The following is a 72089-nucleotide window of genomic DNA, read 5'->3' on the forward strand; positions in this document are numbered from 1 at the left end:
AGAGAGGAGGCTATATTTACAAGATTAAGTGTGGGACACAGCCAGTTGAATAATTGGGGCGGAAGGGTAGCCTAGTGGTTAGAGCGTTGGACTAGGAACCGGAAGGTTGCAAGTTTAAATCCCCGAGCTGACAAGGTACAAATCTGTCGTTCTGCCCCTGAACAGGCAGTTAACCCACTGTTCCTAGGCTGTCATGGAAAATAAGAATTTGTTCTTAACTGACTTGCCTAGTTAAATAAAGGTTAAATAAAATTAAAATAAGACCTTACATGTGATAGGAAAGCATCCAACAGGAAAATGTGAGTATTGCCAGGAAACAGACAGTGGAGCATCTATTGATACAGTGTGGACATTATTGGAGGGAAAGATAGAGGATGATCTAGTATGAGGGAGAAGGGGATACATGAAATTAGTTTTAAAGAGTATATTGAGTAGAACGTCATTAGATAAAGTCTCAAATATTTTGTTAAACCTTTTTAAGAGCAACAGGGCTGGCAGGTAGGATTTAGTTTCTCCATGACTCTGGCCACAATAACACTCATTACAAATCCACCACCCTACTCTACTAAATCTATCTAGTCATACCTCAGGCCAACAGCCTGAAAGGATGGGACACCACCACACGACACATCCTGTAACTCTTCTGACGTCAAATCTCGTACACCCAAATACTACCACAACCTCAATTTTCTGCAACTTATGTTCCATCCCTGCAGTACAGTTGATAACCATTGCTATAAACTCTAAAAATCCAATTTTACTGAAACATATCACTTGATGGCCTATCTCTGTGTACTGGTACAGTTCTACTACTCACAACACTCCTCTTAGGATCCCTCCCCCTTGACCAATCTTCCTCTACTTTATTCACTGCTTCAGCATATGACAACTTCTGCATAACTAACTCTGGTAACCTCAACCTTCCTCTCTCGCATCGGACACTTCTCATTCCCAGCCCCATGGGCACCCCTAGAATTAACACATACCACTACTTTCCTCAATGTTACACATTCCTTTGTCTCATGCCCTTTGCAGACTTCTCACACCTAGGAACCTCCCTCCTACACACTGCTGCCACATGCCCATAAGCTTAACACCTGCAAAAATGTCATTATTTGGTACAAAAGTGTGTGCGGGATAACTGATATATCCTAACATCACTTAGTTGGGCAAAGACTCAACATCTATTCTCAACATCTATTTCTCCAATCACGCCATCCTCTCTGCGTCGCACCAAACGAGCATCACAAAGAACATATTTTATATTTACAAAAAAATATATGGGGTATTGGAAATGATGCATACAATTACATCAATGTAAGCCACGATCTGTCTGCAATCAATATTAAAGCTGATCTACCCCCCCCCCTCCCCCCCCCCCCAAAAAACATATTCAACGGGTGTTGAGCGTTCGTAAATTCATTTATGTTCTAGCGAATATAGAAAGCACCCGAAATGTCCATTGAGAACGCACAACAGCTATACCATTTAGCTGAGATAAGAATGACGGGAATAATCAAGTCAATAAAGTTGGGTAGTTACAGTACCAGTCAAAAGTTTGGACACACCTAATCAGTCAAGGGTTTTCTTTCTTTTCACTCTTTTCTACATTGTAGAATGATAGTGAAGACATGACAACTATGAAATAACACATGAAATCATGTAGTAACCAAAAAAGTGTTAAACAAATCAAAATATGTTTTATATTTGAGATTCTTCAAAGTTTACCTTGATGATAGCTTTGCACACTCTTGGCATTCTCTCATACAGCTTCACCTGGAATGCTTTTCCAACAGTCTTGAAGGAGTTCCCACTTATGCTGAGCACTTGTTGGCTGCTTTTCATTCATTCTGCGGTCCAACTCATCCAAACATCTCAATTGGTTTGAGGTCAGGTGATTGTGGAGGCCAGGTCATCTGATGCAGCACTCCATCACTCTCCTTCTTGGTAAAATAGCCCTTACACAGCCTGGAGGTGTGTTGGGTTATTGTCTTGTTGAAAAACAAATGACAGTCCGTTTAAGCGCAAACCGGATGGGACGGCGTATCGCTGCAGAATGCTGTGGTAGCCATGCTAGTTAAGTGTGCCTTGAATTCTAAATAAATCACAGACAGTGTCACCAGCAAAGCACCATCACACTTCCTCCATACTTCACGGTGGGAACCACACATGTAGAGATCATCCGTTCATCTACTCTGCATCTCACAAAGACACAGCGGTTGGAACCAAAAATCTCAAATTTGGACTCATCAGACCAAAGGATAGATTTCCCCCGGTCTAATGTCCATTGCTTGTGTTTCTTGGCCCAAGCAAGTCTCTTCTTATTATTGCTGTCCTTTAATAGTGGTTTCTTTGTGGCAATTTGACCATGAACGCCTAATAAGAAAGCACCTATTAAGAAAATGACTCTAAAACTGTTAAATCCCCATTGTATGGTTGAGAGGGATGAGGGAAAAGGTATGACAAATAAGTCTAGCAGCCCAACTGATTGGCAAACGTACTGCAAATTAAATCATGTGACTAAACTAAATAAAAAATAAACTATACTATGAAACCAATATAAATTATATAAAGAATCATAGTCAAAAGCTTTGGGGCACCTTAAATTACATTTTGGAGAAAAAAGCCAACTCGGCTCCATCATTCATTGAATCAGATGGCTCATTCACCACAAAGCCCGCTGATCTTGCCAACTACTTTAATTACTTTTTCATTGGCAAGATAAGCAAACTTAGGGATGACATGCCAGCAACAAACGCTGACACTACACATCCAAGTATATCGGACCAAATTATGAAAGACAGGAATTGTACTTTTGAATTACGTGAAGTCAGTGTGGAAGAGGAGAAAATATTATTGCTGTCTATCAACAATGACAAGCCACCAGGGTCTGACAATCTGGATGGAAAATTACTGAGGATAATATCAGATGATATTGCCACTCCTATTTGCCACATCTTCAATTTAATCCTATTAGAAAGTGTGTGCATTTAGGCCTGGAGGGAAGCTAAAGTCATTCTGCTACCCAAGAATAGTAAAGCCCCCTTTACTGGCTCAAATAGTTGACCAATCAGCCTGTTACCAACCCTTAGTTAAACTTCTGGAAAAAATAGTGTTTGAGCAAATACAATGCTATTTCACAATAAACAAATTGACAACAGACTTTCAGCACTCTTATAGGGAAGGACACTCAATAAGTACAGCACTCACACAAATTACTGATGATTAGCTGAGAGAAATTGATGATACAATTATTGTGGGGCTGTCTTGATAATGCAGCTTTTGACATTATTCATCATAGTCTGCTGCTGGAAATGGCTTTACACCCTCTGCTATAATGCGGATAAAGAGTTACTTGTCTAACAGAACACAGAGGGTGTTCTTTAATACAAGCCTCTCAAACACAATCCAGGTAGAATCAGGAATTCCCCAGGGTAGTTGTTTAGGTCCCTTGCTTTTTAAAACGATATGCCACTGACTTTGAGTAAAGCCAGAGTATCAATGTATGCGGATGACTCAACACTATACACCTCAGCTACTACAGTGACTGAAATGTCTGCAACACTTAACTTGACGCACCCATCCCTTTAGCGGGATCATTTTCATCAACACCCGCTGAATTGCAGCGTGCCAAATTCAAATTAAATTATTAAAAATATTTAATTTTCATGAAATCACAAGTGCAATATAGCAAAACACAGCTTAGCTTGTTGTTGACACCTGGCATGTCAGATTTCAATCCAGCTTTTCGGCAAAAGCATAACAAGCGTTTATGTAAGAACATCTCTCTCAGTAGACAAAATATTACAAACACTAGCAGCCAAGTAGATTGGTCACGAAAGTCAGAAAGTAATAGATTAAATCGCTTACCTTTGATGATCTTCGGATGTTTGCACTCACGAGACTCCCAGTTACACAATAAATGTTCCTTTTGTTCCATAAATATTATTTTTATATCCAAAATACCTCCATTTGTTTGGCGCGTTATGTTCAGAAATCCACAGGCTCGAGCGGTCACGAGATCACAGACGAAAATTCCAAATAGTATCCGTAATGTCCACAGAAACATGTCAAATATTTTTTATAATCAATCCTCAGGTTGTTTTTAAAATATATAATCGATAATATATCAACCGGGACTGTCACTTTTTCAATAGGAGAGGGAGAGGCAATGGCTGCCCCACTCTGTTGCACAAGCAAAACTCTGCGAACACCCAGCTATCCACTGACGCGATGTTATCTTTCTCACTCATTTTTCAAAATAAAAGCCTGAAACTATGTCTAAAGACTGTTGACACCTTGAGGAAGCCATAGGAAAAGGAATCTGGTTGATATCCCTTTAAATGGAGGCAAGGCATCCAATGGAACAGAGAGCTTTCAGGAAAAACAGCACTTCCTGGTTTGATTTTCTTCAGGTTTTCGCCTGCAATATCAGTTCTGTTATACTCACAGACAATATTTTGACAGTTTTGGAAACTTTATGCATATTCTAGTTTCTGGGCCTGAGAAATAGGCAGTTTCAAATGGGTACGTTTTTTTTAGCCAAAAATGAAAATCCTGCCCCCTACACTCAAGAAGTTAACAAAGAGCTGCAGTTAGTTTCAGAGTGGGTGGCAAGGAATAAGTTAGCCCTAAATATTTCTAAAACTAAAAGCATTGTATTTGGGACAAAACATTCACTCAACCCTAAACCTCAACTAAATCTTGTAATAAATAATGTGGAAATTGAGCAAGTTAAGATGACTAAACTGCTTGGAGTAACCCTAGATTGTAAACTGTCATGGTCAAAACATATTGATACAGTAGTAGCTAAGATTGGGAGAAGTCTGTCCATAATAAAGCGATGCTCTGCCTTCGTAACAACACTATCAACAAGGCAGGTCCTACAGGCCCTAGATTTGTCGTACCTTGACTACTGTTCAGTCGTTTGGTCAGGTGCCACAAAAAGGGACTTTAAAAGCAAGTTACTCAGAACAGGTCAGGACAGCTGGCACTTGGATGTACACAGAGAGCTAACATTAATAATATGCATGTCAATCTCTCCTGGTTCAAAGTGGAGGAGAGATTGACTTCATCACTACGTATTTATGACGGCAGGTAGTCTAGTGGTTAGACTGTTGGGCCAGTAACCAAAAGATTGCTAGATCGAATCACCAAGCCGACAAGGTAAAAATCTGTCGTTCTGCCCCTGAACAAGGCAGTTAACCCACTGTTCCTAGGCCGTTGTTGTAAATAAGAATTTGTTCTTAACTGACTTGCCTAGTTAAATAAAGGTTATTTTTTAAAATGGAGGTATCGACATGTTGAAGGCACCGAGCTGTCTGTCTAAACTACTGGCACACAGCTTGGACACCCATGCATACCCTACAAGACATGGCACAAGAGGTCTCTTCACAATCCCCAAGTTCAGAACAGACTATGGGAGGCGCTCAGTACTACATAAAGCCATGACTACATGGAACTCACTCTATATTTCACTGACGCAAGCAGTAAAATGAGATTTTAAAAAACAGATTAAAAAACACCTTATGGAACAGCGGGGACTGTGAAGCAACACAGACACATGCATACACACACAAACACACGATAACATATGCACTATACACACATGGATTTACTACTGTAAATATGTGGTAGTCCTGGCAGCAGCTAATGGGGATCCATAATAAATACAAACATACAATTCACGCAGTCTCCTATGAACAGTTGATGTTGAGATGCGTCTGTACTTGAACTCTGTGAAGCATTTATTTGGACTGCAATCTGAGGTACAGTTACCTCTAATGAACTTATCCTCTTCAGCAGAGGTAACTGTGGATCTTCCTGTCCTGTGGCTGTCCTCATGAGAGCCAGTTTCAACATTGTGCTTGATGTTTTTTGCGACTTGCACTTGAAGAAACTTTCAAAGTTCTTGAAATGTTCCGCATTGATTGACTTTCATGTCTTAAAGTGGACTCTTGTTTCTCTTTGCTTATTTGAGCTGTTCTTGCCATAATATGAACTTGGTCTTTTACCATATAGGGCTATCTTTTGTATACCACCCCTACCTTGTCACAACACAACTGATTGGCTCAAACACATTAATTCCACAAATTAACTTTTAACAAGGCATACTTGTTCAGTGTGCAGAGACAACTACTCGATGCCGACATCTTTCTAGCTGATTTACACACTGAAGCTATGTTGCGCTTGGTGACCTCTGATTGTTTCATCCTAAAATCGTTGGGTCCGACATGGATAATAATATCCCTATACTCTCTACACTCGCCAGTTTTAGCCTTAGCCAGCACCATCTTCAGATTAGCCTTAATGTCGGTAGCCCTGCCCTCTGGTAAACAGTGTATGATCGTTTGGATTATTATTTTTAGTCTAATACTACCGATAATGGAGTCGCCAATGACTAGAGTGTTCAATTTGTCAGAGCTAATGGTGGGAGAGAAATGTATGTTACTTTTTCCTTGACTGGAAAATTGCAGACACAGGATATCACAGTCTTTAACAGCAAACAATTCACATCTATTAAGGTTTAGGCAAAGAATATTTATCACATCGACTGCTCTAGTAATCTGGTCAGCATCTTTCAAAAATAGGTTGGTGTCATCTGCAAGCTGAATTGTGATAATATCTCTGTCAGCAATTGAAATCCCTTGTATATCGCTGGATTTAACAAAACTTGTAAGAAGCTGGGTTGCAAGCAGGAAGAGGTAAGGTGAAATTGGGCAACCTTGCCCAATTCCTCTTTTCAAATCAAATCTAGCAGAAGCGCCATGTTGTAATTTAATGGGACTGTTCCCATTCATTTTAAGAGCTTTAATAGTACTACAAAATAATTCCCCAAAACCACATTTCTCGAGGGAGAGAAATATAAACTCATGTTCCACTGTATCGAAGGCTTTATAAAAGTCTAAGAAGACAATGAAACTATCTTCAAAGATTAGATCAGAATATTCAATAAGGTCTAACACCAGTCGGATATGATTAGATACAGTATACAGTACCAGTCAAAAGTTTGGACACACCTACTCATTCCAGGGTTTTTCTTAAATTTTAAAACTATTTTCTACATTGTAGAATAATAGGGAATACATCAAAACTATGAAACAACACATATGGAATATGTCAGCCATCTATCATCAAAAATCAGGTTAGAGAGCAGTGACGCAAGTGTTTGCTTGAGCAATAATGTTTTATCTTTTCGCATTCTCCATCTTGTGCGCATTTGACTTTTGGACGATTTGCCTCCATACAGTAGAGGACTTTTAAAATATGTGTTTAGCTCTCTACACAATTTATGTAGGAAACCAACGGTGGATGCACAGTACACTGGGGAAAAACTGAAAATACTTATTGATCAGAGATGGACTGGCCTCCTCGCCACGGTTTCAATCATTTTGGAAATCAAGTGACAACATCACAAAGATGCTCGGTGAAATTGCATCTACTTGTGCATATGGCACAGATATGAGACTTGAGGCCACAGGCTTATTGAAAGCAGTGTCAGAGCCGTGCTTTACCACGCAGTGTACAAAATGACAGTTGTGTATATGGCTGTATTTCAGCTAAGCCTACATTTGTGTACATGTTGCAGTAGTATAGGACTAATAGCGTGTGTAGCACAACTAAAAGAAGTAGGCAAACGTTCACTCTGTTCATTGTATGTAATGCATGTATACTTGTCTCTCTATCATGTCTCTAAATGTAGTCTATCACTAGCAGAACCGTATCACATGAGTATGTGCAAATGTACGTGGCGAATGAAGTTGATTCTGATTCATTTGCATTACACAAAGGGATAGACTATGGTAAAAGGGACATCAATACCATGAAAAAGACAAATAGCCTACTTTTTGTCTCGTCCCTGCTCTCTTGCTATAGCTTGTGTGTGTGTGTTGCTCTCTGAATGGGCATTTACTCTGACTTGCGGCAGATTCGAATGGGCTACTGACATGTAGGAAATTTCACATCAGCTATGAAAATAGAATATGTGTGACAGATGTATAACTCTCCTTGCATTGTGTTTTCTTTAAATAAATCACATCAGCCAGTGGTCCCAGTTGAGCATCATTTATTTACGTTGCTGTTGTTAACATTTACATTTAAGTCATTTAGCAGACGCTCTTATCCAGAGCGACTTACAAATTGGTGCATTCACCTTATGACATCCAGTGGAACAGTCACTTTACAATAGTGCATCTAAATCTTAACGGGGGGGGGGGGGGTTAGAAGGATTACTTGATCCTATCATAGGTATTCCTTAAAGAGGTGGGGTTTCAGGGGTTTCCCTGGATGGTGGTGATTGACTCCGCTGTCCTGGCGTCGTGAGGGAGTTTGTTCCACCATTGGGGGGGCCAGAGCAGCGAACAGTTTTGTTTTGACTGGGCTGAGCGGGAACTGTACTTCCTCAGTGGTAGGGAGGCGAGCAGGCCAGAGGTGGATGAACGCAGTGCCCTTGTTTGGGTGTAGGGCCTGATCAGAGCCTGGAGGTACTGAGGTGCCGTTCCCCTCACAGCTCCGTAGGCAAGCACCATGGTCTTGTAGCGGATGCGAGCTTCAACTGGAAGCCAGTGGAGAGAGCAGAGGAGCGGGGTGACGTGAGAGAACTTGGGAAGGTTGAACACCAGACGGGCTGCGGCGTTCTGGATGAGTTGTAGGGGTTTAATGGCACAGGCAGGGAGCCCAGCCAACAGCGAGTTGCAGTAATCCAGACGGGAGATGACAAGTGCCTGGATTAGGACCTGCGCCGCTTCCTGTGTGAGGCAGGGTCGTACTCTGCGGATGTTGTAGAGCATGAACCTACAGGAACGGGCCACCGCCTTGATGTTAGTTGAGAACGACAGGGTGTTGTCCAGGATCACGCCAAGGTTCTTAGCGCTCTGGGAGGAGGACACAATGGAGTTGTCAACCGTGATGGCGAGATCATGGAACGGGCAGTCCTTCCCCGGGAGGAAGAGCAGCTCCGTCTTGTTAAATGGGAAACAGCACGTTAGTTGTGCAGGGCTTAAAGATATTGATGGCTGTCGATGGCAAAATCCTTTGCATCACATTTTTATACTGTTAAGACCTGACGTTCGCAATCTCCCCCTATCTGCAAGCTGGGCCAATCACAACACACCTTATTGTCATCAGAGTTGAACCAACCAATAAGAATGCTTGAACATTAAATACACATTTCTTTAGAGGCAAGTGGAAACATAACCAACCCTGTTACATATGCTCTTAGTATGATTTAGTTTGCTTTCCTGAAACTCTTCCACAGAAAATATTGCACATCTGTAGAAGTAGTGGCTGTAGGTAACACAAAAAATAGGGGTTCAACAAGAGTTATTCTAAAATTCTCAAAGTTCTTCAAAGAACCTTAGCGTTTGCCCTTAAAAGATTCTTCCAAGATCCCCATAGGAGGTGGGGTTCATTGAGGAACCTTCTTAGTTGGCGGGGGTTCCTAAAGGAACCTAACTGCCCAACTGAAACATTGGGATTTGAATTTGAAAGGACAGCAGGTGCAGGCACTTAACTGAAAAATGTCAAGATCTCAATTTAAGGTAAGGTTTGTCTCTTATATGATTTACATTGATATTGTGTTGTGATGACACCATTTATCTCTTAATATTTTTGCAAATCTTTCTAGAACAGATAATGGACACAATTCAATGGATATCAATCAACAAAGAGGTAAGAATATGTAGGCTATAAGAACATGTTGAAGGCTAGCAGCATTGTGTGCAGATGACTGAATTGCTCACTTTTGTGTCTGTGTCTGCAGGTATACAGACGATGAGGCATACAAAGGTATGTCTATTGGTACGTTATGGAGATCACATGTACCATCCTCCTCCCTTGCCTCATTAATGAAAACCACATAGGCCTCTACATTATGGACAAGGTATGTGTATGAAAACCATCATCAAAACAGTTTTTTTTCATTCACATTTACCCATTTACCACAAAAACCAAGTTATTAATCCTGTGGTGTGCAGGTTTTGTTAAACATCTGTATAATTACTATTTTTTGGATTCAAAGACTTCACCCTCCCTAAACCTCTGATGAATGTATCAGGAAACCTTTTCGATCACCATGTACTGTAAAATCATTGTGGCTATGGATACGGAGAACATCAACACATTAACATCAACAGGCCAGAGGATAAACCCATTGGACTTGGGGCTCTGGATACGGAGAACATCAACACATTAACATCAACAGGCCAGAGGATAAACCCATTGGACTTGGGGCTCTGGATACAGAGAACATCAACACATTAACATCAACAAGCCAGAGGATAAACCCATTGGACTTGGGGCTCTCGATACAGAGGACATCCACACATTAACATCAACAGGCCAGAGGATAAACCCATTGGACTTGGGGCTCTGGATACAGAGAACATCCACACATTAACATCAACAGGCCAGAGGATATATCCATTGGACTTGGGGCTCTGGATACAGAGAACATCAACACATTAACATCAACAGGCCAGAGGATAAACCCATTGGACTTGGGGCTCTGGATACAGAGAACATCAACACATTAACATCAACAGGCCAGAGGATAAACCCATTGGACTTGGGGCTCTGGATACAGAGAACATCAACACATTAACATCAACAGGCCAGAGGATAAACCCATTGGACTTGGGGCTCTGGATACAGAGAACATCAACACATTAACATCAACAGGCCAGAGGATAAACCCATTGGACTTGGGGCTCTGGATACAGAGAACATCAACACATTAACATCAACAGGCCAGAGGATAAACCCATTGGACTTGGGGCTCTGCTGGGAGTTTACCTCATATTTAGATTTTTTTTATTCTGCTTTGCCACTAAAATCCTAATACACACTGACAACTAAAATATTGTGTTATTGTTATGTGTGTTGTTATTAGTATTATTTATTATTATTAATAATAATAGGGGATGGGGGGCAGTTAAATGAACCCCAAAAGGTTATTCTAAGATTGTTCGAGGAGCCATTAAAAGAAGAACCCTTTCCAAGGGTTATTTGAAGAACTTATAGGGGTCCCCCCACAGTTTCAATTTGAAGAACTTATAGGGGTCCCCCCACAGTTTCAATTTGAAGAACTTATAGGGGTCCCCCCACAGTTTCAATTTGAAGAACTTATAGGGGTCCCCCCACAGTTTCAATTTGAAGAACGTATAGGGTCCCCCCCACAGTTTTAATTTGAAGAACTTATAGGGGTTTCCCCACAGTTTCAATTTGATGAACCCCTAACCTAAAGGATACTCCAGGAACCTTTTTAGAGTGTATGAAAAATAATCTTTGATAGCCTATAGAAGAAGAATCTTTGATAGACTATAGAAGAAGAATAATCTTTGATAGACTATAGAATAAGAAGAATCTTTGATTGAAAATGATTTTATTTCAGTTTACTAAATGTTTTTTTTTTCATTATTTGTTTTCGTATCAGTTTTTGTTTACTACAATAACATTGCTCTAAACCATTATTTGCTGGACAGGCTAGGCCGAAAAGCACTGTCGATCTGTAATCTGTAAATGACTATGAGAGGAGCACCGATGCTTTAATCAATCCAATTTCATCAGATCAGTGCAGATTACTTCAAATGTATACATTTTGAGTATTCAAACAGAGCCAAATACTTACCCTGTTCTGTCCCTCGTCTTCTTGGGTATATGGTGAACTGATTTTAGGCAACGTCTACCGGATCTGTTCTTAACCACTGAGCGGCGCTAAATCAACATTGCGTAAATTAAACTCGTGCACCAGCCGGCCGTCTGTGCTCTAGCAATTCGAGCCTGCGGGGATGAGGTTACCTAGAAGTCCACAGTGGGATGAATGTAAACAGGTAGATTATCTTGTGTAGTGTACATGCAACACTGCTGCATACTTTTTCTCGAAGCCTTTGTGACCCAAATATCACAATTCTATTTGAATACAAAATGTTACTTTGATTATGCAAGATGAAATATTAGAAATTACTATTGTCAGAGGCAGTGGATGCATTGAAAAATATGTTTACAAGCACAAAATAATAATTTAACAAACAATTGTAAACAGGCATCTGTATTCATGTACTTTTAGGGCTATTTGATTCCTAGACTATTGTTAAAAGTATAGGTCTTTGGTTGACAATGACTTATAAAACATAGTTAGGATGATTAAATAAGTTACTTGAATGCTGGCAGGGTCTTTGCATTCTCTTGGTTGAAAATGACATGTGAAATGAAAAGTTAAGTACTCTAACCAAAAACACAAAACAAATCAATCATTCAACGCCAACATCATTTAATGATATTATCATTATAAAACATGAAAGCACTTTAGTCATTGAATGGTGTTTGGGAACATTGGACATGCTTTATTTCAGAACTTTTCACAATCGATTTAAACATCTCACATATACAAAATAGGTACAATAAACTTTGTGGTTTTTTTCTTTTGAGAGAGAGAGGCCGCCTAAAATCCATTCAAAATGGATGAAATAATGTGCTGTCAGCATGAACACTGCATTGAAGGGGGAATTGAAGGAGAAAAATGGCTGAATAAAAACAAATCAAAACTTCGAGACAAAAATGAACAAAAAAATGTTTTTTTTTTTTAAACGGTCAAAACCAGACAAACATCAGACCAGACTTAGGAAATTCCACCTGCTTAAAATGGGGTTAATCAGGGGGGACCTGTGCAAGACTCAGTCAATACAAAGAAACACAGTAAGAATGAGAGTGGTTTCCTGCTCCTACACAGCTGGATGTTTAGCACCATAGGTCTCTGCTTCAAGTAATTCAGCACCTTTGACACAGGACGGAGCTTGAAGGTGTAGAACTCGTAACTTCTAGGTTGTGGATCAGACAGGTTCTCAATATTTTTTTTCAAAAAAAAACAGGCATGAGGTAGCTTCAACCTTTTTTTGTAATATTTGTGGTTTTAAACCTCCTCATTGGAAGATATACAAAGACCACAAAGTGATGCATACGTTCAGCGTTTTTATTACACTTCTTTTATTTTTTACAAAATGATGACATGTCCCACAACATGGTGTTTTCCCGCGTCTCTTTGGGCTGCTGTATTAATTTGCATTGCACAACGCTCCGTTCAGTCCATTGGTCCTCTCCGATAGAGCCCAGTTTAAGCAAGTGGATGCGCAGTGGAAAATCAGCATTCAGTATAAAAACAACACAGAAAGAAGGGCAGAGATTCTTTTTTTCTTTCTCTCTTTTTTTAATTTATCATAAGTCCATTTATTTGAAACAGACTGGGCCAATGTCCAAACCAAACTCTTGATCAGCTCCACCAATGTCCAAAGGTGCAATGTCGAGGATGGGCAGGCGAGATGGTTTATTTGTTCTGTATTCAATGACTGTCTTGCTCCACTGGCCAGTGTGTCTCTGCAGAGGTAGGACAAAAGGAGAAACCATGTATCAGAATAGTGCACCCACTCAGTATATCAAATCGTGAAAACATACAAATGCTTCACTTACAATAATACCCTAAAGTAGCCCATGATACTTTAAATAGTCAGATTCACAAATTCTTTCACTAACCAATAAGTTACAGAAAACTACCCTGAGCCTGAGTTTAACCCTTCCACCATGCACTGCATCTATTTGTGTGAGTGAGCACAGAGAGAACGAACAAAGCTATTATCCAGACATTGCGGTGGAAATGGAAAGGGGACTTACAGTGCACCCGTCCTCCAGAACGTTGAAAGTGAAGCGACTGTTGCCCTCGGCACTCAGCTCCACGTCGTTGGAGCCCTGCAGGAGCACGGCCTTCTTCAGGTTGCCGTTCTCGCCGTCCATGTACGCCACGCTGTTCTTGCAGTGGTACGTGATGTTTTGGGTGGCCTGGTTGGCCAGGAGACGCATGAAGGCCAGCTGAGTGGCCATGCTCTGGGGGCTCAGGGTCTCGTCATTGTACGCAAACTGTGAAACAACATAGGAGGAATTAAGACAGGATCAGTGTAAAGATAGACTCAAGCATTTAGAAAAAAAAACCTTGATGAAAAAGCATATAGATCGATGTCTGATGATCTCCTTAAAATGGAACCAATACAATCATGTTAAGGGTAGTGGATATTAATGTAAGCCAAACATATGGTTCAATACTATACTAGTAAAACATGCCTCAAATCAGACTGGTGTGCCAATCAAATCAATGTGTCTTCCTGATGTTCAAACTGTCCGCTCTTGTCATTAGAATCAGTGCAGGTTCAGTCTGCTTACCTCAGTACCACCGTTAATAGTCTCTCCGAACCAGACGTGCTTCTTGTTCTCAGAGCTCCTGTACCAGTTCTTGCGGGCGATGCTCTCTGGGTGAGGGTGGATGCAGGTGTGTCCGGTGGAGAAGTCGCAGTGGGCCTTGATGGCGTCAGCGATGCAGCCCTGGTTGGGGTCGATCCAGTAGAAACCTGCAGTGGAGGACAAGAACGAGACACATTGATTAGCACTGATAATGCTAATAACACTATTATTACTACTTTCACTTTGTTTAGGTGTTGTTTAAGTTTCAGGTTCGACATGATATTGTATATTTTATGAGTTTATCGCTCAAGGACAGTATTGGTAGTGAAATGTAGAGTGATAGATAAAGAGGTGGAAAGTTGTTGAGACTCAAAGGATGTAGATATTTTATTGGTTAAAAGAGTATGATGGTTCTAAGGCACCTCAGTGAGTCAACCAATCAATAAAGAGATAGACAGAGCTGTGTCTGTGGTACCAACTCACCACTGCTCCATTCAGGGTGGCTGAGTTTGATGTCTCTGCAGGTACGGGCGGGGTTCTTCTTGGAACCCTCGGGGGTGAGCAGGTTCTCGATCTGGGAGTTTAGGGACTTGATGGTGGCGTCCACCTCGTAGTCCTTGGCCCTGAGAGAGGGCTGGTCAGCTCTGTACTCATCATATCCACCAGACTGGTCGTATCCACCACCAGCAGGACCTGCGGGTCCAGGAAGACCAGGAGAGCCGGGGGGACCCTGTGGGCGAGAGAAGAGAGTTAACAACCTCAACCTTGGTCAAAAGTCACTACAAGTGTAACTTGTATTTGTGAAGTTATGTTTAAGCTGTTAGCCTAGATACATGTTAGCCTAGATACATGTTAGCCTAGATACATGTTAGCCTAGATACATGTTAGCCTAGATACATTATGTGTTTGGATGTGAACAGCTAGTATCTGCCTTCACACAGAGCTTATTAGATCATCCCTCTTTGTCAGCCATACTGTGGCTTTTATCTGACTGACTGGCTGACTGACTGACTGAGGCAGGTGTGAGTACTAGATATACTCACAGCAGGTCCGAGATGTCCAGGGGAACCACGGTGTCCAACAGGTCCGATAGCACCATGACCTCCAGCTCTACCATCCTTACCAGGGGGACCATGGGGTCCGGCAGGGCCCTAGAAACAAGCAGAGGGAGATGACAAGGACAGTTGTCAATACATGCCTTTTATCTGTCTAGTTGGAGGAAGATACAATGGAGGGAGTTTGATGTGGATAGCACAGGTTACTTACTCTGGGTCCAGCAGGTCCAGTGATACCAGCAGAGCCAGTCTCACCAGATGGTCCCTGGAGGGAAGAGATATGGTTAGATTAGAGACCTTAGGGGTAGCTACAGAATACTGCAGGGGCGGGATATGGTAAGATAGTAGACCTCAGGGGTAGCTACAGCATAAGAACATTGTCATACAGTAAATTATTCAGATTTTTACGTGACGTGGAAATAAAATGGAGGTGATACAAACTTGGGGATATGGGCTATTTCCAGATATGAGATTAGATTAGATTATGTTGGATGGATGGATGGTTGATAGACAGGAGGGTCAGAGCAGTCATCATGACTTACGTTTGGTCCGGGCATTCCCTGGAGACCACCATGTCCACGCAGACCCTTCATGCCTCTGTCTCCTTTCTCTCCAGCCCCACCCTTCTCTCCACGGGGACCAGCGGGGCCCTACAACACAAGGAGACAGAACCATAACAGACATGCGTTATTTCATATCGACCTACAGTATAGACACAATTAGGCTACAGCGATGTATTATGATAGTTAAAATGATTAGACAAGTCTTAACTCAGCTGTCCGAGTCAAGATGAGGTTGGATAAGGTACTCACGGGGGCACCACGGGCACCAGCAGCACCGACGGGACCACCATTTCCAGTTGGGCCCTAGAGAGGAAGAGAAGAAGATTAAGAGATGGAACCACGGTAACAGTACCTTTGTGTAGTGTCTGTTTTATGTGAATATGAACTTACAGACTCTCCACGGTTTCCAGGTCTGCCGACGGCGCCGGAGGGTCCGTTAGGTCCGGGTTGACCAGAGCTTCCAAGGGCTCCAGGAGAACCAGGCTCACCACGGTCACCCTGCAAGGGGGCAAGGTTCAAGGTTCAAAGTTGAAAGTTCAAGACATTGTTTCAACTGATATGAAGGTCCATTCATATGAATGTTTCATGTTCCTGTGATGTAAAATGGAATCTGTAACCTGTAAAATTGAATCAGCTTCCCCTCTCCCAATCCTAACCTTAACCATTAGTGGGGAAAATGAAAAACTGACCCCCAAATCAGGGTCTAGGGGCAACTTCACCCTATACCACACATGAGAGAGGAGTGTACCTTGAAGCCAGCAGCTCCGGGACGGCCAGGAGGTCCATCGTTGCCAGGGCTACCCTGTGGGGTGACAAAATAGCATGTTAATTGACAAAATAGCATGTTAATTGACAAAATAGCATGTTAATTGCGCTGCCATGTGAACTGCATGTGAACTGTAATTTCGATTTTGAGCCATATGTTTACTTACAGGCTCTAAGTACTTGTTTAACAAATCAATGAATGAATGAATCAATCAATCCTTACCTCACGTCCAGCCTCTCCCTGAGTACCAGTCATACCGGGCATGCCAATGTTACCAGCGGGACCACGGGGTCCAGAGGCACCAGCAGGTCCAAGTCTACCAGGCTCACCCTGAATGGCACACAGTATCACAGGATCAACACAGTACAAATACATACCATAGTACCAGTCAATGTACTGTATCCATAACTCATCAATGGATTGCAACGCAGACTGATATGGTTGTATGGGCTGCACTAGTCTGGAATAGCCTGTCATTTTCAAGAAGTGTGATTTAGCCCATTTTGGATCATTCCAATATTATATGCCAAATAGCACATTTTCCAGAGCTTTTTTATGTTCTGCAGTTGGATGTGTCTGCTAAGGCAGTTTGAATAATATTTTGAAATAACAGAAGGTGTGATGTTCTCACCACAGCACCAGGACCACCAGGAAGACCCTTGTCACCACGGGAACCAGGCAGACCAACGAAGCCAGAGGGTCCGAGCACACCTTGGGGTCCAGCGGTACCAGGAGCACCCTGAACAGGGACAGGAGATCAGGAGGTGAGAGTGGAGAAAAGCAGAGAAAGAAACTCTATCACTTCCCCCTATCACCAGTAGTGGTGAATGGGGGTGTTTTGTTATGCAGCCCAAACAATGTAAAATGCCTTGAGACCAAATGAAAAGCTAGCCTGGTCCCAGATCTGTTCTGTGCTGTTTTGCCAACTCCTATGGTCCCATTGCAAAACAGCACAAACAGATCTGGGACCAGGCTAGTGAAAGGCATGACATAAATCTCATCCATTCTTGAGAAGAAGCCTCAATGGGAGCTATGAAGACTTACGGGAGGACCGCTCTCTCCAGTGGGTCCCTTGTCTCCAGCGATACCAGAGGGCCCAATTTGTCCATGCTCTCCCTGAGGTCCCGCGGGACCAGAATCACCACGGAGACCACGAGGGCCATCCTTACCAGCGGGACCGGCGGAGCCAGGGGGCCCAGAAATACCCTGTGTGTAGGGAAGAGGACGGAATAAGTGGTTATTGAGGGGAAAAAAGAGAGAGGTGTGTGTGTGTGTGTGTGTGTACTTACAGCGGGACCGGGGCCTCCAACTCTACCGGCAGCACCAGGGAAACCAGTCAGACCCTGAAGAGAAAGAACATAGGTCAAAGGTAGAAAGCAGCCAAGGTCACTGGGTCACAGAGAGATGGGGTGTCGTTCACAGGCGGCTAGTGGCACCTTAATTGGGGAGGATGAGCTCATAGTAATGGCAGGAACGAAGTCATTGGAATGGTATGAAACACATAAAACAAATGGTTTCCATGTGGTTCATTCCATTGACTCCATTCCAGACATTATTATGAGCCGTCCTCCCCTCAGCAGCCACCTGTGGTGTCGTGTGTGTGTGATATCAGTGACAGTACTTACAGAAGGTCCAGCATCACCACGACCACCAGGGGGGCCAGCGGGTCCACTAGCACCCTAGACAAGAAAAGTCAGTAAATTATATCATTCCCAGTAAGGATTTACAGTACATGTCTGTGTGAATGGATATAGTTGATTCCAGTTGAAGATAACATTTCTGAGTGAGACTTACAGAAGGTCCAGATTGGCCAGCAGGTCCAGAAGGGCCGGCGGGGCCGACATCTCCCTTTCCACCAGCGGGTCCTTTCTCTCCTCTAGGTCCAGTCTGACCATCAGAACCCTGCATGGAACACAAAGACACGGGTCAGAACAGAACAAGGGCCGCAGCAACACAAGGTAGTGTGTGTGTTGGCACGCGTACATAAAATTGAACACATGTTTGAGGGTATACGTCTCCATGTTAAAGAAAATCACTATATTCTGATGCATACATGGGACATGTTTATGTGTGGTTTCAGGGTATCAACTGAAGCAGTACTTACAGGGGGCCCGGCAAAGCCAGGAGGTCCGGCAGGTCCACCCTCTCCACGCTCTCCCTAAAACAGAGCAGGAACATGATAGGGTTGACTGGTGTTTTTGGGAAGGCATTCTGAATAGTAGATCATGTTAGTCCTTAATTCCTTTGAAGTGTGATAATGTGTTATATAAGTAGTTGTAGGTACTTACACTGGGTCCACGAAGACCAGCAGGTCCGGCAGGGCCGAAGGAGCCAGACTCACCCTGAAAGAGAGCAAAGATGGAGAATGTAAAGGGTGAATCAACCCAAAAATCTGAAAAGAATCAGCTTGGAAGCTCAGATGGGTTCTGTAGCTCAGTTGGTAGAGCATGGCGCTTGTAACGCCAGGGTAGTGGGTTCGATCCCCAGGACCACCCATACGTAGAATGTATGCACACATGACTGTAAGTCGCTTTGGATAAAAGCGTCTGCTAAATGGCATATATATGGCATATATAGATGTAGAACATTTCTCCATGGTCTGCATAACTGATCAATGAACCCTAGCCTTTCAAGTTCCACAGGATATCCAGTATTCAAGCTGAAGCGTATTAATTACCATTTGTTTCCAAAACAATGAGTTGCCATATCCTGGCAGATGAATTTGAAGTGTGGTGGTGTATAATAGAGTAGGTGTCCAGGCAGTGTTGTGTCTTCCAGGGACATGTCCAGTAGGCACAGCACAGAGGAAAACGTTTTTGAAACAGGGAGGTACTTTTTCAATCAGAAATGTTATGTTTTGTTTTCTGATGCAAATCGTAAAACAATATATTGGCGCTATGGTGCAACATCCTGACCGTGACACAGGTTTCCATCATTTGAAGATGACATCAGCTGTTTGGACCTTGGCAGTGTGCTACTGAAAACTGTCCAGCAAATGGCAACGTTGAGGTTCTAGATTCAGAAGCTGTGGCAGGTGGGTCAGTGCTATCTGGAATCCTTGGGACATCCATACCCTAAACTAACCCAAACTCCTAACTTAACCATTACCTTAACCATTTCAAATTCCAGCTATATGTCATTTCCACTTCAATGGGGTAGGGACACTCCAAGGATCCCGGGTTGCACGGACCATGGCAGATGGGGCGCAACTAGTTCTTCTCTCTGGTCTGGACTAGAGGCCTTTGTTGTTGTCCAAATATTCAGAATGACCATACTCAGCAATATAGTCCATTCCATATCTTGATCAATTGTGAAGAGCCAAAGAGTCTTGAAGAAGCCTTGCTATTCCTGCTCTGTAGGTGAGTGAACGGTACTCCATCTTGGATGTGCATAATCGTTGACAAATCTTCCCTAAGTGAGCCCCACAATATTTCTCATCATCTGAACCAATGTGTTTCATTCATCCTTTGCTATCCTTTCATGTGTTGAGGACTAAGAGAGACGATATTCAGGCTGTTTACCTTTTCACCATTAGCACCGGAAGGTCCAGGGGGTCCACTTGGTCCGGCGGCACCCTAGAAAGAGACAAGGCACAAAGTCAGACTAAAACACAACAGAGACAGAATAACAATGTATTGGATGTTGTTTTCACTCTGAAATTGACCTAATGAGATGAGAGAGGAACTTACACGGGCTCCATCTCTTCCCATGTTACCCTCAAGTCCTCTGTGTCCACCCTCACCCTAGATTCGAAAGATGGGAAAACACATGTTAGTCACTCGTTTAAAATAACCATTATATATTATTGTTTTTAGTCAAGATCTATCACAGAAGATGCTGCATTAAGGCGAAGAATGTCAAATTCGCCCAATGTTTGTATTGTAAAATAACTATGAAGCGCTGCATTTCAAATCAGAAATGATCATTGACATCAATTACAGCTCTTATTCATCTTTTGTCTTGTGAAATGTTACTTTTTAAAATATGTTTACTTGCGGCATATTCTGGGGGACTTACCTTCTCACCCTTGGGTCCAGGAGTACCACCGGCACCGCGCTCACCGGGCATGCCACCGGGTCCTTGGTGTCCAGGGCCGCCAGCAATGCCGACAGAACCAGGCTCTCCCTGAAACACAGACATTGGTGAAGAATGGTTCCACCTATCAGAGCATCTCATGGAGCAAGACCATGAGTGGTTAGGAGCTTCATCTGACTGCAGTGCTTAAAAGAACAGTGGTGTATTTCTCATACAGAATCGGGTTGAGTCTTCATCAAAACCATACATTGGTACTACCAGATCTATTGTAGGGCCAGAAGATATTACAGACCACACAACATGACCAGGAAAAACTCTGGGCATTGTTTACAACAGTAATATGGTTCTAAGCCCTTCATGGAGCTGGGATCACCTTGCCCTATTTACAACAGTAATATGGTTCTAAGCCCTTCATGGAGCTGGGATCACCTTGCCCTATTTACAACAGTAATATGGTTCTAAGCCCTTCATGGAGCTGGGATCACCTTGCCACCATCGGGGCCTGGAGTTCCAGCAGGTCCACGAGCGCCGATGGCACCCTGAGATCCAGCAGAGCCAGCAGGACCAGAGTTTCCACGCTCTCCCTAGGAACAGACAGAGAGAGAGGGTGGCTGTCAGTATGTATACACTACAGGTGTGTGGGTGTGAGATGTATATAAAGATGTAAATGAGTGAACAGGATAATGTGCATGGCAACAGGTGTATGGTTGACCAGCTGTCAGAAGATCATATTAGTGGTCTGTGAGAGGTATTCATGAGTGGACATACCTTGACGCCAGCGGGTCCGGGGAGTCCCTGGTCTCCGTGCATACCCTGTTGAGAGATGAATGCTTTGTTAGTGCAAGATATTACATAGTAAGAATACTATTTGAATAAAGAGAATATACTGAAACGGAGGGAAAAGGAGGTAACATTTATCAACTAAAATTTGCTGTTAAGTTTGTGTTACAGGGTAAATGTATTTGTTTGAACTTTGTTATGGCTTTGTGGATGTAGGTTTGTGGAAGTGTTTATGTGTTTGTACAGTGAGTTTGTGTTACAGATCACAGGTTCTAGGTTGTTGCTCACTTGGTTGCCAGGTTTGCCAGCCTCTCCAGCAGGTCCAGCGGGGCCGGGCAGACCCTGGAAACCTGGTGCACCAGAGGGTCCCTGCTCTCCCTTCTCACCAGCGTTACCCTGTAGAAGAGGAGAGAATCAAGTTCAATAAAATCAAATGCAATTCACTGTAATATTAGATTCTCGTTCTTACTGTGTATTTAGAGGAAATAGTGTAGACTACTTACAACGACTCCAGCTGGGCCGGGGGCTCCATTGTTACCATCAGCACCTGGGCCGCCCTAAGCAGAGACAGGGAGAGCTAGGTGAAACACTGACATTGGCAGCAGGTGAATGATCTATGATACATGGTAGTTCAGTCAAAGTTCATTGAGGAAACACAACTCTTTTGTAATAAATGACTATAGATGTAGAGTAAGTAATACTTAGTATACTTAGCTTTTACCAACCGCTAATTTGAGAGATGGCTACCATAGTAGTAAATGAATGCCTTTAACAGTAGAGAGTTGATAATGTAATGACTGTTGTCTGATGTGGGGGTACTTACTCTCAGACCAGTAGAGAGTTGATAATGTAGTGAATGTTGTCTGATGCGGGGGTACTTACTCTCAGACCAGTAGAGAGTTGATAATGTAGTGAATGTTGTCTGATGCGGGGGTACTTACTCTCAGACCAGTAGAGAGTTGATAATGTAGTGAATGTTGTCTGATGCGGGGGTACTTACTCTCAGACCAGTAGAGAGTTGATAATGTAATGAATGTTGTCTGATGCGGGGTACTTACTCTCAGACCAGTAGAGAGTAATGATAATGTAATGAATGTTGATCTGATGAATGTTGTCTGATGCGGGGTACTTACTCTCAGACCAGTAGAGAGTTGATAATGTAATGAATGTTGTCTGATGCGGGGGTACTTACTCTCAGACCAGTAGAGAGTTGATAATGTAATGAATGTTGTCTGATGCGGGGGTACTTACTCTCAGACCAGTAGAGAGTTGATAATGTAATGAATGTTGTCTGATGCGGGGGTACTTACTCTCAGACCAGTAGAGAGTTGATAATGTAATGACTGTTGTCTGATGTGGGGGTACTTACTCTCAGACCAGTTGAGAGTTGATAATGTAGTGAATGTTGTCTGATGCGGGGGTACTTACTCTCAGACCAGTTGAGAGTTAATAATGTAATGAATGTTGTCTGATGCGGGGGTACTTACTCTCAGACCAGTTGCACCAGTTGGTCCCTTATCACCACCCTTGCCAGCCTCACCCTGGAGGGCAAGAATGAAGAAGAGACCATGGAAATGTCAGATGATCATCATTTCATGTTGGTTGACAGAATATACGAGCATATTCTGTCCATATTCTGTCCTTCAATTTCACTTCCTGTTTATTCTTTTGATCCTATTCTGCGATCCATATCACTTCCTGTTTATTAATTTGATCCTATTTTGCCCATATCGAAGTGCATCAACAACCCAGCTGTCTCTCTCACAGTCCAATCTCACGCTAGTAGATCAACTTCCTGGTTTTACTTCCTGGTTCTACTTACTCCAGGTCCCTTGGGGCCGGGGAATCCGATGTTACCGGGCTGGCCTCTGGGTCCAGTTGGGCCGGGGGGACCAGTGCGTCCGTCCAGACCAGCAGCACCCTAGAATAGGACACCAACCAACGGGGATCAGATATGGCACACAACCACTAGGTGCGTTTTAACATCGTCGGTGGATGGGGTGGGTTACTGTAACCATACCACCAATACCACGTAAGTGCTTAGAACCAATCCATTATCATGACCAGCAATTTCATTGTATTCTAATATTTTAGGATATACAGTATTTGAAAGGATGAATACTGGAGATGTGTTTAATTACTTACAGATGGGCCTTCCTTGCCTGGGGGTCCACCCTGTCCAGAGTTTCCGGGCAGGCCCTATTAACAGACAGTACTTGTTAGTCATTTAGCATCACAGATAGAGATCACATGCTATATTTGGTTCAGAGATTAGACAGAGAATCCATTACACATCTTATTGAAACATGATTGACAGGTGTGTCACACTTACTCTGGCTCCAGTCAGACCAGACTCGCCAGCACGACCGGCATCACCAGGGGCTCCACGGATACCACCAGGGCCGGTGGCTCCACGAGCTCCGGGCATACCCTGGCAGAGAGGGGAGGAGGAAGAGGAACCCATGAGTACAGAACAGTCACTATATTACAAGGTAAAATTCACTATTTTCGTCCTGCATTTGAACAACTTTCATCAATGTTAATAATATTTATTAAACACAATATTTTGGGAGACTTACAATGGGACCACCTCTTCCCTCCAGACCAGGCAGACCACGAGTTCCAGCACCTCCCTATGAGACACAAACAGACATGAGTCAACCATAACCACTCACCTGCACCGTATAGCAATACACCAAGACTGTACCCCCACACTGGGTCTGGTATGATATACTCACTCTAGCTCCACGCAGACCAGCGGGCCCGGTGGCACCAACCTCACCAGTTGAGCCTCTCTTGCCCTCCTCACCAGCGGGACCAGCGGGACCCTGGACACCAGAGTGACCCTGAAGGAGAAAGCAGAGACATTAGAGACTGCCACAAACACACACCATGTACTGACATAATGCTAAAGCATACCTATACTGCATAACAGCAGTAGTATGGATACTCACAGGCTCTCCCTTAGCACCAGAATCTCCTTTTTGTCCAGAGGGTCCAGGGTCACCCTGCATTCAAAGAGACACAGATACATGATCAATACCTCAATATTCATACAGATTGTGTTAGTAAAGTGTTGTTCAACTGCTTTTTAGGTCCAGCGGTACTCACACCAAGGCCTCTAGCTCCAGTGGATCCTTGAGGGCCCTGGGGGCCGGGACCTCCTCTTGGGCCGGGGAAACCAGGGGCTCCAGCAACACCGGGGAGACCCTAGAACACACAGGATGGAAGAGTGGTGAGTAAGAAGACAGCTGAAGTACCTACTGCATTAACATGATCATAACATTACCTAATCACATTACCATAATCGTACCCAATCACATTATACAACCACATGATCTAATCACATTACCTAATCACATTACCTAATCACCCAATATCCAATTGTGTCACTAGAACAGTTACTTATGGCTAGTATATCACTTCTATGTAATGTGGGAACAACTGAATTTATTTCTGTCCTTTCATGAATTCTAAAGCTAAAGCGATTCATTGTTGATGCTATTTGAGTGTGCTATTCGAGTGTGCCATTTGCTGATAAGTCAACTGCTGTGCTTCAATCATAACTCATATCATGCCTATATGAGTCCAAGGCTTAATTGAACAAGATTCTACATCTTGACCTTTGTCTCACACTAAATGACCTTTGGACTGTCAATCTAGTCTAACCACAATGCAACTATGGCCAGAATACTTACAGCAGCTCCCTTGGCGCCGTTGATACCATTGTTACCAGGGTTACCCTAAAAGGAGAGGAAAAGGAAAGAGAGAGTGTTACACACAAGTGTGTAGCGATGCCAAGAAACCAACCAACATGATAGAAAATATATATGACCCTTGGAGAGAGAGTTACAGTATGTATTTCAGGACCAGGTAACAAGAACATCAAGAGAGCCTCTTCAATATGACATATTTCACACTGTGATAATGTTGTAGTTTGTTGGTAGTGTATACTTACAACGGGACCGACGGGGCCAACGGCTCCATTAGTACCGGGCTCTCCTCTGCCTCCCTGAGGTCCGGATGGGCCATTGGCTCCAGCACCTCCGATCTCTCCCTGTTACAGTAACATTTTGACAGTCACACAATCCATTCAAATGGGTAATAAAATGTTTTATGATGTTATATAGATGTTTTATGGTATAGAAATCCCCATAGGAATACTATGTATGGAATCATTAGTTTGGTCAACATGATTGATTTACTGTCTAAACTAAAGAGACCAATCAGATTATCGGATAGTGATAACCAATTAGAGAATCATGATGGGTGTTGAGGAAGCTCTTTAGATGTGGTTCTACGGTTCCCAGAACTGGGAATCTTCTCTGGTGTCCACACTAATAATGTCCATGATATACTAAGGATTGTGATCATGAAGAAATGCTTTGGAGATGACCATGATGACATCCCTCACCTTGGGGCCAGGGGCTCCAGGGAAACCAGGGGGGCCAGCTGCTCCAAGAGGACCCTGGGAAACAGGAAATAGAGAGATGACAGTGAAATAGAGGTCAAGGGTTACAGAAAGTGTTGTAAGATGAAGCTACCCCTAGAAGCGGACGATCTAACTTCAGTTTTAGCATTTCCACCTAGATCCTAGATCAGATCTGGGCCTAAAGATTTTTGTAATCTTTTTTATTTAACTTGGCAGATACAGTAACTTCTACAGAGGGGTCACTCCTAGGTTATCCATAAGGTTAAGGGGTCAGAGATTATGGGGTCAAAGGAGAAGTAGCACTCACAGCAGGGCCGGCGGGTCCGGTGCTTCCATCAGCACCACGGGCACCAGCGGGGCCAGCAGGGCCGGCACGGCCTCTCTCACCATTCAGACCACGAGAACCCTGAGGTGGGGAAGAGAGGCAGAGAGAGAGTATGGTTGAGTACAAGTGTGTATTTATTTTTAAGTGCGTGTATATAGTAGATGATATATTACTGGTTGTACATTTGATTTCCCAACGAGGATAATACATAGTGATTGGTGATCAGTAGACAGTGAAGAGGATACAGCAAGTACTCATCTCCATTGTTTCCTTTGCAATCAGCTATGTGAACACAATGTATTTTGCACGTGACAAAGGGTAAAGAATCAATGTGAGGTACTTTCAGGCTCGGCTATGCAGGTGACATGTTCTATTAGTGATACATATGGCTCGGGCTAGCACCTGACAACATGCTAATTTTGACATTTTCCTCTTGGGAACAATATGATGAAAAAGAGAAGGGTGACAATGTGTGAACTTACAGCTGGTCCGGGGTTTCCGTTAGCTCCATGGGCACCTGTCTCACCCTATGGGAGAAGCGGGAGAACACGTATTCAGATGACAGGAGGTCATAGGTTACGAACGGTGTGAACACTGGATATATCTAGATTGGTAAACACGGTTGTAATAGAAACGTAATTCTCAGAGATTTATGTAGGTACTATGGTGAACAAGTGGTAAAACAAACACTGATATTTGAGTAACTGCTATCAATGTAGCGGGATTGTGACTAAACGTGCACTGAAATGTGCTACTGTATGTGAAATTCACTTTAAGGTGTTACAGGGTAGGTTTCCGGACCCAGGTTAATCCTATACGTCAAGTCAAAAGCTTGCACAATGGATCTCTCCATTGAAAGTGTTCTTTTAGTCCAGGAATAGGCCTAATCTGTGGCCTACAAAGATGAAAGCTAAATGTCTGTTACACCTCCTGTGCCATCTGTGGGATTTGACAGGGATAAAGGAATTAGGTTGTGATTGAGGAGGATGTACTGAGGCTGCAACATTACCTTAGCACCTCCTGAACCAGACTCTCCCTTGCGTCCATCCAGACCATTGTAACCCTGGAGCACAAAGAGAACAGGTTAGCATCCTGAGACAATACACAATTATTATAGTCTAAAATCAATTAACAGGAAACAAATAATCTCCCCCACCCCCTTATCGTTCAGATCATATTGATTCTCATGTTGATTATTTGGTGAGGGAATATTCATTTGAGTTTAATCTAGAGATCTCAGCCAATTGTATTCTGTTTGATGTAGGATGCATTTTCGCTCAGCTTCTCATGGGACAAAACTCCTAATTTCCCATCTTCCCGTCTTTTCTATAGACTATATCTGCATCTCACCAGAGCCACAGTGGGGGGGGATAGGGTGTCATTTGTGATGAGTACTACAAGGGAAGTGTGTGACCGGGTCACATTCAGTGGGGTGCAACATTACAGAACATCCAGATACAAATGTATTACGTAGAACAGCCATGTGGAATGGAGAATCATGTCAGCTCTATACAAGTAATCTCTATCTGTAACCGGGGATACTATATAACAGGGTTGTTGGGAGGTCATTAGGAGAGGCAGGGCCAGGCAGGTGTTTATGTAAATACTCACTCTGTGTCCCTTCATTCCAGGAAGTCCAGGAGTTCCGGGGAACCCACGAGCACCCTACAGAGGAGGGAAAGAAGAGGTTTTAAGTGATAACACTTTATGGATTCATGTATATTTAGTGTCAATGTATATTTTGTTAAAGTCTGTCAGCTCTGGACATTGCCCTTACCTGAGTTCCAGGGCCACCTCTGTCACCAGGCTTTCCAGGTCTGCCGTTGTTACCCTAGAATTGAACAGACAAGCTGCATTAGATGTGTATACCGTAGGTCCACTATCATGATAGCATGTGTCTGTATCATTTTAGTTATTAAACCAACAGTTAGACCAAAATAACACCAAGAATTTTAACGTTTTACTTACATCCTCACCGGGCTTGCCAGCGGATCCAGAAGGTCCACGAGCACCAATGGAGCCCTTGGATGAGAGAGATGTCAGAGGTCAGGGTTAAGGTCATAGTCAAATTATGTGTTCAGTGCTCTAGGTTGCCTTTCTGTGTAATAGTGTAGATGGCTTCATCTGTGTCTGTAGAGTTTAAATGGTTAACGCACAGGTATGAGAAATTAATATCTGTTTAGTCCAAATTGACTATGGGGTATCACTGGGTGGGGATGTGTTGGACTATAACTATACTACATGAGACAGTGTTGAAGATGTGGGATAAGGGGTAGAGGAGAGAGAGAGTAAGGGGATATGTATAGAGTTACATGCTGAGCTCTGATCAACCTGTTATAGAGAGAATGTTACAGTGGGTTACAGTTTCCATGAGAGAGTTATCTTACAGTCTGTCCGGGCTCTCCAGGCTCTCCAGCATGTCCTGTGAATCCTTGGGGTCCCTGTTGATGGGAAAATGACAAGTGAGTCGATTTATCCAAATTAGACATTGTTTTATTACTATGTGATCAGTTAGGTGTGATGAGTAAAACCAGGACTTATTCCATCCTGAACATGTGATCTGATCCCTAGTTAGGGGCTATAGTAGGGGTCCTAGTTAGGGGCTATAGTAGGGTCCTAGTTAGGAGCTATAGTAGGGTCCTAGTTAGGAGCTATAGTAGGGTCCTAGTTAGGGGTCCTAGTTAGGGGCTATAGTAGGGGTCCTAGTTAGGGGCTATAGTAGGGTCCTAGTTAGGAGCTATAGTAGGGTCCTAGTTAGGAGCTATAGTAGGGTCCTAGTTAGGGGTCCTAGTTAGGGGCTATAGTAGGGTCCTAGTTAGGGGCTATAGTAGGGTCCTAGTTAGGGGCTATTGTAGGGGTCCTAGTTAGGGGCTATTGTAGGGGTCCTAGTTAGGGGTCCTAGTTAGGAGCTATAGTAGGGGTCCTAGTAAGGAGCTATAGTAGGGTCTTAGTTAGGGGTCCTAGTTAGGGGCTATTGTAGGGGTCCTAGTTAGGGGCTATTGTAGGGGTCCTAGTTAGGGGCTATTGTAGGGGTCCTAGTAAGGAGCTATAGTAGGGTCCTAGTTAGCGGTCCTAGTTAGGGGCTATAGTAGGGTCCTAGTTAGGAGCTATAGTAGGGTCCTAGTTAGGAGCTATAGTAGGGTCCTAGTTAGGGGCTATTGTAGGGGTCCTAGTTAGGGGTCCTAGTTAGGAGCTATAGTAGGGGTCCTAGTAAGGAGCTATAGTAGGGTCCTAGTTAGGGGTCCTAGTTAGGGGCTATTGTAGGGGTCCTAGTTAGGGGCTATTGTAGGGGTCCTAGTTAGGGGCTATTGTAGGGGTCCTAGTTAGGGGCTATAGTAGGGGTCCTAGTTAGGGCTATAGTAGGGTCCTAGTTAGGGGGGTCCTAGTTAGGGGCTATAGTAGGGTCCTAGTTAGGGGCTAGTTAGTAGGGGTCCTAGTTAGGGGCTATAGTAGGGGTCCTAGTTAGGGGCTATAGTAGGGGTCCTAGTTAGGGGCTATAGTAGGGGTCCTAGTTAGGGGCTATAGTAGGGGTCCTAGTTAGGGGCTATAGTAGGGGTCCTAGTTAGGGGCTATAGTAGGGGTCCTAGTTAGGGGCTATAGTAGGGGTCCTAGTTAGGGGCTATAGTAGGGGTCCTAGTTAGGGGCTATAGTAGGGGTCCTAGTTAGGGGCTATAGTAGGGGTCCTAGTTAGGGGCTATAGTAGGGGTCCTAGTTCAGGGCTGTACTAGGGCCTGTAAGTTTTTCCTGGCCAGGTCACTGAGTCAGGAAAACCTCCTGGTCTTCATGTTGAGTTTATATGAGAAAAATAAACCACCTTGTGTCATTTGAGAACTACTTACAGGGGATCCGGGAGGTCCGTTGGGCCCTCTAGATCCCATCAAACCCTGAGGAGAGAAAGACAAAGCACATTGAAATCAGATCAAAGTAAAGTTACTGTACATGATCTTAATGTTCAATCAAAATGGACGTCCAATTCGGATATGAATCACTGCAGGGGGAATGAAATTGGAAAAATTTCAAACTAAAACGTTTGCTTAAAATAGCAGAGAAAGGCTGTGTGAAATGTGTGACATCTTATCCAAATTTAAATCTAAAATGATTTGGGAAGAAGAGGGATAACATTTGAAGAGAATAAAATGGTAATACATTATTAATGGTTACCGAATTGGTAACAGCAACAGATGAAGAAATAGATGAAGAAATAACTGCAGTGCACCTATTTTGTCCAGGGTTTGGTGTCATATGCTGGACTATGAAGAGGTTATGATGAGTTTTGTAACAGCTCATGATCTACAATGCAGTTTCTGGCTGAATCCCAGAAGAAAGCCTACTTCATAGGCACTGATAAGATTATGAAAGGATATCAGCTTCACGGTTACAACTCTACCTTGTCCTCCAATAGGCCAGGTGGAATTTTCACAACATTGCTTGCTTACATCCATCTTATCAGATCCATACAAATGCCTAGGGATCAGGGGCTAGGCAAGGACTAGTAACAAGGGAATAATGGCCTACGGGCTAAGCAGGGACAGTGCCAGTGCCAAGTAGGTAGGGCCTACAGGGTGTACCAACTGGTTAGGGGTGAGGGTTTAATTTGGGGTTAATTCAGGGTCTCTCTCTTGTGTTCGGGGGCCTCACCATGGGTCCAGGTCCGGGGTCGCTGCCTTTTCCTCCATCAAACTGAGCAGCAAAGTTCTGGCAAAACAAAACAGGGACACACATTATTATCACAGAAATGAACAATTAATAAAAGCCATGTTTGACAAAAGATAATGGTATAGTAGTCATAATTCCATTGGTTAATCCCAGAGGGTCCTGAGACATCAGAGTAGTAGTTCTTAGAGTCAACCATGATGAACCATACTGAACAATATTGACAAACTTTCCCAGTATTGAAAATTAGTCTAAAACTACATTTTAGTCTAAAATGAAATTCTCTGAATAAAAGGTAATTGGAACCTCCAATCACTTTGTGTGTGTAAGCCATGTTTATGATTTACAGTGTCAGGGGGTCATCATGTAGTCAAAGGTTCATAGGTCAACAGGGTATAAAGTCATAAGGGTATATGAGGTCATGGGGTCAAGACCACCCAATTGAACTCATCCCTAGAGAGTACTAGGTAAGTATTCAAGGGACACTCTGAACACTTTTACAATGGCTAATTTGAAAGAGGAACCAAGTGCCATGCCCCGGTAACAAACCAAAACAGAGGAGTTTTGTTGGTCACACTTAGTGTTACAAATGTCCTCCATTTTTTTGGGAAAAAATTGCCAGCCAGTGAAAACATTTGTTACAGAACTGTCAGACATTTCATGTGTGACTAAAACATGCTTGTTTTTAGAGTGAGAAAATGAGGGACATAATGATATCGCTGAACTTACTCCTCCAAGTCCAGGGGGACCAGGGGGCCCGGCAACGCCGGGGAGTCCATCTTTACCATCTCTTCCATTACGGCCTTGGGGACCCTGAGAGAGAGATAGAAACAACTTATTATTTAAAGAAATGTTTCAGCTAAAATACTTTACATTCTATACATATTCATGCTGTAATTCCGCTGGAAATGTCCTTCATCCTCTGCTGTTTTTTATGATGACTTTCTATTTTTGTTTTCTGTTGTGATGTTGCCCAGTCCTGCAACATGCTGGAAGTGCTGTATTGTACACTATAGAAAATGGGAAAACATTCTCCATTATTAGATAAGCAGAATTATTTCAAAATGACTACAATTTACAAAATGATCTATAATTGATCTATAGCCATTTTAAAATCATATGTTATTGCTTATATGTTATAATATATCTGGGTAAAAATACAGCCAATAATATCGTTGTCAACATCGAGGATGTAGGCCTCTGTGCCATGTGATCAAGGGGTGTGGCCACAACGGGGTCAAAGTATCTCATGTAGCCCTCTCAGAAATGTACATTTAAACAAGCATAGTAACTTGCAGACACCTAACATACAACATCTAAACACCAAAGGGGACAACTGGGTTCTTTGCTTACCCTGTTACCTCGAGGTCCTTTCTCTCCCGTTGGGCCCTGTGGTGGGAAAATATCTTAATCAGACAAACCACTCAAATAAACATTTTAAAAGCATATCAGTACTTCTAGCAAAGCTGGTCAGACCCTAATCTCAAATAGTTTGAGTGGACTTTTTTCCTTTAATTAACATTGATGCAATCTATCTTTTGGTATTTTTTTCATTAATCCAATGTTGATCATTATGATGATGTGGCCAGTGACACTGCTTTTTGAAAGCCCAATATCTTGAAAACTTAACTGCTGACATGTAAAACATTTTGGGACTGTATCAACAGTGGATTAATGAAAAAAATATATATATTTTTGGAGTGGATTTTTCCTTTAATTGATTTCAAGCGTTAGCAGTCTATGTGTCATAATGTGTACATAAACAAACTTGACCTTACAGTTTGAGGACAAGCATGTTAACACATGCTTGTCCTCTCACTTGACCTTTGACCTTTGAGTAATCCTGAGCCTCAAAGTTTAGATATGCCACACTTTTCAATACTAGTAAATGACACATAAGAACATGTTCTCACCTTGAGTCCCCCCTAAATAGAAAAGATGATAAATAAATGTAAGATTTATTTATTCAGTCTTTCCTACATTTCTTATGTCATTCAAAGTGTAAGCTATATCAACCGTACCTCACTTTTCTCATCTTTTTTTTCCAACAAAGCATATTAGTTGCCAGTGTCATAACACAGTATTGCATGCATAAGTGTATATTATAAGTCACATGCTTGTGCAAATAACTATATCAAACAGATAACAGCACATAAAGATATAATATCATATTAAGCACTATTGCAGAGAGATGTTTAAAGGTGCACTATGGGGCTGGGTCAGTGATCTAATGCCAAATCCAGATTGATGTTGCATGGCAGTAGGCTATGCAGGTGTATAGGCAAATCAATCAATCTTAATCAATTCACATAGAAACACTGCCCCTTTAAAGCCTCAGAATGCCAATATAGAGCTGCGAAACAATATCCAGGTGAGCAATTTGTCGCAATCTCAACTATAACAGACCATTTTAAACAAGCAATACTTCCTTTATACTGTAAAAACAAATCTGATATAATACAGACCAAATCCAGGGGCCGTGTTAAACAAAGCTTCTCATAGTAGGAGTGCTTATCTAGGATCAGGTCTTACCTTCCACGTAATTGTATTCATTATTATCTAAAGTGCTAAACTGATTCTAGATCAGCACTTCTCAGAGACTTACTGAATATGGGCCTGGAATGTATCAGCCATTTTTAGCTTTCAAACCTCTTCCTGATCCTATTAAAGGGCCCGTTGTGCCCAGCGGCCCCATGGGTAAACCAGCACCAGCACTGGCAGTTTTAACGGTCACTGACACCACCCCTGACCAATAGGAGCCTCACCTATTCATTGGCAGCAAATGAAGAAAAAATAACCCTCTTCAGAGGCAGCCTAGAAATCGAAGTGAAATACTCCGCTATAGTTGAGATCGCTCATATTGTCGACAGAGGCCACTTTCACCGAATATTAGCTGGAATTTGGAACCAACAGATAAGATGCAAAAGGTAAAATCTCTTCTAAAAGCTGTTTTGATAGATAATATCATGCACATGTACTAACCGCTGTGATGTTTCAACGAGGAGGAGGAGGAGGGGAAAGGACATACTCAGTTAGAACATGATAACAATCATAGTAAAATAGTTTCTGGAGCAGTCTAAATTCTCTCTTATTTTGACGCATTTGTCTAATGCAAAATGCCTTATTTTCCTTTGTAGATAGCAAAATAACTGTTGTTATTTGTTTCCAGAATATACACAAAGATTAGAATGATAAGCTTCTAAACGGTAATCTGACAAAAACAACCAAAACCTATAAAAGGTGAAAGGTAACAAAGCTGTCCACGTCAACAACAACATTGGGTCATATATTGGCCTGAAGTAGTTACTCAAATTCAACAGCATCCATCTTTAGGGAAAATAAAAATATTCAAATAGGACTGAATTATATTTAATGTATTGTTGACAACTTCTCACTGACTGGAAATGTCAGTGTCATTTAGACACTTGCCAACCAGCCAGCCAGTGAGAAGTGTTTACAGTCTTCAAAGGCCTGTGTATCCACATCCCCTAAGGAAATCTATTTGTGATGGAGAGAAGACCACAAGTAAACCTTGTGTAATTAGGTACTGTATATGAATGTACTGCTAGAAATTAAGTGATTAGCACTCACTATAGTATACCTAAGTAAATTATATCCCATCATATGCTATCCTATGCTTTTGTATTGCATCATTGCCTATTATCTACTCTGTATAGCAGGGCTGCCCAACCATCTTCCTGGAGATCTACAGTCCTGTGGGGTTTCAGTCCAACCCTAATTTAACACATTCTACTAATTAGCTGCTCAACAAGACCTTAACTAGCTGAATCAGAGATGCTAAATTAGGTTTGGACTGAAAACCCACAGGACAGTAGACCTCCAGGAAGAGGGTTGGACTGAAAACATACAGGACAGTAGATCTCCAGGAAGATGATTGGACTGAAAACCTACAGGGCAGTAGATCTCCAGGAAGAGGGTTGGGCAGCCCTGATGTATAGCAACTTGATTTTGAGGAGTCTAAATTACTACATTTTGGTCTAAATTACATTGTCAATGGTTCTGAAGAACTATCATCTTATGTTGCTTGTTATGACCTAGGCGTTTCCTGTTTAGGCCTCAGTGGTGTCCTCATTATGATGCGGCATAACAACCAGTCCCTCTACATTTGGTCCTGCTCTGCTGATGTATTGGCATCGCACCTCCTCTAAAATACTGCGTTGTAATGTCCTTGCGTGGCCACTAGATAACGCATTTGGACACTTAAAAGAATATCATCACGGAAAAAAATGTTTTAACTTATATTACTTGTATATACAAGGAAAATGTAATTTGTTTTACTTGAAATTAATGCTCTTAATTCTTATAATACTAATATTAACTATATTTAAATGAAATAGCTCTAAACCTCTACACAAGGCCGTCTCTTTCACAAGGCCTAACAAATAGGTCATAGCTTGCACTATGTTACTCAAGAATATGTCAAAATAATTTTGGGATCGAAAATCTATACTTTTGTAAAGATCTATATGTATTTCTATAGAAAATATATCTTGGAGGGTTGATGCCAAAGGGGATGCTGTTAAATTGACCACCAGGGGGCGACGTTTCAATTCCCTATAATAAAAGTTCATTCCCTGGACTCTGGACAGTATGTACAACGCCCCAAACTTTTCATCCTAGGAGTTTAAATATACATTCCAATTGTAGTCTAGATGTTCGCAGTTCCATTGTTCTAAAAACTATTCAAAGACACTACATTAACAACTTTAAACGATTCTTTCAAGCCTGTGATAACGTTCTCATCAGTGCGTTTCTCTGACTAATCAATTGTATCCACGGAAAAAGAATGAAGAATCCACCGAAATGACCAGGATCCGATCGGTTTTATACAGCCAGAGGGAAGCCCTCAAAATAACTTTTAGTGGTCCTCTGGTTATTTCCAAGTAAGTTCCATATAAAAGCCAAGCATAAGCGCTGTAAGGTCCTCCTGAACTCTTAAAACAGGACAAAAATCCTCGGTAAAAGACAAAAACATATCAAACTTACATTGGCATGATGCTAGAAATGAAGTTACTGCAAGCAGCAACAGAATCCGGTTATCCACAAAGCTGAGCATGTCTAAGCAGACATGCAGACTCCTTGTGCTGCAGTGCCCTGTTTAACTACTTCAAGCAGGCATACAGTTGTGGTGACTAGAGTAACTCCAAGCTCGGAAACCTGCTGCCGTGATGCTAGAATAATACAGACCAATCAGTCCTATTTATATGGCAGGAGGTTCCTTTGTCTGCGTGTCAACAGTCAGCCCTCGGACCAATAGGAGAAGTGAAATCCTATACGACTCCCATCCCATCCCATCCCCAATAAGTCATGTGGTCCTACATCTCCAGCCTTCTCCCAGAAACGTTGGCAATGCTTCGTCGATGATGACGAGTGCATCGTTTTAATTAGATCCATTCTTGAGGACGTGGACAATGTAGACGTTTAAAAAGGAGTAAGAGCTGCATTTTTTTCTCAGACTTTTTGTAAGGTGGTTCATCACACTGGACGTGTAGCCGAGAAAGAAAGGGTTGTTCAGTACGCCGGAGCTTGGTGAGGGCACGTTGGCCATCCGACTGTCATCTTCTGCTTTGCCCGGGTCGGGTCTGACGCGTAGGCCAAATCTGTCCAGTGCGGTGCGCGCAGGAATGCGCCCTGCATCTCTGTCGGTCGGATTTAAATAATAAAATGCCATACAGGGAGAGGACGCAGGAGATTTTTCTGGTTGTAAAAATCAGCTATTTTTTCATGGACTATTTGTACTCCAAGTTTGACTTTTTAAACCCCCCAAGCTTTACGCATTATCACTATTTACTGTTTTGCACAATCATTTCACTGACTTCACACACAGGCCTCTCCATGACTGTCGACATTGTAAAGCTTCTAACATTTCTAAGTGAGTCCTAATGAATATAAAGAAAGCATTTTTCATTCATCAAGACAAACATTTTATATATTTATCTGAGTGAATAAAAGCACAGGTTTAATGACAGATTATCCCCCAAGCAACATACAGTATAGGATATGGGTGTTTTGATATAAATGATAGCACAGCTGTAGGCTACATTACATTAATTGATGGTGATGGTGGATCCGGTGTTCAAAGGGAACTATATTCTGGAAAAGCCTTTGCATTGTCATGGAATGGAGCTATTCTACCGCCTGGACTGATCATACAAAAGACAGGTGAGAGATATCTGATTTCAGATTCTCTCTCTCCCTTCCTCCCCAATCAGCTCTTACCTGGCCACATGACCAGACATGTTGGCAGTCACACTACTATGAAATGAAAATGAAATATGCCATTTAGCAGATGCTTTTATCCAAAGCGACTTACAGTCATGTGTGCATACATTCTACGTATGGGTGGTCCCGGGAATCGAACCCACAGTCACACTACTACCACACTAATGCTTCCCTAATGCTATCTCTACCTCTCACAGTCACACTACTACCACACTAATGCCCCTAATGTCACACTACTACCAACTAATGAATGCTCTACCTCTCACAGTCACACTACTACCACACTAATGCTTCCCTAATGCTATCTCTACCTCTCACAGTCACACTACTACCACACTAATGCTTCCCTAATGCTATCTCTACCTCTCACAGTCACACTACTACCACACTAATGCTTCCCTAATGCTATCTCTACCTCTCACAGTCACACTACTACCACACTAATGCTTCCCTAATGCTATCTCTACCTCTCACAGTCACACTACTACTAATGCTTCCCACTAATGCTTCCACAATGCTATCTCTACAGTCTCTCACAGTCACACTACTACCACACTAATGCTTCCCTAATGCTATCTCTACCTCTCACAGTCACACTACTACCACACTAATGCTTCCCTAATGTTATCTCTACCTCTCACAGTCACACTACTACCACACTAATGCTTCCCTAATGCTATCTCTACCTCTCACAGTCACACAGATCCTTTTTATTTGGACTGCACATTAAATAGTTTGATATGATCATACATTCAAAAGTAAATGTAATGTTTACTACAACAGCCGATTAGAAAATTATATCTTTACCACACCAAAGTGTAAATATAATTGATGGAGGCTGTTGTAAAGTAAAATGGACTTAGTTTAATACATACTGATCAGAACATGCAACAATTTCAGTTAATATAAGGAAATCTGTTAATTTAAATAAATTCATTAGGCCCCAATCTATGGATTTCACATAACTGGGCAGAGGTGCAGCCATGGGTGGGCCTGGGAGGGCATAGGCCAACCCACTTGGGAGCCAGGCCCAGCCAATCAGAACAGGTTTTTCCCCACCAAAGGGCTTTATTACAGAAATAAATACTCCCTATTTTCATCAGATGTCTGGGTGGCTGGTCTCAGACGATCCCGCAGGTGAATAAGCCGGATGTGGAGGTCCTGGGTTGGTGTCGTTACATTTGGTCTGTAGTTGAGAGGCCAGTTGGACGTACTGCCAAATGCTCTAAAACAACATTGGAGGCGGCTTATGGTAGACAAATTAACATTAAATTATATGTCAACAGCTCTGATGGACATTCCTGCAGTAAGCATACCAATTGCATGCTCCCTCAACATTTTATAGTGACCTTTTATTGTCCCCCAGCACAAGGTGCACCTGTGTAATGACCATTCTGTTTAATCAGCTTCTTGATATGCCACACCTGTCAGGTGGATGGATTATCTTGGTAAAGGAGAAATGCTCATTAACAGGGATGTAAACACATGTGTGCAAAACATTTTAGACATTTCTGGGATATTTTATTTGAACTCATCTAACATGGAACCAACACTTTACATGAGTTTATATTTTTGTTCAGTATAGTTTGGAAAAGAGCAAATGAAGGCTAGACAGAGTATTCTGGCATCAGACAACCCAAGGACACACATTGTATGTAATACAACGTTCTACATCCCCGTAGGGAAATGAGGACCTACTACAACAGAGAGGAAAATCATTACTGCAATATCTATGCAGACTCTCAGATCAGAAATACCCCCATATGTTTTAACTTGAAGTAACTAATTACAATCCTAATAATAATACTTTGGTGGGTGTTTATATTTGTCCTATTTCACAATAGCGTATTAATATTCCACCTTTCAGTTACTGGCCTGATGCTCTATGCGCTAGGCTATCTGCCGCCCGAGGTTTGACAATTCTACGTTTCAGGTATAGCACCCCTCAGATACATGTGCTGTCCCTGATAAACCCAGGCAGTGCTAACAATAAAGACCATGTGTGGATCATGCACTGTAATGACACTAACAGTCCTAATCCAGTGAAAATGAACTGGAGGGAGACCGTATGAGTGTTGGGTCCCTAAACCAGCCACCTAGTCTGCCTCAAAATGGCCGATTCTTCTTTTCTCATGGTCTTCCTCCGCTGGCCTCCCCTCTCCTCCCTGAGCAGTGCTGGACAAAAATGTGTCATCGCTGGAATTTCCAGACATCCCAAACTCAACTCTCTCGCCTGAGTGAAAGGAGGGGAGAGATCAGAGAGGTGAGGGGTGAGTGGTACTGGGATGAAATGTGTTTTAAAGATGGCTGTAACTCACTGTTACAGCTGAACATGTCTCATGTTCTCTGACTGAGACGCTGAAAGTCTTGAACCTCTTTGAGACCAGACAACATTCATGAATATGAAACAGGTCTAGTCTTAAAAACATTACTCTTCATTAGAGTAATATTTAGAACAATAGTTATTTTGGGATCTATACAGTGTGTCTATGTTTGACCTATCATATACATCAAGCATCAACAACTAGTAGTTGAATGAAGAAATGCTGATACAGGCTGACATCAAGTCACCATCTATGTAGGAGGTACAGTAATGCACCTCCAACAGCTGGCACTACACCCTATATAATACCAATGGTGAGTCAGTGTCTAGATAGTTGTTTAGACTAAATGTGCAGAAGTCTTCCTCAGAGCTCTAATGGATCAGACCTTTTTTTAAATACTATTTTAAATTATTTCAAATACTTCATCTTCAGCTTGATAGTGCTTTTCTGGCTTAATGGAGCAATAGAATAGTTCCCAAACTGCAAACCTGGCACATTTGGCACATCCAGGCAGCCAAAGCAAAGTTGGCCACACACAGATGGAAATTGAATGCCCACAGCATGAATGGAGATTTTGCCCTTTCATTTGATTGGGTGCATAACTCCAGTCCTTGAGGGCTAGTCAGCCCTGCTGATGTTCATCACCTTTTAGTACTTAATTGATCCCTTTAATGTAATTGATTAGCTAAAGGGTTCCAGTCTAAACTCCACATTCTCTCCTATATGGAAGTCCTTCCCAGGACAACAAGGAGAATTCCCTCATTTTATTATTCTTGCAGTTGGCCATTTTGCTGAAACCTTTTTTTCTTCTATTCAACTGTTGCATCAAGCCCAGATGATGGTCAGGCTAGCTACATAGCACTGCCTGTAGTCGGATTCCAGATGTTGTGTTCCTTTTTCAATTTCGGCATGTCTCCTCTAATATCCACACTCTCTTATATGATAAACCCAGGCATTGCTAACAAAATACTGTAGGAAAGATGCGGATAAACATTATGATACTAGTGTTGGGTCCGTAATTTAGCCACTGATGTAGCCTAGTATGCCTCAAAATGGCAGATTCTCTGCTCTTCTTGTTCCATGGTCCTCCTCCACTGGCCTTCCCTCTCCTACCTTAGCAGTGCCGGAAAAAATTAGTCATCGCTAGAATATCCAGACAACCCAAACTCAACTTTCTCTGTCCCTGAGTGAAAGGAGGGGGGAGATCAGAGAGGTGAGGGGTGAGTGGTACTGGGATGAAATGTGTTTTAAAGATGGCTGTACGCCCAACTCACTGTTACAGCTGAACATGGCTCATGTTCTCTGACTGAGACGCTGGAAGTCTTGAACTACTTTGAGACCCGACTGCATTCATGAATATGAAATGAAAGATGCTCCCTGCTTGCAAGACTCCAGTATCTTTTCATTATGACAGACAAAACAATGATGGCTCAGACTCTACTACAGTTGACTATAAACACAGGTCTAGTCTTAAAAACATTACTCTTCGTTAGAGTCATATTTAGAACAAGAGTTCTTTTGAGATCTACAGATCTGCTGTCTTTAATTTGAAAAGTTTAATTCATTCTGCAGTAACAGGACATGTGAGTTGTAATGTGGATTTTATTTAATGGACATATTGTAGGGGTTGATACATGTTTCTTTGGGGCAAAATAACTGCCATTTTAAAGTGGAAATTACAAACTGTAGAAGCTTTTTTAAAATGCTACAAGTTTGCATGTCCTGCGGTGCAGAAAGATTCTCTATGACAACAGAGTGATCAGATTAAGACATTACATCTGTGTGTGTGTCTATGTTTGACTTATCTAAACATCAAGCATCAAAAACCAACAGTTAAATCAAGAAATGCACATACAGGCCTAAATCAAGTCAAGACACCATGTACACTGAACAAAAATATAAACGCAATATGCAACAATTTCAAATGTTTTTCTGAGTTATAGTTTATATAAGGAAATCAGCCAATTGAAATATGTAAATTCTTTAGGCGCTAATCTAACGATTTCACATGACTGCGAATACAGATATGCATCTTTTGGTCCCAGATACATTTTTGAAAGGTGGATCAGAAAACCAGTCAGAGGCCTCCTGAGTGGCGCAGCGTCACTACAGATCTGGGTTCGATCCCAGGCTGTGTTGTAGCCAGGCCACGACCAGGATAAAACATGAGGCGATGTACAATTGGCCCAGCGTACACCGGGTTAGGGGAGGGTTTGGCCGGCTGGGATGCCCTTGTCCCATCACGCTCTAGCAAGTCCTTGTGGTGGGCCGGGCCCATGCACACTGACTTTGGTCGCCGGTTGTATGGTGTTTCCTCCAACACATTGGTGCGGCAGGCTTCCTTGTTAAGTGGGCACTGTGTCAAGAAGCAGTGCGTCTTGGCAGGGTCGTGTTTCAGAGGACACATGGCTCTCAACCTTCGCCTTTCCCGATTCTGTACGGGAGTTGCAGCGATGGGACAAGACCGTAGGTACCAATTGGATATCACATAATTGGGGAGAAAAAAGGAATAAAAAGTACAAAAACTAAATAAACATAAACCAGTCAGTATCTGGTGTGACCACCATTTGCCACATGCAGCACGACATCTCCTTCACATAGAGTTGATCAGGCTCGTGGCCTGTGGCATGTTGTCCCACTCCTCTTCAATGGCTGTACGATGTTGCTGGCTATTGGAGGGAACAGGAACACGCTGTCGTACACGTCGATCCAGAGAATCACAAACATGCTCAATGGGTGACATGTCTGGTGAGTATACGTGCGATGGAAGAAATGGGACATTTTCAGCTTCCAGGAATTGTGTACAGATCCTTGCGACATGGGGCCGTGCATTATCATGCTGAAACATGAAGAGATTTTGGCGGATGAATGGCACGACAATGGTTCTCAGGATCTCGTCACGGTATCTCTGTGCATTCCATCGATAAAATGCATTTGTGTCCATTGTCTGTAGTTTATGCCTGCCCATACCATAACCCCACCGCCACCATGGGGCACTCTGTTGTATCACGTTTCAGAAGAAGACCCAGATGCAGACAGTGTCGAAGCAACAGATGTGTATTACTAGAACAGGTGGCAGGCAAAATTACATGTCAAGGGCAGAGGTCAGTAATCCAGATCAGAATCCATAAGGTACAGAACGGCAGGCTCAGGGTCAGGGCAGGCAAAGGTCAGTAATCCAGATCAGAATCCATAAGGTACAGAACGGCAGGCAGGCTCAGGGTCAGGGCAGGCAGAGGTCAGTAATCCAGATCAGAATCCATAAGGTACAGAACGGCAGGCAGGCTCAGGGTCAGGGCAGGCAGAGGTCAGTAATCCAGATCAGAATCCATAAGGTACAGAACGGCAGGCTCAGGGTCAGGGCAGGCAGAGGTCAGTAATCCAGATCAGAATCCATAAGGTACAGAACGGCAGGCTCAGGGTCAGGGCAGGCAGAGGTCAGTAATCCAGATCAGAATCCATAAGGTACAGAACGGCAGGCAGGCTCAGGGTCAGGGCAGGCAGAGGTCAGGAATCCAGATCAGAATCCATAAGGTACAGAACGGCAGGCTCAGGGTCAGGGCAGGCAGAGGTCAGAAATGGTCAAACCGGGAAAACTAGAAAACACAAACTAGAAAAAGACAGGTGCAAGGATACAGAGCCTTCAGAAAGTATTCACACCCCTAGACTTTTTCCACATTTTATGTTACAGCCTGAATTTAAAATGGATAAAATTGAGATTTTGCTTCACTGGCCTACACACAATACCCCGTAAAGTCAAAGTGGAATTATGTTTTAAAAAATGTTTACAAATTAATTAAAAATTAAAAACTGAAATGTCTGGAGTAAATAAGTATTCAACCCCTTTGTTATGGCAAGTCTAAATAAGTCCACGAGTATAAATGTGCTTAACAAGTCACATGATAAGTTGTACGGACTCACTCTGTGTGCAATAATAGTGTTTAACATGATTTTTGAACGACTACCTCATCTCTGTACCTCACACATACAAACCCCACACATATATGTAAGGTCCCTCTGTCAAGCAGTGAATTTCCAACACAGATTCAAACAGAAAGACAAGGATTTTTTTCCAATACCTCACAAAGAAGGGCACCTATTGGTGGATGGGTAAAGATCAAAAAGCAGACATTGAATATCCCTTTGAGCATGGTGAAGTTATTAATTACACTTTGGATGGTGTATCAATACACCCAGTCACTACAAAGATACAGGCATCCTTCCTAACTCAGTTGCTGGAGAGGAAGGAAACTGCTCAGGGATTTCACCATGAGGCCCAATGATGACTTTAAAACAGTTACAGAAAACTGAGAAAACTGAGGATGGATCAACAATATTGCCGTTACACCACAATAGTCACCTAAATGATAGAGTTTTACACATTTTGTGGGCTATGATGTGTTAATCTGGCCCTGCAGCCAGTTGAAACAGGAAATCAACAAGATAAACGGCTTTAGAGATCACTTTCATCAGTTTTAGTGAATGTAATATACAATAAAACAAATTGTTCTTGAGGTACAAAACAAGGTCGCTTGTACAGAACAAAAATATGAATCCATAAAACAGTGGTTGAATATTTATTGACTAAAGACATTTCAGCTTTTCATTTTTATTAACTCAATATTAGGAAGGTGTTCTTAATGTTTTGTACACATGTCCCGATGCACGTAGACAAAGTTACGTGACTGGCACACTGGTCCAGAGGAGCTCCCTATAGGGGGAGGGGGATGACAGAGACACAGGGCAGAGAGAGAGTCAGTGATTAAAGAGGAGGAGCACACACTCCCATAATGATGGACTTATTTCACTGACTAGAGAGAGAGAGAGACAGAGAGAGAGAGAGCGAGACAGAGAGAGAGAGAGAGAGACAGAGAGACAGAGAGAGAGAGAGACAGAGAGAAAGAGAGAGACACAGAGAGAGAGAGAGAGAGAGAGAGAGAGAGAGAGAGACAGAGAGAGAGAGAGACAGAGAGAGACAGAGAGAGAGAGAGAGACAGAGAGAAAGAGAGAGACAGAGAGAGAGAGAGAGAGAGAGAGAGAGAGAGAGAGAGAGAGAGAGAGAGAGAGAGAGAGAGAGAGAGAGAGAGAGAGAGAGAGAGAGAGAGAGAGAGAGAGGGAGAGAGAGAAAGAAACACAGAGAGCGAGAGACACAGAGACAAAGAGACAAAAATACAAAGAGACAAAGAGAGCGAGACATAGAGAGTGAGAGAGAGACAGAGAGAGAGCGAGAGGGAGAAAGAGAGAGAGAGAGAGAGAGAGAGAGAGAGAGAGAGAGAGAAGAGAGACAGAGAGACAGAGAGAGAGAGAAACACAGAGAGTGAGAGACACAGAGGGTGAGACAGAGAGACATAGAGAGAGAGAGAGAGCAAGAGACAGAGAGAGACAGAGAGAGCGAGAGACATAGACAGAGAGAGAAACAGAAGGAGAGACGGAGACAGAGAAGGAGAGAGAGCGAGAGAGAGCGAGAGAGAATATAAAACACACACAGCAGCAATTGACAACTACCAGGACGGCTGAGGTTTTTAAATGCCAGGCTATGATATTCTCTTGCTCTGCTCTGGACACTGTGGTTACGAACGTTCCATATGAAATATTGAAAGAAAGAATCTGCAAGAAAACGTCAACTGTGAAACTCAGCTTAGATGTACTGAGGCAGTATTCATGATCATTTCTGCTGTGAACTCCTATTTGTCAGTACTGGGATGCACCCTGAACTGAGGTTATATTTTTAATGAGCCCCACTACATTAACAGGTAACACCATCCTGTAGATAATGTTGGCAGGAACAATACGTTGGCCCAAGATAGGCCACCAGTCAGTAATAGATGACCAGCTGTACAATATTCCCCTGCATTCATTTGATATCAGTGCAGTAAAACAGGGTTTTCTGGTGACTTATACTGTAGGGGGTTGCTGGCACATGCATGAGTCTTTAAGCACCAGGCACGCTGCGTCAAAGAATTCAGCGCATTACACCAACAGGCCTAAACGCATATCAGAATGCTGCTGGCATGTTGCTCCTGGCTTTAACTACAGGAAGGAAGGAAGCAGAGGGACAAACATTTTAAGGAGCTAATTTACTTTCTGTGCTTCAAATTATACAACTGTGGTCTACTCTCACCCCAACTACTATCTATCTCTCACCCCAACCACTATCTATCTCTCACTCCAACTACTATCTATCTCTCACCCCAACTACTATCTATCTCTCACCCCAACTACTATCTATCTCTCACCCCAACTACTATCTATCTCTCACCCCAACCACTATCTATTTCTCACCCCAACTACTATCTATCTCTCACCCCAACCACTATCTATCTCTCACCCCAACTACTATCTATCTCTCACCCCAACCACTATCTATCTCTCACCCCAACTACTATCTATCTCTCACCCCAACCACTATCTATCTCTCACCCCAACTACTATCTATCTCTCACCCCAACTACTATCTATCTCTCACCCCAACTACTATCTATCTCTCACCCCAACTACTATCTATCTCTCACCCCAACCACTATCTATCTCTCACCCCAACTACTATCTATCTCTCACCCCAACTACTATCTATCTCTCACCCCAACTACTATCTATCTCTCACCCCAACCACTATCTATCTCTCACCCCAACTACTATCTATCTCTCACCCCAACCACTATCTATCTCTCACCCCAACTACTATCTATCTCTCACCCCAACTACTATCTATCTCTCACCCCAACCACTATCTATCTCTCACCCCAACTACTATCTATCTCTCACCCCAACTACTATCTATCTCTCACCCCAACTACTATCTATCTCTCACCCCAACTACTATCTATCTCTCACCCCAACCACTATCTATCTCTCACCCCAACTACTATCTATCTCTCACCCCAAACACTATCTATCTCTCTCACCCCAACCACTCTCTTTCTCTCACCCCAACCACTATCTCTCTCTCACCCCAACCATGATCTCTCTCTCACCCCAACCAATCTCTATCTATCACCCCAACTACTATCTATCTCTCACCCCAACCACTATCTATCTCTCAGCCCAAACACACTCTCTCTCACCCAACCACTCTCTCTCTGACCCCAACCACACTCTCTCTCACCCCAACCACTATCTCTCTCTCACCCCAACCACTATCTATCTCTCTCACCCCAACCACACTTTCTCTCACCCCAACCACTATCTCTCTCTCACCCCAACCACTATCTATCTCTCACCCCAACTACTATCTATCTCTCACCCCAACTACTATCTATCTCTCACCCCAACCACTCTCATCTATCTCTCACCCCAACCACTATCTATCTCTCACCCCAACCACTATCTATCTCTCACCCCAACTACTATCTATCTCTCACCCCAACTACTATCTATCTCTCACCCCAACTACTATCTATCTCTCACCCCAACTACTATCTATCTCTCACCCCAACTACTATCTATCTCTCACCCCAACCACTATCTATCTCTCACCCCAACTACTATCTATCTCTCACCCCAACCACTATCTATCTCTCACCCCAACTACTATCTATCTCTCACCCCAACTACTATCTATCTCTCACCCCAACCACTATCTATCTCTCACCCCAACTACTATCTATCTCTCACCCCAACTACTATCTATCTCTCACCCCAACTACTATCTATCTCTCACCCCAACTACTATCTATCTCTCACCCCAACCACTATCTATCTCTCACCCCAACTACTATCTATCTCTCACCCCAAACACTATCTATCTCTCTCACCCCAACCACTCTCTTTCTCTCACCCCAACCACTATCTCTCTCTCACCCCAACCATGATCTCTCTCTCACCCCAACCAATCTCTATCTATCACCCCAACTACTATCTATCTCTCACCCCAACCACTATCTATCTCTCAGCCCAAACACACTCTCTCTCACCCAACCACTCTCTCTCTGACCCCAACCACACTCTCTCTCACCCCAACCACTATCTCTCTCTCACCCCAACCACTATCTATCTCTCTCACCCCAACCACACTTTCTCTCACCCCAACCACTATCTCTCTCTCACCCCAACCACTATCTATCTCTCACCCCAACTACTATCTATCTCTCACCCCAACTACTATCTATCTCTCACCCCAATAACTATCTATCTCTCACCCCAACCGCTATCTATCTCTCACCCCAACTACTATCTATCTCTCACCCCAACTACTATCTATCTCTCACCCCAACTACTATCTATCTCTCACCCCAACCACTATCTATCTCTCACCCCAACCACTATCTATCTCTCAACCCAACTACTATCTATCCCTCACCCCAACCACTATCTATCTCTCACCCCAACCACTATCTATCTCTCAGCCCAACCACACTCTCTCTCACGCAACCACTCTCTCTCTGACCCCAACCACACTCTCTCTCACCCAACCACTCTCTATCTCTCACCCCAACCACTATCTATCTCTCAACCCAACTACTATCTATCCCTCACCCCAACCACTATCTATCTCTCACCCCAACCACTATCTATCTCTCAGCCCAACCACACTCTCTCTCACGCAACCACTCTCTCTCTGACCCCAACCACACTCTCTCTCACCCAACCACTCTCTCTCTGACCCCAACCACACTCTCACCCCAACCACACTCTCTCTCACCCAACCACTCTTCCTAAATGTCTAAATCTGTTTAGATTTCTCTTTTCTCTCTTGTGCCTATTTTGAGTGCACCTCAAGTCCTCAGGAATGATCAGTCTTAAGGGATTAAGGGGGGCTCCCAGCAACAACAACATGTGTTGGAACACCTTGGTGGTCCAGTGCAGTGGCCCAGTCATTGCTGGGTTTACATGACAGGGGGATAGGCATAGGCTTCTCTCTCTCTCTCTCTCTCTCTCTCTCTCTCTCTCTCTCTCTCTCTCTCTCTCTCTCTCTCTCTCTCTCTCTCTCTCTCCCCTTACCTCTCTGCTGCTTGAGGCTACCACATATGAGGGATTTTCCGATGGAACATATTTCTCACAATTGTTTCAGAGCGCTGTTACCAGGAGAGTGAGGGGGTGGGGTTATTGAGGCATTATTAGCGTAGGATGGGGTGGGGGTGGGGCCTGTGAGTATAAAAATGTGTCATACATAAACATGGGGGTGGGGGGTCAAACTGGGAATTGAATGTCCTGTTGGAAATAGATAACAACTGAGGCTCAGACAGCTCAAAACACTGCTGTTTTTCATCCGGAAGTCTTGCATCTTCTATGTTTAAACAAGCTATTTGGGCCTTGCAACTGTCTGAATTGATGCGCATTGCATTGCTTGCTTCTCTGTAAGCCCACAGAGTCAAAGAAATGGGTAAGATACTGCTCAGGGTATCTAAGGGTTATCAAACAATAACAATACACTAACTTTCCCTATTCCCTGTCTGTGAGAGTGGAAGTTTACTGAGAGAAAGTACGTGTCGTGAAAGAGAATCAAAGTTGGGAACCTCCCTAGGTTCTGCATAAGACATACTTATCTTCCTCTGTGTCCACATGACTCATAGTCTGGTCAGCAAAGGCATAATAAATGTGACAGAAATATCCCAACACAATGTCCCCGGAGTCAGAAGCAACAGGAAAATTGGTGGATAGCTCTGTCCGTGGTTTCAGAGAGAAAACCTGCAACGTACTGTATGATGGGATTTAAGACCAGTGCGAGACTGTCCAGCAAAAAATGATTTATAAAAGTCAAGCGATCGTGAAGAAAAACACGAAGGACGTTTCAGTTCCAGTTCAAAGAATGTTAATGATTCTACAAAAATGTCCATTCATTCAAATCTACATAATAATTCACTATTCCTGTTGTTGCAGGAATATTTTCCTGCTGTAGTAAACTGGCTCAAATTAAGATGAAATCAAATCAAAGTTTATTTGTCACGTGCACTGAATACAACAGGTGTAAACCTTACAGTGAAATGCTTACTTACAGGCTCTAACCAATGGTGCAAAAAATGTGTTAGGTGAACAATAGGTAAGTAAAGAAATAAAACAACAGTAAAAAGGCAGCCATTATACAGTAACGAGGCTATAAAAGTAGCGAGGCTACATACAGACACCTGTTAGTCAGGCTGATTGAGGTAGTATGTACATGTAGATATGGTTAAAGTGACTATGCATATATGATGAACAGAGAGTAGCAGTAGAGTAAAAGAGGGGTTGGTGGGTGGCGGGACACAATGCAGATAGCCCGGTTAGCCAAAGTGCGGGAGCACTGGTTGGTCGGCCCAATTGAGGTAGTATGTACATGAATGTATAGTTAAAGTGACTATGCATATAAGTAAGATCCTACATTTGTAGCGTTGAAAATTACGCCAATTGTTGTGTCATGCAGGTGAAAGAGGACCCAAAAGCGACTTAACAGAAACAGAGTTTATTCAAGTCCAAACAGAAAACGACAAATCCTGAATCCTTAACAGGAAATGTCCAAACAGGGAATAACAGAAATCCTCTAGTCTGTAGAGGGGAATAACAGGAGAAGCTATCCACAGACTGCAGGTCGCTATCTAGCGCAGGCCGTACTGACAGAGACACCTGCTCACACGCAGCATCTGATGAAGGCAAAAACACGACAGGACAGGGCGATACACAATCACAGCACGGTGAATTCTAAACAAGGAACCGACTACAGGAACGGAACACAAAGGAAGAAATAGGGACTCTAATCAGGGAAAGGATCTAACAGGTGTGGGAAGACTAAATGATGATTAGGGAATAGGAACAGCTGGGAGCAGGAACGGAACGATCTAGAGAAGAGAGAGCGAGAGAGTGATCTAGGGGGAGAGAGAGGGATAGAAAGAGGGAAAGAACCTAATAAGACCAGCAGAGGGAAACGAATAGAATGGGGAGCACAGGGACAAGACATGATAATAAATGACAAACATGACAGTACCCCCCCACTACCGAGCGCCTCCTGGCGCACTAGGATCTATCCTGGCGGCAACGGAGGAAATCATCTGAGTGAACGGTCCAGCACGTCCCGAGACGGAACCCAACTCCTCTCCTCAGGACCGTAACCCTCCCAATCCACTAAGTATTATCTGACCCCGTCCCCGAGAACGCATGTCCATGATCTTATGTACCTTGTAAATAGGTGCGCTCTCGACAAGGACGGGAGGGGGAGGGAAGACTATCTATGCTCAAGAAAGGGCTTAACACAGGAGACATGGAAGACTGGACGCCAACTAAGATGTCTCGGAAACTACTATCTATCGCACAGCCCAATTGACTACCTGGGAGACACGGAACGGACCAATGAACCGCTATCAACTTACGAGAAGCTGTCGTAAGAGGAAGGTTGCAGTGGAAAGCCACACTCTCTGGCCGCAACCCATACCTTGGACTCTTAATCCTGCGTTTATTGGCGGCTCTCACAGTCTTCCCCGCAGACAAAGGCAGACCGGTAATGAAGTCTAAGGCGAGAGACCATGGTCGAGAAGGAATGGGGGAGCGGTCTGAGACGACCGGCAGGAGGAGAGTTACCCGACTTAGTCTGCGCGCAGTCCGAACAAGCAGCCACGAAACCAACCACTGTCACGCTCCTGAGTCGGCCACCAAAACCGCTGGCGAATAGACGCATAGTGCCTCAACACCGGGATGACCAGCTAACTTGGCAGAGTGAGCCCACTGAAGAACAGCCAGACTCAGTGGAAACAGGAACGAAAAGGAGGTTACTAGGACAACCACTATCTATCTCTCACGCAGTGTGCTGAGTGCTTGCTTAACCTGTCTTTCAATTCCCCAGACTGTTAACCCGACAACACGCCCATAAGGAAGAATCCCTCGGGATCAGTAGAAGCCACAAAGAACTAAACAGACGGGATAAGGCATCACTTGGTGTTCTTGCTACCCGGACGGTAAGAAATCACAAACTCGAAACGAGCTCAACGCCCAACGACTTGACTTAAGTCGTTTGGCATCTCAAGGTTCTTATGGTCTGTCCAAACGACAAACTAATCTATCGCCCCCCCCAACCACTGTCTATTCTCTAAGCGGATGGCGAGCAGTTCACGGTTACCCACATCAAGTTGCTCAGATGGCGACCGATGAGAAAATAAGCTCAAGGATGAACCTTATCACCAGACTGGAAGCGCTGGGATAGAATGGCTCCCACGCCAACCTATGAATCTCAACCCGACAATGAATTGTCTCTGACGTCAACCAGTAACGAGGATAGGAGCGGACGTATCTTCTTTTAGAAGATCAAAAGCTCCCTGGGCGGAACCACCACTTAAAACACGTCTTGACAGAAGTAAGAGCTGTGAGAGGGGCAGCAACTTGACCCCAAATTACTAATGAAACCCCAACTAGAAATTAGCGAAACCTAAAAGCGCTGCAATCTCTCACACGTGACCTTGGAACGGGCCAATCACTGACAGCTTGGACCTTAGCGGAATCCATCTGAATGCCTTCAAAATAACGGAACCGAGAAAAGTAACGGAGGAGACATGAAAAGAGCACTTCTCAGCCTTCACGTAGAGACAATTCTCTAAACCACTCTGTAGAACACGTCAACGTGCTGAACATGAATCTCGAGTCACGGAGAAAAAAATCAGGATATCTCAAGATAGACAAAAACAAAGATGTTCAGCATGTCTCTCAGAACATCATTAACTAATGCCTGAAAAACAGCTGGCGCATTGGCACCCCAACGGCAGAACCCGGTACTCAAAATGCCCTAACGGAGTGTTAAACGCAACTTTTCTACTCTCCCCCTGATGCGCACGAGATGGTAAGCTATCTCTCAGGTCCAACTTAGTAAAGCACCTGGCTCCCTGCAGAATCTCGAAGGCTGATGACATAAGGGGAAGCGGATAACTATTCTTAACCGTTATGTCATTCAGCCCTCGATAATCCACGCAGGGGCGCAGAGTACCGTCCTTCTTCTTAACAAAAAGAACCCCGCCCCCCGGAGAAGAAGAAGGCACTATGGTACCGGCGTCAAGAGACACAACAAATAATCTCTCGAGAGCCTTACGTTCGGGAGCCGACAGAGAGTATAGTCTACCCCAACCAGGAGTGGTCCCCAAGGAGATCAATACTACAATCATACGACCGGTGAGGAGGAAGGGAGTCTCTCTGGACCGACTGAAGACCGTGCGCAGATCATGATATTCCTCCGGCACTCCTGTCAAATCGCCAGGTTCCTCCTGAGAAGTAGGGACAGAAGAAACGGGAATGGCAGACATTAAACACTTCACATGACAAGAAACGTTCCAGGATAGGATAGAATTACTAGACCAATTAATAGAAGGATTATGACATACTAGCCAGGGATGACCCAAAACAACAGGTGTAAACGGTGAACGGAAAATCAAAAGAAATAGTCTCACTGTGGTTACCAGATACTGTGAGAGTTAAAGGTAGTGTCTCAAATTTGATACTGGGAAGATGACTACCATCTAAGGCAAACATGGGCGTAGGCTTGTCTAACGGTCTGAAAGGAATGTTATGTTTCCGAACCCATGCTTCGTCCATGAAACAACCCTCAGCCCCAGAGTCAATCAAGGCACTGCATGTAGCACCCGAACCGGTCCAGCGTAGATGGACCGACATAGTAGTACAAGATCTAGATGAAGAGACCTGAGTAGTAGCTCTCACCAGTAGCCCTCCGCTTACTGATGGGCTCTGGCCTCTTACTGGACATGAATTAACAAAATGTCCAGCAACTCCGCAATAGAGGCACAGGCGGTTGGTGATCCTCCGTTCCCTCTCCTTAGTCGAGATGCGAATCCTCCCAGCTGCATGGGCTCAGTCTCAAAGCCAGAGGAGGGAGATGGTTGCGATGCGGAGCAGGGAAACACCGTTGATGCGAGCTCTCTTCCACGAGCCCGGTGACGAAGATCTACCCGTGTTCTAAACGGATGGCGAGAGCAATCAAAGAGTCCACATCTGAAGGAACCTCCCGGGAGAGAATCTCATCCTTAACCACTGCGTGGAGTCCCTCCAGAAAACGAGCGAGCAGCGCCGGCTGTTCCACTCAGGCAGCAAGAGTGCGAAACTCAATAGAATAATCCGTTATGGACCGTTCACCTTGGCATAAGGAAGCCAGGGCCCTAGAAGCCTCCCTACCAAAAACTGAACGGTCAAAAACCCGCTCATCTCCTCTTTAAAGTTCTGGAACTTGTTAGAGCAATCAGCCCTTGCCTCCCAGATAGCTGTGCCCCATTCTGTGAGCCCGGCCAGTAAGGAGTGAAATGACGTAAGCAACCCGAGCTCTCAAGAGTATGTGTTGGGTTGGAGAGAGAACACAATCTTCACACTGCGTGAGAAAGGAGCTCACTCAGTGGGCTGCCCGGAGTAGCAAGGTGGGTTATTAACCCTAGGTTCTGGAGGCTCGGCAGGCCAGGAAGTAACAGGTGGCACGAGACGTGACTCTGGAACTGTCCAGAGAGGTCGGAAACCTGAGCGGCCAGGTTCTCCACGGCATGGCGAGCAGCAGACACCTGCTCGTGTCTACCGAGCATGGCTCCTTGGATCTTGACGGCAGTGTAACGAGCGTCTGAAGTCGCTGGGTCCATTCCTTGGTCGGTTCCTTCTGTCATGCAGGTGAAAGAGGACCCAAAAGCGATTAACAGAAACAGAGTTTATTCAAGTCCAAACAGAAAACGACAAATCCTGAATCCTTAACAGGAAATGTCCAAACAGGGAATAACAGAAATCCTCTAGTCTGTAGAGGGGAATAACAGGAGAAGCGGCCACAGACTGCAGGTAAGGGTAGGCGCAGGCCGTAAAACAGAGACACCTGCTCACACGCAGCATCTGATGAAGGCAAAAACACGACAGGACAGGGCGATACACAATCACAGCACGGTGAATTCTAAACAAGGAACCGACGGGACAGGAACGGAACACAAAGGAAGAAATAGGGACTCTAATCAGGGGAAAGGATCGGGAACAGGTGTGGGAAGACTAAATGATGATTAGGGGAATAGGAACAGCTGGGAGCAGGAACGGAACGATAGAGAGAAGAGAGAGCGAGAGAGTGAGAGAGGGAGGGGGAGAGAGAGGGATAGAAAGAGGGAAAGAACCTAATAAGACCAGCAGAGGGAAACTAATAGAATGGGGAGCACAGGGACAAGACATGATAATAAATGACAAACATGACATGTTGTCTCCCTTTTATTAGTAAACACATGATATAGCCAGCTGGCAGAGATGGAAGAACGACAAGGAATACTGATAATTGTTCATTTGTGAGATAATGTCAAGATGCTTTTTATATTGGAGATCAAGTTTATAAATTGCTTGGCTGGGCTTATGAGACAGTGGATTGCGAAGTTAGATGGAACAGAGTACATATTAATTTTAGCCGGTGGTTTAGTCGGTGGTAACTTGTGGAATAGACACCGGCTGGAATGCCGTTTTAACCGATCAGCATTTAGGATTAGACCCACCCCCTGTATAAGACCCACCTGTTGTATTAGACCCACCTGTTGTATTAGACCCACCTGTTGTATTAGACCCACCCCCTGTATAAGACCCACCTGTTGTATTAGACCCACCCGTTGTATTAGACCCACCTGTTGTATTAGACCCACCCCTGTATAAGACCCACCTGTTGTATTAGACCCACCTGTTGTATTAGACCCACCTGTTGTATTAGACCCACCCCCTGTATTAGACCCACCTGTTGTATTAGACCCACCTGTTGTATTAGACCCACCTGTTGTATTAGACCCACCTGTTGTATTAGACCCACCTGTTGTATTAGACCCACCCGTTGTATTAGACCCACCTGTTGTATTAGACCCACCCCCTGTATAAGACCCACCTGTTGTATTAGACCCACCTGTTGTATTAGACCCACCTGTTGTATTAGACCCACCCCCTGTATAAGACCCACCTGTTGTATTAGACCCACCTGTTGTATTAGACCCACCTGTTGTATTAGACCCACCCCCTGTATAAGACCCACCTGTTGTATTAGACCCACCTGTTGTATTAGACCCACCTGTTGTATTAGACCCACCCCCTGTATAAGACCCACCTGTTGTATTAGACCCACCTGTTGTATTAGACCCACCTGTTGTATTAGACCCACCTGTTGTATTAGACCCACCCCCTGTATAAGACCCACCTGTTGTATTAGACCCACCTGTTGTATTAGACCCACTTGTTGTATTAGACCCACCTGTTGTATTAGACCCACCTGTTGTATTAGACCCACCTGTTGTATTAGACCCACCCGTTGTATTAGACCCACCCGTTGTATTAGACCCACCTGTTGTATTAGACCCACCTGTTGTATTAGACCCACCTGTTGTATTAGACCCACCTGTTGTATTAGACCCACCTGTTGTATTAGACCCACCTGTTGTATTAGACCCACCTGTTGTATTAGACCCACCTGTTGTATTAGACCCACCTGTTGTATTAGACCCACCTGTTGTATTAGACCCACCTGTTGTATTAGACCCACCTGTTGTATTAGACCCACCTGTTGTATTAGACCCACTTGTTGTATTAGACCCACCTGTTGTATTAGACCCACCTGTTGTATTAGACCCACCTGTTGTATTAGACCCACCTGTTGTATTAGACCCACCCGTTGTATTAGACCCACCCGTTGTATTAGACCCACCTGTTGTATTAGACCCACCTGTTGTATTAGACCCACCTGTTGTATTAGACCCACCTGTTGTATTAGACCCACCCGTTGTATTAGACCCACCTGTTGTATTAGACCCACCTGTTGTATTAGACCCACCCGTTGTATTAGACCCACCTGTTGTATTAGACCCACTTGTTGTATTAGACCCACCTGTTGTATTAGACCCACCTGTTGTATTAGACCCACCTGTTGTATTAGACCCACCCGTTGTATTAGACCCACCCATTGTAATTGACCCACCTGTTGTATTAGACCCACCCATTGTATAAGACCCACCCGTTGTATTAGACCCACCTGTTGTATTAGACCCACCTGTTGTAATTGACCCACCCGTTGTATTAGACCCACCCATTGTATAAGACCCACCCGTTGTATTAGACCCACCTGTTGTATTAGACCCACCTGTTGTATTAGACCCACCTGTTGTATTAGACCCACCTGTTGTATTAGACCCACCCGTTGTATTAGACCCACCTGTTGTATTAGACCCACCTGTTGTATTAGACCCACCTGTTGTATAAGACCCACCCGTTGTATTAGACCCACCTGTTGTATTAGACCCACCTGTTGTATTAGACCCACCTGTTGTATTAGACCCACCCGTTGTATTAGACCCACCTGTTGTATTAGACCCACCCATTGTATAAGACCCACCCGTTGTATTAGACCCACCTGTTGTAATTGACCCACCCGTTGTATTAGACCCACCCGTTGTATTAGACCCACCTGTTGTATTACATAGAATGTACATTACATTCAGAAGGTCTCAGTAGGGAGTAGGTTTCTGTCTGAAATACCATGAAAGGGTTAAGCCAAGCCAAGGCAGTGGGAGAGTCGAACTCTGAAATCTATTCCGTATTACTGCACACATGAGGAACATATTTAAGTGAGTCCAGTTGTCTGGAGCGTCTCTCTCTCTCTCTCTGTGGTTCAGTCCAAATGGCACACTAATCCCTACGTAGTAAACTACTTTTGACCCGGTCTCATAGGGCTCCCATAGGGCTCTTGTCAAAAGTAGTGCATTACATAGGATGCCATTTGGGACACAGCCTCTCTCACTGGCAACGAGGGCAAGTCCAGAGCAGCGCAGTTTATCATTACACATCTGGGAAATGCACTGAGTAACCAGCTTTTAAGAAAAAGACTTGAGAGCTGAAAAGAGAAGCCCAATAGGAGAGTAATGTAAAATGGTCTGTTATAAACTAGTGACTCATACTGTATTGAACTCCATAAACATGCTAAATGACATTCATTTGTAGCCCCATATTATGTGGAGGTAGTGAGAGCTGGTGACGTTGTTAAGGGGTTAATGATGAGCCATATGGGCCTGTGCTCATTGGTTGTGTCATGGCATCTGTGCTGTCTTTTATAAAAGGTGGGAGGGCATTTACCATCAGGCTCCGCCTTCCTTGTCTAGGCAAAAGCTATCCGGTATCCTTGGGACATCCCTACCCCATTGAAGTAGACATTTTAAATAGTTACGGTAAGGGTTAAGGTTATGGTTAGGTAAGGGTTCTGGTTATGGCTAAGGTCTGGGTAAGAGTAAGGGTTAAGGTTAGGGCTAGGGTTTAGGGTAGGAACATCCCAAGATCCACGGATAGCACGAGCCACACAACAATTATGACAGGGAAAAATGGCATCGTCATTAATATTAACGTTGATGGGAATCTGACACCCTGTACATTGCCTTCTCCTGTTCCCTTCTCTTTGATAACTCCTCCCCCTTTAAGTGGTTGCCCTGGTTTCTCTGCTCCCTAGAATAGATCTACATGGAGGTCTTCTTTCCCTCGCTTTTTTCCAATATGGAAAATGAATGTTGCCTGGCTGTCTCAGCTTCACATGCCACAATAATATCCTTTCCATGACTTCAACTTCTTTGACTCAACTGCAGTCCTGCTGACCATCTACTTCAGACAATGTTGGAATACTGTGAAAAATGGACCTGAATGAAAAAGATAGAAAGCGTCCCCTTTCAGAACTCGCGTCAAAGCCTTATATTTTTGTACCCCGCCAACATCCACAAGTGCACACACACACACACACACACACACACACACACACACACACACACACACACACACACACACACACACACACACACACACACACACACACACACACACACACACACACACACACACACACACACACACACACACACACACACACACACACACACACACACACACTGCTCCCCACCCCCACAGTGGGTCTCTTCTACGCACCCAGATGTAAACAGCAGGAGAGGGTGGGTCATGATCAAGAGTTATGGAGGGGAGGTCAGAGAGGAGAAAAACAACAGCAAGAAACCTCTGCATGAGTGAGCTCCCGCCCCCATTCCTGACTTCAACTTCCTGTGCACAAATGAGGGGTTTATGGAGACCGTGGAGACCCCAAAAGAAACCTTCCTCATCTTGCACTTTCTTGTTCCCTCCCCCTCTCTCTCTCTCCCTCTACCCCCTCTCTCTCCCTCTATCGCCCCTCTCTCTCGCTCTCTCCCTCTATCCCTCCTCTCTCTTTCTCACTTTCTCTGTTCAACCAATCTCATCCAGAGTAAATTCCCCCTTTTTAAAATTGAATCTATTGCTCCACAGTTTCAAACTGTTCTCAAACTTGAAACACAAGCACTGCATTACTGCATTGATGGACTTAGAGAAGGACCTTCTATTGTCTATTGCAAAGTGATCTCATTGGAATGGGCTGGGGAACTTCACCCTTAACACTTCTGTTGTGTCAAAGGACACATTATGGAAAACTCAAATGTAATTTGTGGCTTAGACTGGACTGGAAAGATCAGAGTTGAGAGAATTCTACTTATTTTCCACCAGCTCTTTCTGAAAGTGCTGAGAGTAATATCCAACAACTTCACACATTCACCAATGTATTTCAATAAATGTCATGTTCTGACCTTTATTTCCTTTGTTTTGTCTTTATTTAGTACGGTCAGGGCGTGAGTTGGGGTGGGTGGGCAGTCTATGTGTGGGGTTTTGACTTCAGCCTAGTAAGGTTCTCAATCAGAGGCAGGTGTTGTTGGTTGTCTCTGATTGAGAATCATACTTAGGTAGCCTGGGTTTCACTTTTGAGTTGTGGGTGTTTGTTTTCCGTGTGTGTGTTTGTTGCCACATAGTACTGTTTCGGTTTCGTTCACGTTTATTGTTTTGTATTTCATAGTGTTCAGTCTATTTCTTAAAATAAACTTTATGGACACTTACCACACTGTGCATTGGTCCTCCGATCCTTCTCGCTTCTCCTCCTCAGAAGAGGAGGAAGAATGCCGTTACAATAAAGGAATTAAGACTGGACATGTGGATTATTTTGAAGACAACATATCTATAGGTATAGCTATCCTATAAGTATACTTAGAGTAGAGAATTCCAGGTTTCTTGCTGCAGTCTGTGAGTGTACACCTCCCTGAGGATTTACCCTGCTGCTTTAGGGCTGCTAAACATCCCAGGGAGTAAATTACTCCTCCAGACCTCTCTCTCTCTCTCTCCCTCTACATGAATTGTTTTACATATTGAAGGGGGGTGGGACAGACAGATATAGGAACAGGAACAGTAAACACCCCTGATAGTACCACTGATTCTCCTTTTTCAAAAAAAGGTTCCTACTGTTCTTACTGTAAGACTCAAGTTGTATAACAGAAGTACCGTGCATTTAGTCTCAACTGGTGATACAACAGGGTGTTTTTTCTGGACAAAAATGATTTGGGGACACCACACAACATTTGTGTGAACATGTTTTTGCACTCTAACACTTGATTGTATCACAAAAATATATGTTTTATCTGTTTTGTCAAATGTGTTGTGGATCAGTACAATGTAAGTGTATGCGGGTCAAACTGAATTGAGAAAAAATAGTTTACTGTTCAAACATGTCCTTTGAGGAATATTTGTATGATCTGCCTGTTTATTCTGAATTATTTTCCGATCAATTGAAAATCCTATGTCGTGTGGGTGTAGGAAGGCCAGCATTGGAAAAATATATTTTTAAACAAAACTTCAGCAAAGATATTACTGATTGAATGACGATCACATTTGTATTATTAGTACAATGACATATGGAGTGTAGTTGGGTTAAGCTATCCATCTAACTGTAATGCATCTGCCCTCTGTTTCAGGGTCATGGGCTAAAACTAGAACCTCAAACGTCTTCCACCTGTTTACAATCAAACCTCCACCCTCCACATAAAACCTAGGAGGACAATTGCTGAGGGCACTCTGGTTTTAAATATATTTGAGCTTGTGGTAAAATGATCACATTAAGGCTAGACAGATCCATTGCTATAACTGCACAGGTGGAATTCTTATTGTTTATTCAATAGAGCACTGTAGGAGTGAGGTTGGTGCACTTCCTGATATGGGCAGCATTGTTGTTAGCCACCTTATGCTACGGTTGTAACATTGCTACTGCTGTTTTGCATGTTGTTGCTACTGTTGTTAGTGACTTGTTGTTAGCTTGTTTAAGCTACTCTATCTGTTTGATATTTAGGTGAGAAAAGGCTAGTTCAGATACGTTGGTGTCGGAAACCAGATACTGATAACCAAATGGCTGGTAAGCATACAAGGTACATTGCTAAACATCCTATCTAAACCTAGTATGGAGAAATATATTTTTTACTCAAATATAATTTTTTGACTGGGATGTATCACTTTGTCCTCCTCAATCATAAGCTTCCACACACTGCAAAGTCACTGAATCATTTGTAATTGTGACCCCATTTCTTTCAGAATGCACAATGATCTTCGGCTCCATGGAAGAATGCGCTGGTCATCTCCCAAAGACAAGCTCGGCAGAGTATGGGTGAATCTGCATCTGTTTCAATAGGAGGATGATGTTCAGTTCCAATCTGTCTGTCTCAGTTGGTTTCTATGCCTCGAGGTTCGTCAGAACATTTCTGTTTCACAGTCAGGAATGTGATTATTTATCCTTCACATCTCTGTTCTCTGTCTCAGACTGAGGAGGAGTAGAGACATCTAAACAAACTCCAGTAGACTTAGAGAAAATACCATCCAGGGTTTAGAAACACTGTCAACAAGCATTTTGAAAGTCACATTTAATGCACAGTTTATTTTGTATTAGGAGGCATATAAACTCAGCTGAAAAAGAAACATCTCTTTTTCAGGACCCTGTCTTTCAAAGATAATTCGCAAAAATCCAAATAACTTCACAGATCTTCATTGCAAACGGTTTAAACACTGTTTCCCATGCTTGTTCAATGAACCATTGACAATTAATGAACATGCACCTGTGGAACGGTCGTTAAGGGACTAACAGGTTACAAACGGTAGGCAATTAAGGTCACAGTTATGAAAACGTAGGACACTAAAGAGGCCTTTCTACGGACTCTGAAAAACACCAAAAGAAAGATGCCCAGGGTCCCTGCTCATCTGCATGAACGTGCCTTAGGCAGGCTGCAAGGAGGCATGAGGACTGCAGATGTGGCCAGGGCAATAAATGACAATGTCCGTACTGTGAGATGCCTAAGACAGCGCTACAGGGAGACAGGACGGACAGCTGATCATCCTCGCAGTGGCAGACCACGTGTAACAACACCTGCACAGGATCGGAACATCCGAACATCACACCTGCGGGACAGGTACAGGATGGCAACAACTGCCCGAGTTACACCAGGAACGCACAATCCCTCCATCAGTGCTCAGACGGTCCGCAATAGGCTGAGAGAGGCTGGACTGAGGGCTTGTAAGCCTGTTGTAAGGCAGGTCCTCACCAGACATCACCGGCAACAACGTTGCCTATGGACGCAAACCCACCATCTCTGACCAGACAGGACTGGCAAAAAGTGCTCTTCACTGACAAGTCGCGGTTTTGTCTCACCAGGGGAGATGGTCAGTTTCGTGTTTATCGTCGAAGGAATGAGCATTATACTGAGACCTGTACTCTGAAGCGGGATTGATTTGGAGGTGGAGGGTCCGTCATGATCTGGGGAGGTGTGTCACAGCATCATTGGTGTGTCATTGAAGGCAATCTCAAAGCTGTGCGTTACAGGGAAGACATCCTCCTCCCTCACGTGGTACCCTTCCTGCAGGCTCATCCTGACATGACCATCCAGCATGACAATGCCACCAGCCATACTGCTCGTTCTGTGTGTGATTTCCTGCAAGACAGGAATGTCATTGTTCTGCCATGGCCAGCGAAGAGCCCGGATCTCAATCCCATTGAGCACGTCTGGGACCTGTTGGATAGGAGGGTGAGGGCTAGGGCCAGGTGCCTTGGTGGAAGAGTGGGGTAACATCTCACAGCAAGAACTGGCAAATCTAGTTCAGTCCATGAGGAGGAGATGCACTGCAGTACTTAATGCAGCTGGTGGCCACACCAGATACTGACTGTTATTTTGATTTTGACCCCCCCTTTGTTCAGGGACACATTATTCAATTTTTGTTATTCACATGTCTGTGGAACTTGTTCAGTTTATGTCTTAGTTGAATCTTGTCATGTTCATACAAATATTTACACATGTTAAGTTTGCTGAAAATGAACACAGTTGACAGTGAGAGGGCGTTTATTTTTTTGCTGAGTTCATGAGTTTAGTTGTGTGAAAGAGGCCTGACCTATAGGGATAGAAAGAAAACTGTGTGGGGCACGATGTCAGCAATGCTTTTTTTTTTTTTTACCCTAGTCCCCTGAGTTTTTAGTTTAGTTCTGTAAGAGTCTCGCCTGTGAAGTGATGTCTGTGAGTAGTTACCACCAGTCTCTGCTTTGCTGCTCTGTCATGTTTTCCACCCTATAAGCCAGATAGAGAAAGAGGGTTTGAGTTGAGGATTGAAGCTGTGGGTGCATGTAGACTCACTGTTATCACCAGGCCTCACACTCACTCTTTATCTCTCTCTTTCTCTCTTTTTCATTCTCCCCCTTTGTCTCATTCTTTATCTATCTATCTCTTTCTATCATTGTTTTCCTTGGTCTCTTTCTCTCCCTGTAAATATAGCATTTCACTTTTTCAAGGACACTAGTTGAACATCATAACCAGCCATCCTCCTCCCTCCATTTCCCTCTGTCTTTCTTCTTTCCTTCCCTCTCTTCTCTCCCTGCTGCTCAACGTGTCTGGATCTTTGGCTTTTGGAGAGCCAGACCAAATGTTAGAGTCTGGCTTCCAGAGAAAACAGCCCACAGAGCCAAAGCTAGCAGAGGGAGGATAAAAAAGATTGAATGAGGCACAGGCAGATAGGTCTGTTCTCCTCTCTGCACTGTATAGTTTGAGGTGCAGATTAAAGACTAAACTCTGTTTGTACTTCATAAGACAGTGATTTGTTTCAAAGACGGGGCATGCTTGGGTACCATCCATGTATAGCAGTGAAGGTTGTTGAGGGGAGGGCAGCTCATAATAATGGCTGAAACAGAGCAAATGGAACGGCATCAAACACATGGAAACTATGTGTTTGAGACAACTCCAGTATTCTGCTCCAGCCATTACCACGAGCCAGTCCTCCCCAAGTAAGGAGCCACCATCCTCCTGTGACGTATAGCATGTTTGGGAGGAAAATAAAATAAGGAGAGCTGCTGCTTTTTCTTCAAAATAACATGGGAATGGAGTGGGCCAATCAGATGTGGTTGCCTGTAGTCCCTCCTCCTTAGCTCTCTGAGTCTGTCTTGGGATTGAGAGGAAACAAATGGTAAACTAATTACAGCGTTCCCAAAGAAAAAGTACAGCAGCTTTCAGTCTCTTTTACCATTTAAAACTCACTGTTTGTGACCGGTTGCAAAAATGGAACCGCAAGACAGTTGGCCTTGCTTGGAGCGGTAGTTAAGTTGAATACATTTTGAGAAGGGAAAGCTGTAAAAAAATATATATAAGTTCACAGCTAGATGCTTAGCCGTGGTAGGTATTAACATTTGGTCTCACAAAACAATGCACATGATAATATCTATAAAATCAGATGTGGAACAAGATATTGTTTTAGGGTTAGGGTTATGGTTTGGGTTAGGGGTTAAGGTTAGGTTGCAGATGTAAAGTACCAGTCAAAAGTTTCGACACACCAATTATTCAAGGGGTTTTCTATATTTTCACTATTTTCTACATTGTAGAATAATAGTGAAGACATCAAAACTATGAAACAACACATATGGAATCATGTAGTAAGTGTTAAACAAATCAAAATATATTTTATATTTGAGATTCTTCAAAGTAGCCACCCTTTGCCTTGATGACAGCTTTGCACACTCTTGGCATTCTCTCAACCAGCTTCATTAGGTAGTCACCTGGAATGCAATTCAATTAACGGGTGTGCCTTGTTAAAAATTAAATTGGGAGTTTTCTTTCCTTCTTAATGTGTTTGAGCCAGTCTGTTGTGTTGTGACAAGGTAGGGGTGGAATACAGAAGACAGCCCTATTTGGCAAAAGACCAAGTCCATATTATGGTAAGAACAGCTCAAATAAGCAAAGAGAAATGACAGTCCATCATTACTTTAAAACATGAAGGTCAGTCAATCAGGAAAAATGCAAGAACTTTTAAAGTTTCTTTAAGTGCAGTCGCAAAAACCATCAAGCGTTATGATGAAACTGCCTCTCATGAGGACCACCACAGGAAAGGAAAACTCAGAGTTACCTCTGCTGCAGAGGATAAGTTCATTAGAGTTACCAGCTTCAGAAATTGCAGCCCAAATAAATGCTTCACAGAGTTCAAGTAACAGACACATCTCAACAATAAACTGTTCAGAGGAGACTGCATGAATCAGGCCTTCATGGTCGAATTGCTGCAAAGAAACCACTACTAAAGGACACCGATAAGAAGATGAGACTTGCTTGGGCCAAGAAATTAGAGCAATGGACATTAGAACAGTGGAGATCTGTCCTTTGGTCTGATGAGTCCAAATCGGAGACTTTTGGTTCCAACCGCCATGTCGTTGTGAGACACAGAGTATAGTTGAAGTCGGACGTTTACATACACCATAGCCAAATATATTTAAACTCAGTTTTTCACAATTCCTGACATTTAATCCTAGTAACAATTCCCTGTTTTAGGTCAGTTAGGATCACCACTTTATTTTCAGAAGGTGAAATGTCAGAATAATAGTAGAGAGAATGATTTATTTCCACTTTTATTTCTTTCATCACATTCCCAGTGGGTTAGATGTTTACATACACTCAATTAGTATTTGGTAGCATTGCCTTTAAATTGTTTAAAGGGGGTCAAACGTTTCGGGTAGCCTTCCACAAGCTTCCCACAATAAGTTGTGACTGAGTCAGGCTTGTAGGCCTCCTTGCTCGCACACGCCTTTTCAGTTCTGCCCACATATTTTCTATAGAATTGAGGTTAGGGCTTTGTGGTGGCCACTCCAATATCTTGACTTTGTTGTCCTTAAGCCATTTTGCCCCAACATTGTAAGTATGCTTGGGGTCATTGTCCATTTGGAAGACCCATTTGCAACCAAGCTTTAACTGCCTGATGTCTTGAGATGTTGCTTCAATATATCTACATATTTTTCCTCCCTCATGACGCCATCTATTTTGTGAAGTGCACTAGTCCCTCCTGCAGCAAACTACCCCCACAACATGATGCTGCCACCCTGTGCTTCACGGTTGGGATGGTGTTCTTCGGCTTGCAAGCCTCCCCCTTTTCCTCCAAACATTACGATGGTCATTATGGTCAAACAGTTCTATTTTTGTTTCATCAGATCAGAGGACATTTCTCCAAAAAGTATGATCTTTGTCCCCATGTGCAGTTGCAAACCGTAGTCTGGCTTTAATTATGGCGGTTTTAGAGCAGTGACTTCTTCCTTGCTGAGTGGCCTTTCAGATTATGTCGATATAGGACTCATTTTACTGTGGATATAGATACTTTTGTACCTGTTTCCTCCAGCATCTTCACAAGGTCCTTTGCTGTTTTTCTCTAATTGATTTGAACTTTTCACACCAAAGTACGTTCATCTCTAGGAGACAGAACGCGTCTTCCTCCTGAGTGGTATGACGGCTGCGTGGTCCCATGGTGTTTATACTTGCGTACTATTGTTTGTCCAGATGAATGTGGTACCTTCAGGCATTTGGAAATTGCTCCCAATGATGAACCAGACAAAAAAAATCTGAGGTCTTTGCTGATTTCTTTTGATTTTTCCATGATGTCAAGCAAAGAAACACTGAGTTTGAAGGTAGGCCTTGAAATACATCTACAGGTACACCTCCAAATGACTCAAATTATGTCAATTAGGCTATCAGAAGCTTCTAAAGCCATGAAGTCAATTTCTGGAATTTCCCCTGATGTTTAAAGTCACAGTCAACTTAGTGTATGTAAACTTCTCACTCATTGGATGTCGTGAGGGTGAAATCAAGCTCAGGAAAGCAGAGTTCAATAAAGTGCTTCTTTAATGCACACACGGTGAACTACGGTCACCCCACTTACGGGTGCTCAAACCAAATGCCCCAGACACGGTGAACTACGGTCACCCCACTTACGGGTGCTCAAACCAAATGCCCCAGACACGGTGAACTACGGTCACCCCACTACGGGTGCTCAAACCAAATGCCCCAGACACGGTGAACTACGGTCACCCCACTTACGGGTGCTCAAACCAAATGCCCCAGACACGGTGAACTACGGTCCCCCCACTACAGGTGCTCAAACCAAATGCCCCAGACACGGTGAACTACGGTCACCCCACTTACGGGTGCTCAAACCAAATGCCCCAGACACGGTGAACTACGGTCACCCCACTTACGGGTGCTCAAACCAAATGCCCCAGACACGGTGAACTACGGTCCCCCCACTACAGGTGCTCAAACCAAATGCCCCAGACACGGTGAACTACGGTCACCCCACTTACGGGTGCTCAAACCAAATGCCCCAGACACGGTGAACTACGGTCCCCCCACTACAGGTGCTCAAACCAAATGCCCCAGACACGGTGAACTACGGTCACCCCACTACAGGTGCTCAAACCAAATGCCCCAGACACGGTGAACTACGGTCACCCCACTTACGGGTGCTCAAACCAAATGCCCCAGACACGGTGAACTACGGTCCCCCCACTACAGGTGCTCAAACCAAATGCCCCAGACACGGTGAACTACGGTCACCCCACTTACGGGTGCTCAAACCAAATGCCCCAGACACGGTGAACTACGGTCCCCCCACTACAGGTGCTCAAACCAAATGCCCCAGACACGGTGAACTCACGGTCAAACCCCCCAGACACGGTGAACTACGCCCCACTCAAACCAAATGCCCCAGACACGGTGAACTACGGTCCCCCCACTACAGGTGCTCAAACCAAATGCCCCAGACACGGTGAACTACGGTCACCCCACTACAGGTGCTCAAACCAAATGCCCCAGACACGGTGAACTACGGTCCCCCCACTACAGGTGCTCAAACCAAATGCCCCAGACACGGTGAACTACGGTCACCCCACTTACGGGTGCTCAAACCAAATGCCCCAGACACGGTGAACTACGGTCCCCCCACTACAGGTGCTCAAACCAAATGCCCCAGACACGGTGAACTACGGTCCCCCCACTACAGGTGCTCAAACCAAATGCCCCAGACACGGTGAACTACGGTCCCCCCACTACAGGTGCTCAAACCAAATGCTCCAGACACAGGGAAACGAAAACAGTCTAGCACTAAATACACTAACATGTACATCTAATGCAAACACCAGGGTTACAATAATCAATCCCGCACAAAGAACCAGGCGGGCCGGCTGACTAATAAAGCCTCACTAATTATAACCAACTCGAAACAGGTGTACTCAATAAACACATAAGGAGGGGGAGAAAAGAATCAGTGGCAGCTAGTAGGCCGGACGACGACCGCCGAGCGCCACCCGAACGGGAAGGGGAGCCACCTTCGGTCGGAGTCGTGACAGATACAATGCATTATAAGTGAAATAATCTGTTTGTAAACAATTGTTGGAAAAATTAACTGTGTCATGTACAAAGTAGTTGTCCAAGCCGACTTGCCAAAACCATAGTTTGTTAACAAAAAATTTGTGGAGTGGTTGAAAACGAGTTTTACTGACTCCAATCTAAGCGTATTTAAACTTCTGACTTCAACTGTAGGTGAACGGATGATCTCTGCATGTGTGATTCCCACTGTGAAGCATGGGGGAGAAAGTGTGATGGTGTGGGGATACTTTCCTGGTGACACTGTCTGTAATTTATTTAGATTTCATGGCACATTTAAACAGCATGGCTATCACAGCATTCTGCAGCGATACGCCATCCCATGTGGTTTGTGCTTAGCGGGACTATCATTTGTTTTTATACAGGACAACAACCCAACATACATCCAGGCTGTGTAAGGGCTATTTTACCAAGAAGGAGAGTGATGGAGTGCTGCACCAGATGGCCTGGCCTCCACAATCACTAGACCTCAAACAATTGAGGTGGGTTGGAAAGAGTTGGACCGCAGAGTGAAGGAAAAGCAGCCAACAAGTGCTCAGTATATGTGGGAATTCCTTCAAGACTGTTGTAAAAGCATTCCAGGTGAAGCTGGTTGATAGAATGCCAAGAGTGTGCAAAGCTGTCCTCAAGGCAAAGACTGGCTAATTTGAAGAATCTAAAATCCAAAATATGTATATGATTTGTTTAAAACTTTTTGGGTTACTACATGATTCCATATGTATTATATCATAGTTTTGATGTCTTCACTATTATTCTTCAATGTAGAAAATAGTACAAAATTAAGAAAAACCCTGGAATGAGTAGGTGTGTCAAAACTTTTGACTGGTACTGTATGTGCTGGGTGAATGTACAAGACACAGGCCATTTATTTAGAAGTTAGTGGTTTCCCTGGGATGTTTTTGTGTATAACTTGATGTAGGTCAGGGTTCCTCCTGTAGGTTGTCACACTAACGCTTTTCCTGGAGAGCTCCCCTCCTGTAGGTTTTCACTCCAACCCTTGTTGTAACTAACCTGATTCAGCTTATCAACTATCTGATTATTAGAATCAAATGTGCTAAATTAGGGTTGGATCGAAAACCAGGAACAGGGTTGGACTGACAGCCTACAGGACGGTATCTCTCCAGGAACAGGGTTGGAGAGATAACCTACAGGACGGTATCTCTCCAGGAACAGGGTTGGAGAGACAACCTACAGGATGGTAGCTCTCCAGGAACAGGGTTGGAGAGACAACCTACAGGATGGTATCTCTCCAGGAACAGGGTTGGAGTGACAACCTACAGGACAGTATCTCTCCAGGAACAGGGTTGGAGAGATAACCTACAGGACAGTATCTCTCCAGGAACAGGGTTGGAGAGATAACCTACAGGATGGTAGCTCTCCAGGAACAGGGTTGGAGAGACAACCTACAGGATGGTATCTCTCCAGAAACAGGGTTGGAGAGACAACCTACAGGACGGTATCTCTCCAGGAACAGGGGTGAGGAGACAACCTACAGGACGATATCTCTCCAGGAACAGGGTTTGAGAGACAACCTACAAGACAGTAGCTCTCCAGGAACAGGGTCGGAGAGATAACCTACAGGACGGTATCTCTCCAGGAACAGGGTTGGAGTGACAACCTACAGGATGGTAGCTCTCCAGGAACAGGGTTGGAGTGACAACCTACAGGACGGTATCTCTCCAGGAACAGACGTGGGGAGACAACCTACAGGACGGTATCTCTCCAGGAACAGAGGTGGGGAGACAACCTACAGGATGGTAGCTCTCCAGGAACAGGGTTGGAGAGACAACCTACAGGACGGTATCTCTCCAGGAATAGGGTTGGAGAGACATCCTACAGGACGGTATCTCTCCAGGAACAGGGTTGGAGTGACAACCTACAGGACGGTATCTCTCCAGGAACAGAGGTGGGGAGACAACCTACAGGACGGTATTTCTCCAGGAACAGAGGTGGGGAGACAACCTACAGGATGGTAGCTCTCCAGGAACAGGGTTGGAGAGACAACCTACAGGACGGTATCTCTCCAGGAATAGGGTTGGAGAGCACTGCTGTAGGTCTACTCTTACTGATGGATTGCACTGCACTGTACTCAAAGCAGACATTGCCCTTTGCTAGCTTTTGGTAAAATAGAATAGAATAACTTTATTTTCCAACAGAGGGAATATGGGTTGTGACAGTAAGGTGAATGCCAGGAAGGTGTTCTGCTCACCTTAGAGTAATAGTGGAACAGTATATATATTTAGTCTAATTCGATAATTGCTCCAACTTTGTGTTTTTCTCTATAACCAGCACCTGTAGTAACCTAACATGCTGTTACTCTACATGACTCAACGGCCTGCTTGAAATGCTTTATGTTTCATGTCTACCCCCACGCGCAATGCCAAGCATCGGCTGGAGTGGTGTAAAGCTCGCCACTATTGGACTCTGGGGAGCAGTGGAAGCGCATTCTCTGGAGTGATGAATGATGCTTCACCATCTGGTAGTCTGACGGACCAATCTGGGTTTGGCGAATGCTAGGAGAACGTGCTGCCCCAATGCAGAGTGTCAACTGTAAAGTTTGGTGGAGGAGTAACATTGGTCTGGGGATGTTTTTCATGGTTCGGGCTCGGCATCTTAGTTCCAGTGTAAGGTGAATACCAGAAAAGTGTTCTGCTCATTGTCATCTTAGAGTAACAGTATATGGGTTAGTACGGGGCACTGTGGGAGGTTATTTTGGTTTAATTAGATAATTGCTCCAATTCTCCTCAACCAGCCACTGCAGTAACCTAACACACTGTTACTCTGCATGACTCAACGGCCTACTAGAAATGCTTTATGTTTCCTGTCTACCCCTCAGAGTCTATCACACTATTCACACAATGCTATGCCAGACCTGGAAAAGGGTTCACTATGTGTTTACACAGACAGCCCAATTATTTGGACCAATCAGATCAGCTCCGAAAAAGAGCTGATGTGAAAGGATCTGATGTGATTGGTCAAAAGACCAATTAGTGGAAAAAATATCAGCATTGGGCTGCCTTTCTAAACACAACCTATTACCTATGTGAATAGTAACTTTTTTCTGGCTAAACTTCAGGAAATGGTCAGTGTTGCAGGTACATTTTGGACTCTATCGTTTGTGTATTACATTTATATTTAAGTAATTTAGCAGAAGCTCTTATCCAGAGCGACTTACAAATTGGTATTGACAACTGAATTCTTCTGACCGTGAGAATGTGTATATGCCTCTGTGTGTGCACGCTTCCATATGAGTATTATTGGTATTTACTGAGCTGTTGTGCTTCATGATTGACAAGTGGTCGTCAGAGCATCAAGTGTGAGGGGTTTGCCTTTAAATTCAGACCCAGTTGAAGGTCGGGAGTCCTAAGCTCCCTCCTGGGACCCTAAAACGCCTCCCACCGCACCTGGAACACATTATACCATGTAGAACCATGTGGTTGGCACATGAACTCTTAAAGGCAGGAGCTGTGTGCGTGTGTGAGTGCCTACATGTGTGTATGTATACATGTGCCTTTGCGCATGTGGAGCTGACATTCCCACATTACAGTCATTAGCCGAGGGAGCCCACCCCCCTTCCCCTGTGGTTGTCATGGCCCCCATGTTTTTTTCTAAGACTGTGATACCTTACTGCTAATCACTGTTCAGAATGGCTGCCTGGAGGGGAATGGCTCATAAGATTAGCAGACAAACTTAACAGGAGGTTTTTAACTGTGATACTGTCTCGGGTTTGTTACCCCCTAAAAGCATTAGGATTTTTTTTCGCCCCCAGTCCCTAGCCCCCAGTTCCTAGCCTCCAGTCCCTAGCCTCCAGTCCTTAGTCCCCAGTCCCTAGCCTCCAGTCCCTAGCCTCCAGTCCTTAGTCCCCAGTCCCTAGCCTCCAGTCCCTAGCCCCCAGTCCTTAGTCCCCAGTCCCTAGCCTCCAGTCCCTAGCCCCCAGTCCCTAGCCTCCATTCCTTAGTCCCCAGTCCCTAGCCTCCAGTCCCTAGCCCCCAGTCCCTAGCCCCCAGTCCCTAGCCTCCAGTCCCTAGCCCCCAGTCCTTAGTCCCCAGTCCCTAGTCCCCAGTCCCTAGCCCCCAGTCCTTAGTCCCCAGTCCCTAGCCCCCAGTCCTGAGCTTCTAGTGCCTAGTCTCTAGCCTGTAGCCCCTAGCCCCCAGCCCCTAGCCACCAGTCCCTAGCCCCTTCTGATTGGCTGAGTGCAATTTCCACCATACT

The 72089-nt window shown here is 43.8% G+C and overlaps 1 protein-coding gene across 3 annotated transcripts; it reads right to left on the minus strand.

Moving 5' to 3' along the window:
• Window positions 1-12315: 12315 nt before the first annotated feature.
• col1a2 (collagen, type I, alpha 2) lies at window positions 12316-36031 on the minus strand. Of its 3 annotated transcripts, XM_046327169.1 has the most exons (50): window positions 35840-36031; window positions 33815-33816; window positions 32746-32757; window positions 32186-32221; window positions 31562-31645; window positions 30818-30874; window positions 30019-30063; window positions 28567-28620; window positions 28148-28201; window positions 27957-28010; window positions 27791-27844; window positions 27189-27242; window positions 26662-26706; window positions 26162-26260; window positions 25837-25890; window positions 25381-25479; window positions 25121-25165; window positions 24534-24632; window positions 24377-24430; window positions 24161-24268; window positions 24002-24055; window positions 23755-23853; window positions 23568-23621; window positions 23245-23343; window positions 22910-22963; window positions 21926-21979; window positions 21711-21818; window positions 21411-21455; window positions 21128-21226; window positions 20625-20732; window positions 20297-20350; window positions 20129-20182; window positions 18896-18949; window positions 18712-18765; window positions 18402-18509; window positions 18233-18286; window positions 17897-17950; window positions 17652-17813; window positions 17239-17346; window positions 16830-16937; window positions 16590-16643; window positions 16232-16339; window positions 16091-16144; window positions 15821-15928; window positions 15490-15543; window positions 15267-15374; window positions 14707-14953; window positions 14206-14390; window positions 13663-13905; window positions 12316-13368 (listed from the first exon to the last, which is right to left on the minus strand). In XM_046327169.1, exons 1-50 carry the CDS (start codon window positions 35907-35909, stop codon window positions 13222-13224), a joined length of 4071 nt encoding a protein of 1356 aa, XP_046183125.1. In that variant the 5' UTR covers window positions 35910-36031; the 3' UTR covers window positions 12316-13221. The 3 variants fall into 3 exon arrangements, with proteins under 3 accessions (XP_046183125.1, XP_046183127.1, XP_046183126.1); XM_046327171.1 differs by lacking the exon at window positions 18233-18286; XM_046327170.1 differs by lacking the exon at window positions 32746-32757 and having other exon boundaries at window positions 35840-36030.
• Window positions 36032-72089: the final 36058 nt, after the last annotated feature.

This window comes from Oncorhynchus gorbuscha, linkage group LG24 (assembly GCF_021184085.1).
Source record: "Oncorhynchus gorbuscha isolate QuinsamMale2020 ecotype Even-year linkage group LG24, OgorEven_v1.0, whole genome shotgun sequence".
Taxonomy (NCBI): domain Eukaryota; kingdom Metazoa; phylum Chordata; class Actinopteri; order Salmoniformes; family Salmonidae; genus Oncorhynchus; species Oncorhynchus gorbuscha.

Coding starts and splice junctions, on each gene's coding strand:
- col1a2 (XM_046327169.1), bottom strand. CDS start 35,909: ATGCTCAGCTTTGTGGATAACCGGATTCTGTTGCTGCTTGCAGTAACT. Junction 30,875..31,561: donor GTCCCCCTGGACTTGGAGGA/GTAAGTTCAGCG, acceptor TTGTTTTGCCAG/AACTTTGCTGCTCAGTTTGA. Junction 16,340..16,589: donor CCGGAGCTGCTGGCTTCAAG/GTACACTCCTCT, acceptor GCCCCCTTGCAG/GGTGACCGTGGTGAGCCTGG.